The sequence below is a fragment of the Lemur catta genome, chromosome 1 (genome assembly GCF_020740605.2).
Source record: "Lemur catta isolate mLemCat1 chromosome 1, mLemCat1.pri, whole genome shotgun sequence".
NCBI lineage: Eukaryota > Metazoa > Chordata > Mammalia > Primates > Lemuridae > Lemur > Lemur catta.
The window spans coordinates 1274393-1341653 of NC_059128.1; the positions used below are offsets into that span (position 1 = coordinate 1274393).

The 67261-nt window shown below is 59.8% G+C and overlaps 3 protein-coding genes and 3 long non-coding RNA genes across 11 annotated transcripts; 2 read left to right on the forward strand and 4 right to left on the reverse strand.

Annotated features, from left to right (window-relative positions):
- Positions 1 to 4620: 4620 nt before the first annotated feature.
- On the reverse strand, positions 4621 to 19155 carry LOC123643705. The gene is made up of 3 exons (XR_006736886.1): positions 18974 to 19155; positions 4956 to 5069; positions 4621 to 4659 (listed from the first exon to the last, which is right to left on the reverse strand). It is a non-coding gene; the product is annotated as an uncharacterized LOC123643705 (long non-coding RNA).
- Positions 13591 to 40112, forward strand: GPR132 (G protein-coupled receptor 132). 5 transcript variants are annotated; one of them, XM_045559360.1, is made up of 4 exons: positions 29222 to 29352; positions 29529 to 29679; positions 33745 to 33850; positions 38894 to 40112. In XM_045559360.1, exons 3-4 carry the CDS (start codon positions 33844 to 33846, stop codon positions 39982 to 39984), a joined length of 1098 nt encoding a protein of 365 aa, XP_045415316.1. In that variant the 5' UTR covers positions 29222 to 29352; positions 29529 to 29679; positions 33745 to 33843; the 3' UTR covers positions 39985 to 40112. The 5 variants fall into 5 exon arrangements, with proteins under 5 accessions (XP_045415300.1, XP_045415316.1, XP_045415308.1 ...); XM_045559344.1 differs by lacking the exons at positions 29222 to 29352; positions 29529 to 29679 and adding an exon at positions 13591 to 13740; XM_045559352.1 differs by having other exon boundaries at positions 29222 to 29679.
- On the reverse strand, positions 30254 to 31143 carry LOC123643711. Its single transcript, XR_006736888.1, has 2 exons — positions 31109 to 31143; positions 30254 to 30623 (listed from the first exon to the last, which is right to left on the reverse strand). It is a non-coding gene; the product is annotated as an uncharacterized LOC123643711 (long non-coding RNA).
- Positions 40113 to 45788: 5676 nt separating the features above from the next.
- On the reverse strand, positions 45789 to 47943 carry LOC123643715. The gene is made up of 2 exons (XR_006736896.1): positions 46411 to 47943; positions 45789 to 46155 (listed from the first exon to the last, which is right to left on the reverse strand). It is a non-coding gene; the product is annotated as an uncharacterized LOC123643715 (long non-coding RNA).
- A 543-nt stretch (positions 47944 to 48486) lies between these two features.
- On the forward strand, positions 48487 to 55455 carry CDCA4 (cell division cycle associated 4). Its single transcript, XM_045559407.1, has 2 exons — positions 48487 to 48519; positions 54630 to 55455. Exon 2 carries the CDS (start codon positions 54636 to 54638, stop codon positions 55362 to 55364), a length of 729 nt encoding a protein of 242 aa, XP_045415363.1. The 5' UTR covers positions 48487 to 48519; positions 54630 to 54635; the 3' UTR covers positions 55365 to 55455.
- A 4736-nt stretch (positions 55456 to 60191) lies between these two features.
- On the reverse strand, positions 60192 to 66409 carry CLBA1 (clathrin binding box of aftiphilin containing 1). 2 transcript variants are annotated; one of them, XM_045559429.1, is made up of 5 exons: positions 65948 to 66409; positions 64553 to 64698; positions 63987 to 64116; positions 62395 to 62508; positions 60192 to 60883 (listed from the first exon to the last, which is right to left on the reverse strand). In XM_045559429.1, exons 1-5 carry the CDS (start codon positions 66362 to 66364, stop codon positions 60719 to 60721), a joined length of 972 nt encoding a protein of 323 aa, XP_045415385.1. In that variant the 5' UTR covers positions 66365 to 66409; the 3' UTR covers positions 60192 to 60718. The 2 variants fall into 2 exon arrangements, with proteins under 2 accessions (XP_045415385.1, XP_045415377.1); XM_045559421.1 differs by having other exon boundaries at positions 62395 to 62523; positions 65948 to 66406.
- Positions 66410 to 67261: the final 852 nt, after the last annotated feature.

A 67261-nucleotide genomic window follows, 5' to 3' on the forward strand; every position in this document is an offset into this window, starting at 1 on the left:
ACTAACAAATAAATCTAAGAACCGATTTTTCGGGGGCAAAATCAAAGTGAAATAGAGAGACAGTTAGAAAACCCAATCAAGGGAAGAGGAAAGTTAAAGGAGACAAAAGCAGGAAACTATCACAGATACAGAAAACATTTTTTTAATTATAAGAAACTGCTTTGGTGAACACCAAGCAAATGAATAACACCTGGCTAAACAGGTGATTTTCTAAGAAAACATTACAATTAATGATTATAATTGTATTACAGGGCCGGGCGCGGTGGCTCACACCTGTAATCCCAGCACTCTGGGAGGCCGAGGTGGGAGGATCGCTCAAGATCAGGAGTTCGAGACCAGCCAGAGCAAGAGCGAGACCCTGTCTCTACTAAAAATAGAAAGAAATTATCTGGCCAACTAAAATATATATATATATATATATATATATATAAAACATTAGCCAGGCATGGTGGCACATGCCTGTAGTCCCAGCTACTCAGGAGGCTGAGGCAGGAGGATCGCTTAAGCCCAGGAGTTTGAGGTTGCTGTGAGCTAGGCTGACGCCACGGCACTCTAGCCCGGGCAACAGAGTGAGACTCTGTCTCAAAAAAAAAAAATAAAAAGTAAAAATAAAATAATAATTGTATTACAACAGATCCCTGAAGAGATTTAAAAATCTAAGCACTTCAAATAATGCAGACCATTTTTCAAAGAGCTGTCCCCGCAAAATTCACCAGGCATAGAAAAGTTAACAAGAATACTGTGCATTTTAAGGAAAAGACAACTAATACTAATAAAGTGTTCCCAAATATAAGGAAAATCTATTTTTAAATATCTCTTCAGTAATAATGATAACAAAACTCTAAAAATGTAGCATAATAATGTAAAATTATAAATCAGACAATATCAATGCAAAATATTAAATAAAATATTACTAAATACAATCAAGCAGCACATTAAAAAAAATCACACTCTGGCTGGGCGTGGTGGCTCACACCTGTAACTCCAGCACTCTGGGAGGCTGAGGCGGGAGCTGAGACCAGGCTGAGCAAAAGCAAGACCCCGTCTCTGCAAAACACAGAAACAATTAGCCGGCATGGTGGAGTATACGCACCTAAGCCCACAGTCTGCTGGTGGTTCTTTTATACGTGACAAGTCATGTTTTCCTGCTGCTTCTAAAATTTTCCCTTTGTCGTTGCCTTTTGATCATTTGATTTTACTGTGTCTTGGTGTGAATTTCTTTGGATTCATCTTATTTGGGATCCTCCAGGAGTCCTGTCCATTTCCTTCCCCAGACTGGGGCAGTTTTCAGCCATTGTTTCCTTGAATACACTTTCTGCCTCTGCCCCTCTCTCTTATCCTTCTGGGGCTCCTTTAATTCATACATTTGTCTGCTCGATGGTGTCCCATAGCTCCCTTATGCTTTCCTCACTCTTTTTCATTCTTTTTTCTCCTCTGGCTGATTAATTTCCCGTGGCCTGTCTGTGCGTTCACCGATCCTTCCTTCTGCTCCCTCCCATTTGCTGCTGAACTCCCCTAGCAAATTTTTCGCTTCAGTTATTGTATTCTTCAGCTCCATGATTTCTATTTGATACGTTTAAATACTTTCTATCTCTTTGTTGAAATTCTCTCTTTGTTCATCTGACCTCAGTGAGCAATTTTATGATGCTTATTTTAAATTCTCTGTCAAGTAAGTCACGTAACTCTGTGTTGGCGGAGTTGGGTTCTGGAGATTTGTTTTGTTCCTTTCTTTGAAACATATTCCCCTGTCTCTTCACTTTCCCTGCCTCTCTGTGTTGGCGTCTCCACACAAGGCAAGTCAGGCCTCTCCCTCAGTTCCAGGAACTGGCCTCACACAGAAGGGTCTCACCCATCGAGCCAGCCAGGAGTTCTGGAGGCCTCTCCACATTTCCTTCCCGTCCAGCCCACCCTCTCTGTTCTCAGCAGCCCCCAGGTATCTCGAGCACGCCGGGGCCCTGACAAAGTCCAGGTGGAAGCCGGTCCCTGGGTGTTGGACACACAGCCCACCTCTTTCCCCCTCCATGGAGAGGCTGGGAGCTGGGGGCTTCCTCTCAACCATATGTCCCTGTGCGGGGCATAGGCATATGCCAGGAGGGTGTCCTGAATTTCCTACCAGTTTCAATGTGAGTAGATTCGTGCTCTCCTGGGGTGCAGGTAGTTTCTGGATTTCTTAAAAAGGGGATTTTCCGTGAGCTGCTGTTGAGTTGACATGCTCATGGCCAAAGGAGGGTCCACAGCTTCTGATTCCTTCGTCTTGCTGACATCACCCCAGGCTTGGTTTTATGCTTTGTAAGGGTTAGTCCGTTTTGGTTTTGCTCTTAGCCCTAGGTTTCGGCCCTTGCTCTGGAAAGTGATTCTCATTCCTAAACCACGGCCTTTCTGATTCCTCAACCACTTGCCCAGGGCCCAGGGAGGCTTCTCCACTGAAGACAGGCAAGGTCTGCAACGCCCCCAAGCGCTGCCCAGGGCAGGGCACCTGCAGCGATGCTCAGCCCCACGGCAGCTGCTCTCTGCTGGGCTTCATGGAGGGTCACCTGTATGTGTGCAGCCTGCGCCTCAGCCAGAGATCTGCGGGGACCCCCACGTAGGCTCTGCACCCTCATTCCACATGGCACCCTCCTCCCCAGACCCTGCTCTACCAACCGCAGCCCCCGTAGCAGCCCAACCTCTGATTTCTGCGTCCTCAGCCCATGACCTCTGGCTGACAATCTCTGCTTTGGATTCATCTCTCTTACCACGGTAGGAAAACCTGAGGTGAAAAGACAGGGCAAAGCTGGTGTGGTGGCCCACACCTGTGGTCCCAGCTACTCGGGAGGCTGAGGACGGAGGATCATGTGAGCCCAGGAGTTTGAATCCGGCCCGGGCAACATGGTGAGACTCTGTCTCTAAAACAAACAAACAAAAAACAGAACAAACAAAAGAAGAAAAGAAGTAAGAAAAAGATGGGGCAAACATGGGATTCAGCTCATGTGTGTTCCTTCTCACCAAGATCAGTCACCTACTGCTGGAGATCAGTCACCTACTGCTGGAGATCAGTCACCTACTGCTGGTTGTTCACGTCCTATAAATAATTGCCTTATACATTTGGTCCAATGTTATGGCTATTTATGGCAGGAGGTGAGTATAAATCCAGTTACTCTGTCCTGGCCAGAGTCTACAGCGTTCTTGATGAGACTTCCTCGACATGATGCCACACGTTCATATCAGCCCCAAAGCCCCCCTCATATCAATTCAGGAAGATTCTAGAAGCATAATCTATGTGCTAAGGTAAAACCTGGGAAGATGTCTTCTATCATCACTGTTATTTAATATTGGAAAAGGGAAAGAAATTGAGGTATAAAAAATGTGAAGGAGGTAATACAATATCACTTTTTGCAGACGGTATAATTAAATTCCTGGAAAATCCAAAGGGATCAATTCACATTTATTACAAACAATATTTCAGTTCTGGGGAGGGCGGGTGCATAAAAAATAAATAAAAAAAAATCTCAGTTCTGTGGCTGGGACAAAAGTAACATAATCATTAGCGTTCATCTACACAAAAAACAACTTGTTACCAGAGTGGCAGTGAGAAAAAGGCCCCATTTACCATAGCACCGAAGGGTTAAAAACCCAGGACTAAACCGAACAGGAAACGCGTCAGGTCCAGAGAAAGAGAACTGGAGGTGCCACCGAGGAGCACCGGAGGAGCCGCGGTGAGTGAAGAGGTGTGTGCCGTCTTTGACGGGGACTGGACGTCAGAAAGAGGACCATCCCGCGTCTGGGGACTGATCCTGCACATGCCTTTTCACGGGTGTGATATGAAGTTGGTGCAGGGCGAGTCCTTGCAGCCGCGTCTGTTACAGCAGAAAACCAGACAGCTGAGGGGCCCGGGAGGCCGGTGGGCGAACCAGTCACCGCACTGAGGGCGGCAGTGAGGAAGGACGAGCTCCGAGGTGGGTGGTTCAGTGAAAAGTCAGGGTGCTAAGGGGACAGTACTCGGTCATTTGTGGAGTGTGTGTGGTTTTGTATGTCAGAAATGTTTAGCTTTAAGTAAAAGAAAACCCCACTTAGCATGAGGTCAACAACTAGGGCTTCATTTTTCTCCTGCCAGGCACAGGCGGTGGCCCCGTCCTGGCACCCTGTCCCACGGGCCGTCCCCGGCTTCCTCCTCCCGCCACCCCGGAAGCAGGCCGGCGTTTCCCGCGGCCGTGCCGCCGTGTCTCCAAAATCACGGCAGTGCCGTGCACAGCCAGGAAGCAAGGGGCGTCCCCAGGGTGCGGGGCCTCAGGAGAAGCAGAAGCAGGAGCAAGAGCAGAGATGGCGCCGCCACGGCGGCCCACGGTGGATGGGAAGGGCAGGTGGCTCCCGACGCCTCCCAGCAGCTGCTGCTTGTATCTCAGTGGCCAGAACGGAGTCCCGTGGCTGCCCCATTTTAACACTGGGAAAAAAGAGAAATAACAAAATGCAGGACAAAAGGGAGGAGACAGCTATGTCCGTAAGAGCATTGTTTAATTGCAGGAGATGTTATTTTAAAAGCATACACCTGTCAGTGGTGCACACCTGTCCTCCCAGCCGCTCGGGAGGCTGAGGCAGGAGGATCACTGAGCCCAGGAGTTGGAGGCTGCAGTGAGCTATGATGACGCCGTTGCTCTCCAGCCTGCGTGACAGAGTGAGACCCTGTCTCAAAAAAAATAATAAATTAATTAAAAATAAATACATTTTAAAAATTATATTAATATATACACCAATAAATTTGAAAACCTAGGCAAAATGCATAGATTGGTAGAAAATGAAAAATACTAAAATTGGGACAAAAAGATTTAAAAAGCCATAAGAATTTATAATCATTAAATTAATTACATTCAATTAATAACCATGAAATTAAATCAATTCAATCAAGGTCATAACCAACCCCTCTGCCACCACACACGTGCACACACGCTTCCCAGAGCTCCCCGCTCTGCGGGACTCACAGGTTCCACACGCCAAGCCCCGGGCACCAGGTCGTCCATGTGATATGTGAGCTGTTCCAGAAAACGAGCAAACCAGGGAAGCGGCCCAGGGCGTTTTATGAAGCTAGAACAGAACTAGAAAAGGGGACACAGGTAAACGGTAAACCAGTTTTATGGATGAGCATAAGTTTTTAAAAATCTGGAAGCATCTGCTAACTAAAATCCAGGTAGACTGTGACTGGGACGCTAAGGTCACATACAGTTCCCCCGAGGGACAGCAGGAGAGCTCCAATCAGAAATGTCAGCACAGAAATCCAGGTTCAAGGAGAAAAGAACCAGGGCCACTACGCTGACGCATTTGATGAAGCCTAACACACACGCATGATTTAAAAAATTCAAAAGGTAGAGAACGAAAACGAAGGGAATTTTCCTAACTTGGTGAGGTCAAGCTCCCTCCAGCCATGGCCAGCGCAGCAGGGACGCTGCCGCCAGCTCCCTCCGCGGTGGGGGCGCAGGGTGCTCGCCTCACGGCTGCCGGGAGTCCTGGCCAACGCAACAAGACAAGAAAAAGAAATCAGTAGTTTAGGAGCTGGACAAAAGCAGACAAAATTGTATTACCGTGTCTTTTACGATGATGTGATAAACTGAAATACCAAAATAATCAGCAGGTTAACTATTGGCACTGCACTAATCAGAGTTCAGCAAGGTTGACACCAGCACAACAAAGTCAACAGCATTCCTCAGCGCTGTGTGTACACGAGTGCGCCTGGCAGAATACGACAGGAAAGACGTTATTTTCAAAAACAAGACAGATTTTTAAATATTCAGGAATTATCTTGGAATCCACAAGTCCTTTAAGGGAAAAAAGGAAACCAGACAACCTGAAGTCCCCTCACAGGTCTCACCAGCAGCCGGGAGCAGGAGGCACCTTTCTGCCCCGTCATGGGCCAGGGCCAAGTGCCGTGGCGCTGCTGGTGCACCTTGGCGGTGCTTGCTGGCTCTGGTGCCCAAATTCCTGTGGCTTTGGAGGCCTGGGGGAGGCTCTGGGCCTCGGGACGGGGCCCTGCTCTGCGGGCATCATGGCCTCCCGGGGCCCAAGCTCCTGGGCTCACGGCCTCTGACCCTGGCTGGCCCAGCACTGGAGTGAGCTGCCCCCCAGCACCCCACGGGCTGGGCCCCTGGCCACTCCACCCGTGGTGGTGGGACCTGGCCTGCCGTGGCAGTTCCTCCTGTGCCAGGCTCTGTGGCTCAGGGGACAGGACACCCTGGCCCCTCTGTCCCACACACTTGCCACGGATCGGTGGGCCCTGTTGGTGTTCTCTGCTCAGCACCCCCGTGGCCCGATTTCCTGAGATGGCAGGTGGTGACCAGGCCTGACTGAGCTCTTCCCAGCCCATCAGCCCGGAATGCCAGGGCATGCCAGAGCAAGCCTGCCCACCACCCGGCTTAGCCAGGCGGCTTCGTGTGTGAGTGCATACATGCATGTGTGTGTGTGTGTGTGTGAGCACATACACGCATGTGTGTGTGGGTGTGTGTGAGTGCATACACGTGTGTATGTGTGTGCATGCATACACGAGTGTGTGTGCATACTCACGCATGTATGTGTGAGCACATACATGTGTGTGAGTGCATACACACGTGTGTGGGTGGGTGTGAGTGCATACCCACGTGTGTGAGTGCATACACACGTGTGTGTGTGAGTGCATACACGTGTGTATGTGTGTGTGAGTGCATGCACGCATGTGTGTGTAGGTTGTGTGAGTGCATACACATGTGTGTGTGAGTGCATACACACGTATGTGTGAGCGCGTACACGTGTGTGAGTGTACACACACGTATGTGTGAGTGCATACACATGTGTATGTGTGTGAGTGCATACACGTGTGTGTGCATACATGCGTGTGGGTTGTGTAAGTGCATACACACGTGTGTGTGAGTGCATACACGTGTGTGAGTGCATACACGCATGTGTGTGGGGGTGTGCATGTGTGCACACACGTGTGGATGAGGATGCGTGGTAGAGGTGCGGGGGCCCTGGGCTGGGCGCTGCAGGGAGTGGAGAGTCAGCTCCGGGGCTCCTCCCTCTGCTCGGCCACCTGGGCCCTGGACACTGAGCCGGTCACTTGACCTCTCTGGGATGCTGCGTCCCAGCCACAGGCTCAGGGTGTCATTCTGCGGGCCCTTGGTGAGGGCTGTCCCTGCCGCGGTTGGGGGAGACGTGGGGCCTGACGCGGTTGGCGGATGGAATGTGCTGATGGTGAAGGGCTGGGACGGAGCCGGGGAGGCTGGGGCTTCCTGGTGGATTTAGGCACAGCCCGGCTGGGGGCAGAAGGGAGGGTGTGGGGCTGGGGGACAGTGTGCCGGGAGCGTGCCAGGGCTAGAGGGACTCATGGGAGGGGCAGAGGCAGGACAGGGTCTGCAAAAACCAAAATGCCTGGTCCCAGCAGGAGGGGTAGGGCCAGAGGGGCCGTAAGTAGCCAAGCATGGCTGGGTGGGGCGGGGTGGGGCATGGGTTGTGGCCACAACAGGAGCTTGGGTCTGATGCTGTGGGCACTGGGGAGCTATGGTGGGCTTTAAAGCAGAAGAGGGGCAGGTCAGATGTGAGCTTGAGATGCTGTCTTGGTGGCCAGGATGGAGGTGAGTCAGGGAGCCTGGAATGGGGCAGGGAGGGCACAGGTGAGGAGGGGCCAGGTGTGTCGGGGCGGTGGGCAGGGGAGAAAGGGGTGGCACCTGGGCCTGAGCTGCCCGAGGAGGGGCCTCTGAGAGACGGGGTAGTCAGGGCAGGGTCTGCAGGCTGCTGGAGACCTGTGCTGTGCTCAGAGAGTCGGGGCTGGGGACAGAGGCGTGGGGGCTGCTGGCACAGAGTGAGACCAGAGCTGGGCCTGCGTGAGGTGGCCCAGTGGGAAGCAGGTCTCAGGGGAGACAGGAGGGCTCGGGAGGTGGACGGTGACTGGGCCCATGCAGGGTGGGCCTGGCAGACCCAAGGGAAGCCGAGTGACCCCATCTGTGACCTCCAGGACTCCTGGGTCTGCCCCTGTGGGCCCCTAATCCTGGGTGGCTGGCCGCGGGTGGTGGGCAGGGCTGGTGCAGGCTCCAGGAGGGCCCGGCAAAGCCTGGCGCTGGCCAGGGTGGGCCAACAGGCAGAGGGAGAACAGGCAGCTTGCCCTGGGCACTGGCAGTGGCTTCCTCCACTGGAAAGGCCTCCATTTCTTGGGGTGTGCACTGAAGACCCCCAAAGGCCCCTGTGGCAAGTGGGGACTGGAACAGGACTCAGCCCCTGGCTGCTGACCTTCCACCCCAACTTGGCCAGTGATGGACGCCCAGCACAAGAGCCATTACCACCCCATTCCCGGATGGGGAGACTGAGGCAGGGAAAGGGGCTCAGGGATTGGCAGCAGAGCAGGCCTGTGTCTGCGTCACCGCGGGGCATGGAGAGGCTGTGGAGACAGGCTCACCCCTTCAGGAGGTACCAACCCCTCCCCTCCCCTCCCACGGGACACCTGAATCCGCAGGGACACCCCCACATCCCCAGCCCCTCCTCTACACAACCACACCCGGAGCCCCTGCTGCGCAAGCCCAGTGGCCCGACTGGCGGGGCCTCACGCTGTGGGGTGTGGGGTGGCACGGCCACCAGTCTGCCCAGGGCCCCAGAGGCAAGGGGATCCCTCCGCGGCAGCCCCAGGTGGCCGCTCCTCCCTGTGCTGCACGGTGGTCCCCTCCTCGTCTGCCCAGAGCGCCTCCTGCGTGTGGGAACCTGGCTGGCCCTCGATGAGCAGCACATGGCCCCAGGGGGCCAAACGCAGCTCACAGAAGTCATTCCACCCTTTACCCGGGGGTCTCTGAGCAGGACTGGGACCAAAAATTGGGCAAGTGGCCGGAGGCTCCGTGGGGCTTGGGAATGGCGGTTGGGGCTGTGTGTGGCCCCTTGAGCAGCCCTCGACAGGGAGTCACCCGGCCCCTCCCTGGAGGGACCTGTCACTCAGCCCCTCTTGGCAGGCCTCTTGGGCTCGTTTTGGAGATTTTCAGGGGAGCCAGGTTGGCTCCGCCAGGAGAAGGCACCCTGAATGCCAGGTTGCCCGTCAGGAAGTGTGGCCAGGGCAGGGTGAGAAGCTGCGGAGATACACAGGCTGGGCTGGGGCGGGGACGGGGCAGTGCGGGCGGGCAAGGGCCTTCCTGGAGGCCAGCGAGGCTGACATACCACTCCCCCATTCCGTAAGGACATGGTGGGCAGTGCCAGCTGCCCCAGATCACCTGCTCTGTGAGGGGGGCCCACGTAGCTGGGACCGGCCCAGGGTCAAACCTGGACCTTCCACCCTGATGACAGGTGGGTTGAAGGGGTCTCCCACGAGAAAGGGAAAAGATGCGAGCTGAGGATTTACCAAATCTCTGGCAGGAAGGCACCCGGGGAACTCGGCTCCAGAAGAGGAGGGATTACAAAGGACCCAGAAGAAACCTTGCGAGAACAGCCGACTGCACCAAGAGGGACTCAGCAAACGTGCACTGGGTGAGAAGGGTTCGCAGCAGACGCGTCCCCTGCAGATCGCCTTCGCAGGGGACGAGCCCGTGCCAGTTAGGGTGACGCCAGCAGCTGCAACATCCACCATAGGACGCTGAGTGCAGCCGAGGCTCATGCCTGTCACCCTGCGCCTTGTGGGGCCAAGGCGAGGCGGGAGGACCGCTTGAGGCCGGGAGTTTGACACCTGCTCGTCCTTCGTTGAGACCCAGTCCCCGGGGCACCAGGATGCAGGGGGGCTGGGCAGGCCTGGGAAACTCTACCTGGGCACGGAGCGCAAGCCGACTTACAGAACTTCCTACGAGTGGCAAGTGGAGAAGCACAAATGGCTAATAAACATCTCGGAAAATGTTCCCTCTCACCGTTTTTCAAAGAAAAATTCAAGTTAAAAAAATAAACACCACTGATAGAGCGTTAAGCTGCCCAAGCGTCTCAGTCAGCAGCTGACGACACCCAGCAAGAACCTCCCAGAAAGCGGACTCACGCTCCCACTGCAGTGGTTTCTAGCCAGCAGTCTGGAAATCACCCTAATGGCCAACGTTAGGGGATTTGTTAAGTAAACTTTGGTCCAACCTAAAGACAGATTATTCTACAGACTTTAAGCCATGCTTTCAGTGTCTGTTGGGGTGATCCTTCCAAACCTCACACCTGGCCCCGCTGTCTCCCCGCTTAGCACCGCCATGGCGCCCCACGGAGCCCAGGCCCAGCACCTCCGTCCAGCCTGGCCTCCTGCGCCAGCCTGTACCTCCGCGCCCGTGCGCCACCACCAGGCCTCTCTCCCTGGTCCGCCCTCGCTCCTTCCGGCCCCTGTGCCTGGAGTGCCCTTCCTTCCCCCCCTGTGTCCCACCACGCTCATGCTCCCACTGGCACTTCCTGTCACTGGGTCCCCTGAGGAGTGTGGCCCTGTCCAGGCAGTGGAGCCCCTGCCCCAGCCCGCCAGCCCGTCCATCTGGTCCGCGGGGCCCAGCCCGCCCCGCGCCCTGCGCTCCCACCGGGGCGCCGCCCCCGCTCCTGCTGGCCCTGTCATCGCGGAGGTCCCAAGCCTGGGGGAGTGACGGTGGGCATCTCGCTTGTCCCTGCTCTCAGCAGGTGCCGGCACCCAGCATGGGTGGAGGCTGGGGGGCAGCGGTGAAGGGATGGAGCCACAGCACACGCCCCCGGCCCTCTCCACACCGGCCCCTGCTACGGCCTCCACCCGCGTCCCGCGCTCGCCGTCCGGACCGACGGCCGCTCACACCTCTGCCTCTTTGCTCTCGCTTTTCCCTCCCTGGCCTGGCAGCTCCGCGACAGGCTCGCTCGGGCTCGCGCTCGGCAGCGACCCCACCTGGGGCGGCAGCCACCTGGTCCGCCACGCCCACCATTCAGGGGACCAAGCCCGGAATATTCGCCCCCACCCCCGCAGACAAACCACCCTCCTGGGGCTCTGCCAGTCCCACCCCCAGCGTGCCAAGGGGCGGGGCACGACCTCGGGGTCACAGCCGTCGGAGGGCTTCAGGCGGAGCCCACACCTTCCCCAAGGGGTCCTCCGCCTCTCCAGCCCGTGGCGGCGCAGCCCGGCCCGGCTCGGCCCACAGGCCCCGCCCCGCGGTGCCCCGGCCTCGCCAGGTATGCGCTCGGGCCTGGGGCGCGGGCCGGGGGCGGGCGCTGGAGCCCGGCCGGTGCCGGGCCCGCCACGACACGCTGGGGACGCGGCCCACAAAGGCGCATTCTGCCGCCGCCGCGCCCCGCGCCGCCCCCGTCCGGCCAGGCGTCCCTGGGGGCCGGGCCCGCCGGGCGGGCGGCCGGGGGGTCGGGGGTCGGCGTTGGGGGTTGGGGGGGGGTCCCCTCCTCCCGGCCCCGCCCCCTGCGCGGGCGGCGCGCCCGGCCGGGAGGCGCAGGCGCGGGCTTGTCCGACGGCGGCGCAGGAATCCGCCGCGCGTTTCCGGCCCCCGCCCCCGCCTGGCGTGCGAGGGGAACGGGGTGCGCTACCCGAGCGCCCCGCCGCGTGCCAGGCCGCGGACGCCCGTGCCCCCGCCACACTCAGTCCGGCCCCTCGGAGGAAGCTCTGCCCGGAAGTCCACTCCTGCAGTAAGGGCCGCGCCGCGCCGCTGCCTCTCGTGCCGTCCCTGGGGCTCCTGTGACCGAGAGGACCCCTCCTGGCCACTTCCCTCTCCTGTGTGCCCAGAGGGAGGCACCCGTTGGAAAGGGACAGACACCCCAAGACCCGAGCAGTCCTGTGGCCAGGCAGGGTTTGGGAGTAAGGACTAACCCGGTGGCGAGGCCGTCCGCATCAAGAAGGCCGGAGAGCAGGGCGCGTCCCAGGGACCCCACCCTCCAGGCTCCCCGCAAGCCAGGTGGCTCTGGCTTGTCCTCTCCTAACCTTGGCCGGGGACCACGTGGCAAGGAGAGGAAGCAAGTGCCAAGTTCACTCTAAGGACCACAGCCTTTGGGAGGAGGGTGCTAATTAATTTCTGTTTAGCCGATGAGGAAACTGAGGCACTGAAGCTGCCCGAGGTGGCAGAGCAGAGCCATCCTCCTGCCTCTCAGGAGCGCGCATGAGACCCCTCTCTGGGCTCCTCCTTTCTCTGCACACCTGGACCTGGGCCCCTCTCCCGGGCCCAGGGTGTCCCTGCTTCCTGCTTGGCCCCTGCTCCCAGGGTTGCAGTGCTCCGTGGTGCTTGGACAGGGGTAGGTGACACAGGCAGTATACTGAGGCGCCAGCAACTGTGGCCTTGCACAGAGGCGCTGGTGGGAGCAGGAAGCCAGCACATGGGGCGGGGGGCAAGTATCCTCGGAGCCTGCGGCCAGGCTGCAGCCTGTGCTGGCTCCTTGGTGGGCAGAGGTGAGGCCCAGGACATCCTGGGGGCCTCCTGATCCTCCAGCGTTCTGACCAGCACCAGGCACCCCAGTCACGGGTGTCAGGGTGGGGCAGAGTTTGAGCAGGTGAGGCCAGGCTGGCAGAGGACTGGGGACTCTGGACCCCAGAGCAGGTTGGGGGTCTGCAGGTGGGCTGCTGATGCAGTCTCAGCACAAAGGGGTTCAGATCTGGACCCCCAGTGAGGGCTGGCACCAGCCAGACTGGTCCAGACACCGGGCTCTGGAGGTGGGGACCACCACCCAGCTGGCAGGAGGGGAGTCAGGGGCTCCTGGGGCACCTGGGAGCTGGGGTTCCCAAGCCTGGGAGAACAGGGGAGTCAGAACCGTCCTGCCTGGGCGCGCCTCCGGGCCTCCCCCCTGGTCTGGCTGGCAGCGCCTAGGTGTGGCTCAGCTCTCTGGAGCTGGCAGGGATCAAAGGGCGGAAAGCCGTCCTCTGCCCTCGCCCACTGAGACAGGAATCCGTGGCCCTAGGGGACGGAATCCACAGCCACATTCCGGGTGCCCTAGTACCCGCGAGGCAAGGGTGGGGCAGGGCTGGGTGCCAATATTGGCACCACGGAGCGTGGGAACAACAGTGCTGCCAGCACCCAGCCTGCAGCCCGAGCACAGGCAGGCGGCACCCTCCGCCCGGCCCCAGCGGTGGCCTTTGCCCCTTCTGACTTCCCGAGGTAGCCTCAGTCGCCAGGGCCGGAGGAGGTTCCACATTGCCAGGAGGTGGGGGGCCCACCCTAGCGCCCTAGAAGGCCTAGGGTCCCTGAGGAGGGCAGGGCCTGGGTCTCTGCGGCTCAAAGCAGTGGGCATTCCTGGCCCCCGGGGCACTGTGGGCTGGCGGGGGCCACAGGAGGAAGAGGCTGCTGCTGGGCACCCGGAGCATGGACCCTGGCACACCCAGATGTGCTCACACAAGTGCACACACAGCAGATGGCAGGGAGGCAGCCTCGCCTGTCCTGCCCACCGCCCAGAAAGCTGCCCTGGTGGGTTCATCCCCAGCTGGCTGGAGCAGGGCTGGATTGGCCCTTGTGGACCCCCCACCCCTGGGTGCAGGGTCACCTGCTCGCGGGGACGGTGGCCTTGAGGCACTCCTTGCTGGGTGGGGTGGATCCCTGCTCCCAGGGGCCCGACACTAGCCAGGGCCCAGCACTGTGCCCAGTAGCCAGCCCTGCCCAGCCACGGCCATGATGCCTTCCCATCCTCACTGTACAGGTGGGAAAACTAAAGCCCAGAGAGGTCAAATGTCTTTCCCAGTCACCTAGCAAGTTAATGGGCTTGGATTCTTGCAGACCCAGGTCACCAGCTCCGGGTGGGCAGTATCCGCTTTACTGTTCCCTCATCTGGAGCATGGACTCACTGCAGCCACCTGGCCAAGTTGTCGCGAAGCCCAGACGGTGCCAGCCAATGGTCAGCCTCTTCTGTCCCCCGGCTCCTCCCAGCTCCCAAGTAAGTAGCTCTGAATGCTCTGGACCCGCACCTGAGCGCGCGCCCCCTGGTGGCCGTCGGTGGTGTGACGATGCCTTTCTCAGCCCTGGGGTGAGAGGAAGGAGGTGGGGGCGCCCGGGCAGGCCTAGGGACAGGTGCCCTGAGGGCCACAGGCCAGGGCAGAGGGGCTGCTGGCTTGGAGCAACGTCCCTGGGGGCTGGTCCATGCACGGAGGGTCTGGGAGGATGCTGGTCCCATCAGGAGGCTGCAGTTCAGGAGCCTGTGGCAGCTGAAGGCCATCGGGGACACTGTCCCCTGGAGGATGGCCGCAGGGGAAGCAGGGCCTGGGGGTTTGGGAGAGGCCCTGGCAGGTGACCTGCCCCCACAGCCCCGCAGCCTCAGGGCTTCTTGGACGGGGGAGCGTGGTCAGTCGGAGCCTCTGGCCCTGCTTCCCCCAGCCTGGCTGCCCAGTCCCAAAGTGTTCAGGCCTTTGCAATGCCCTTGGCCAGCCGAGCCCCTCTTTCAGACCCACGGGCGGGGTCTCCCCCGAAGGTCTCCTGGCTGCTCCTTGATCCCTGGAGGCCCACATGCATTATTGGTTGCAGACATGAATGAATGAATGAATGAATGAATGAATGAGGAGCCCCCCGTGGGGCTGCCAGTCCATCATCGCCTCTTGCCCCGGCCTGAGGTCCAGCCTTGGGCACTGTGCCACGCCACAGCTCGAGGTCAGAGTCAGGGTCGTGATGGCCCCAGCTGCGGAGCTTGGAGCAGGAGGGACCTGGGGCAGGAGGGATGGGCGCATCCCCACAGCCCCCAACACACCCGGGGGTGTCCACAGCCTGCAGGAGCCAGGCAGGGACGGGTGGGGCAGGCCAGTCCTGGGACCCGCTGGGCCTTGGCCATCGGGCTGGGCTGGGGCGGGAGCAACCCGACTGCCGGGTCTCGGGCAAGTCTTAGCCTGTGGGCTTATGGGTCTGGCTCCTGCTACTCCCTGTGTGAGGGCAGTGGCTTGGGGGGCACGGGGGGGTCTGGGACGCAGCCTTGAGGCTGCTTGGGGAGGGGCAGCTCAGTCCCCCCGCGCACCCCAGGGGATTGCCCACACTCTGGCAGGGGCCCCGTGCCCCGGCCCCACGGTGTTACTGCCCAGCTCCCTGGGACCTGTCACTCCTGGGGCTTCTGAGTGCCCCATGCTGGCTGCCTGTGGCAGTGCTGTCAGGGGTGGGGGATCCCTGGGGATGGCTGCTGTGGCTGGCCCCCCTTCCTGGGCTCCCCCCTGAGCTGGGGGGCCCCTGCTCTCTCACAGGCCTGCTGGGCCCGCCACACACCCCTACCCCAGATGGCAATGTGCCCCTTGGTGAGGGATGCCCAGGGGATGAATGAGCCAGGCTGGCCAAACCTGGGGACAGGGCCCAGTGTCCCTGGGGACTGGAGTGGAAGTGGCCAGAGTATGCACTCACACATGCACTCCTGTGAACACGTAGACACACACGGGGCACACATGAGTGTCACACCTGTGCACATCCACACACCCATGTGTGTGAGCCTGCTCAGACTCCCAGCCTGGGCACCTCCTGCCCTCGGAAGCCCGGAGCATCCGAGTGGAACAGCGGAGGACGCTGAACGGAGCAGGGAGGGTGGCTCTGTGATGTCTGTCCTCTGGGCCTGTTTCCTTTCCACGAATCGCAGCCATTACCCACGCGCCAGCCACTGTCCCAGAGTCCTCGAAAGTTAACACCTTTTGCATAGATGGGGCACGTGAGGCACAGCCTGCTGGGTGATGTGCCCAAGGCACCGGGATTCCAGCCCAAGGCTCTGAGGCAGGAGCGGGGCAGGGCCTGCCCCTTGGCTTTCTCTGGTGGCTGTGGGGTGAAGTGAGGTCACTGCCTAGGGCCAGGCACAGAGGGCACCTAGCTGCCACACTGGCTGCCTGGCAGGGACAGGCTGCTCTGGGAGGAGGAGCGAGGTTGGTGTGTGCCCCGCCCGGGGAGCGGGTCCTCCCTAGCTCCAGCTGGCTGGGGCTGGCCCAGGGCAGAAGGGGTCGCTGGGTCGCAGGCGGGCTCTCCTGGGAATTCCAGGCACCTGTGTCAGCCCACTCCGCTTCAGCTTCGCCCCCTCCCCCAGTCCCACCCCCACCTCCAGCGGTTTGGTGCAGAAGGCTGGAGTCCCAAGGGGGCGGGCGGCTCCTAGGGCCTAGGGCGGGGTCAGGCGCGCAGGGACCCCCTCCCTCCACCGGCTCCTCTACCCACTCCTCCACCCCTAGAGCGAACCTGGCTGGAGACGGTCCCCTCTCGACCTCCTCCCAGCTTCCAAGCCCAGAGGGCTTGCCTTTTCCTCTGGAAGGGTTGAGTGAGGACCCGAGGGAGGAACAAGTCCGGAGTGAAGCCCCCGTGCTGGGACGCTTTGCCCCCGGTGCGGGTATGGGCACCTGCATATATCACCCCCTCCTGAAGGGCAGGCCCGGCCTGGCCAGCAGACGGATAAAACACGGGGGCATAGCCGGGCACAGTGGCTCACGCCTGTAATCCCAGCACTCTGGGAGGCCGAGGCAGGTGGATCGTTTGAGCTCAGGAGTTCCAGACCAGCCTGAGTAAGAGCGAGACTCCGTCTCTAGCAAAAATAGAAAGAAAGTAGCTGGACAACTAAAATATATAGAAAAAATTAGCCAGGCGTGGTGGTGCATGCCTGTAGTCCCAGCTACTCGGGAGGCTGAGGCAGGAGGATTGCTTGAGCCCAGGAGTTTGAGGATGCTGTGAGCTAGGCTGATGCTCTCTAGCCTGGGCAACAGAGTGAGACTCTATCTCAAAACAACAACAAAAAAAACCCCACAACCGCTTTGTGTCTGTGCAAACCCCTACGGTGGGGGGAGCGCTGGAGCCTGGGTGTGCATCCCAGCTGTGCCTCGATGTTGGCATCTGCAAAGTGGGCACAACAGCAGCACCTACCTGCTGGGGTTACTGTACAAATAACAGGTGAAGGTGAAGGCCGCTTGCGCCCCAGGGGCCAGGGAACTTGCCGTCTAAGGCGAGTATGTGGGAACCCCAAGAAACCCAGTGCCCGGCGGGCTTACCAGCTCGCCCCGCGCCTCCGCCCCTGCCTGCCTGGGCTCCAGGGTGGCTGCGGGCCCCGGGCCGTGCGGACGCGCCTCCCCGCCCGCCCATTGCTTTGCCAGCGCCCGCGACAGGCCGGGGCGAGAAGGTGGGTGCGGGCGCCGCCGCCAGGCTGTCCGCCTCCGGGGGCTGCCCCGCCGGACGCGGGGCGTGGGGCGCGGGTTGAAGGAGACGGCGGAGGGGAGGAGGAGGACGGAGCAGCTCGGGGCGGGCTTGCGGGCGTGGAGGGACCGAGTGTTTCTGGGCGGAGGGGGGGGCGGGGGGCGTGGGACGAGACGGGACAGGAAGCCGCGGGGCTGGGCTGCTCGAGGGGGGGAGGGGGAGGGGTCCGGAGAGCCGCGGAGGGGGAGTCGCGAAGCCCCCACGGCCCTCCCTGCTCACGGGGCGCAGCGCCGTCACCGCCGGGGAAACCGAGGCTGCAGGTCCGCAGTGCGTCTGGCGGGGCAGAGACTGTGGCCGAGGGCCCTGGGGGTCCCCGGAGGAGCTGACGCGGAGGCCGAAGCGAGCCCTGGGCGTTGGCCGAGCGGGGGTCGTGGGGCCTCGAGGGAGGGCCCGGACCCCCCGGGTTAGTTCCCGCAGCGGGAACCTGCCCAGCGAAGACCCTGCCCCCACCCCAGCGAGGCCGTCCCCCCCCCCCCCGCCCTGGCAGGGCAGCGCCGGCCGCAGGGAGCAGGGGGCAGGGCTGCGGGCAGGGGTGGGGCGGGAGCGGGGAGGACCGGAACCCCGGCCTGCGGGCCTGGGTTGTGGCCAGGGCAGGTGGGAGGGGGCATCCTTGGTCCGCAGGGCCTGGGTCGTGGCCAGGGCAGGTGGGAGGGGGCATCCTTGGTCCGCAGGGCCTGGGTTGTGGCCAGGGCAGATGGGAGGGGGCATCCTTGGTCCGCAGGACCTGGCCGGCTGGGTCGTCCCTCCTGTCCCAGGCACTGGGGCTGGGGCCAGGAGGCCCAGGACTCTGTGCTGGGGGTCTGCACCTGCCTCTCGGCCAGGCCCGGAGAGGGTAGGGGGTGGCCTTGGTGCCCTCCTGCCCACGGGGAAACAGGGAGCCCTGCCAAGCCGAGAAGCCCAGCGCTCCCCCGCACCCCTCCCTGCAGTGTGGTTTGGGGCCCTTCAATCACTATGCAGAAGGGCCCCGGGAGATTTTCTGGCTGAGGACGACTGGGGTTTCTCTGAATCAAGAAAATTTCCAGCAGGTCATTAGTCATTCCCTGTGTGAGGAGCAGAGGGGGCCCCAGCCTGTGCAGTCCCCCCAGCACCCCAGGCCCCCCACACCGTGTGCAGTTTCCCAAGGCTGGGCAGCAGGCAGAGTGGGCTGCTCCCTCCAGCGCGGTGGGCACTGCCAGCTCCGGGGCTGGGCTTCCCCCGGCTGTGGCACTGCCTGGACACACACATCAGGGGAGGTGGTGGAGCCGAGTGTGGTCCCCAGGTGTGCCGGTGTCACTGCCCCTTGGTGCTGGCCCCTCCCCTCCTCTTTCTGCTGCTGTTCCTGGGGCCAGTTCTGGGCCAGGGCTGTGGGCAGATGAGGCCCAGAGCATGGTGGGCTTGGGCAGCTGTGGGGAGTGAGGGTTGGAAGCAGACCTGTGTCCCTAGGAGCCCCCAACCCCCTCCTGACCCCCTCCTTGGGCCCTGCTTGCCAGCCGAGGGGCAAAACCTCGACCTTGTTTTTGACCCCAGACCTCAGGCCAACACGGACCTGGGGATCCCTAGAAACCACAAGGTGCAGCTGCCTCAAGGCTGTGGCTTAATAAATGTGATTAGTAGACGACTGCCCCTCCCACCCAAGCCCAGCCTCCGGGCCGGGCCTTGTATGACAGGGCAGGTGGCAGGCGGTAGCACCCTCCCCCTCCTGAGGAAGGCACAACTGCCAGATGGCAGAGAAGATTGTCACAGCCTAAACGACTTTTTATGGAATAGCTTAGACGTGTGCAAGCCCCACATTACACTTCGGTAGAATCCACACTCCCTGGATGCCCAAGGCCGGTCTCCGCCCTGGTCTCAGCCTTTCCCAGGCTCTTCCCTTCCCTCACCCTGCAGAGCTTGGCTTTGATGTGCTCCTCGGAGAGCCTGTCCCTGGGCCTGTGCCGAAAAGGGTCAACAGCAGGCCTGGGCGTTCGCACCCTGCACAGTCCAAAGAAAGGTCTGGGCCTTACCTGGCTCCTGGGAGGTAAACTAGGGGCCCTTGGAATGCCCGGGACCCCGGTTCTCAACCTGCGGTGGGCCCCCGTAGGGGTGGTGGGCAGCTGCAGAGATCATGGCAGCCCTGAGGACCTGGCCGTCGGGCCTGTCCCTGCTGGTGTCTGATTCACAGGGCTCGGGGCCCGGAAGCAGTGCCCCAGAGTCCTCCAGGATGAGGAAGTGGGGCTTGCAGGGACAAGGAAGGGGGCAGGGGTGGACGGGCAGAGCGGTGTGTGGATGCACAGGGCAGCAGATGGCTGGATGCCTAGAGAGGGCTGGCGGCTGGATGAACGCAGAGGGTGGATGGGGAGGGACGTGTGGAAGAGCGTGTGCAGTAAATTGTGAACTGTAGAAAAGAAGTGGTGAGCGTTTGGGGTTACACTAATTCCTTAATGCTGCTGCATGTTTGAAAACGTCACACAATGCTTGGGAAATTTTATAGACAAGCGCTGTGACACACACACGCACACCACATTCACACACCCTGGTAAGTGACACGTGAGCTAAGGAAGAGATGACGGAAACAACATGCCGAGAACTGGGTGACCGTGGACTCTGCGCACTTCACGTGCGGGCGCCGAGTGGTGCTTCCAGGGACATGGCTGCAGATACTTAAGAAAACTCGGCGTTTGTGAGCTAAGTCTCCACCTCGGACCTTGGAGGCGGGACTGGCGGCCAGGGGCAGGAGGGGACTTGGGAGGCACTGGAAGTGTTGTGTATCCCAGTTGTACTGATACTTACACAACTGGGCGCATTTGTCAAGAATCAGAGTTGCACATGCCAGAGGCGTGAGTTATACTGTATGTAAATTATATCTTCATTTAAAAAAAAATGAAATTAGAAAAAAGAAATTGGGAAGTAAAAAAAAAAAAAGGGTAAGCCCAAAGAAAGTTGAAAAAGAGGTAATATAAGATTAGGCCCGGGTGGGCTGGCCTGTAATGCTAACACTTTGGGAGGCTGAGGCAGGGGGATCACTTGAGGCCAGGAGTTTGAAACCAGCCTGGGCAACACAGTGAGAACCCCATCTCTGAAAAAAATAGAAAATTAGCTGGGTGTTGTGGCGTGAGCCTATAGTCCCAGCTATTCTGGAGGCTGAGGCAGGAGGATCGCTTGAGCCCAGGAGTTTGAGGTTGCTGTGAGGTATGATGATGCCACTGCACTCTACCTGGGGTGAGAGAGCAAGACTCTGTCTCAAAAAACTAAATAGATTAGAAATTAATGAAATAGAAAACAAAGATGAAATAGAGAAGATCAGTGAAGACAGATGTTTGTTCTTAGAAAACATTAACCGACCGAACGAATTGACTGCTGGGAAGAAGAAACAAAGAAAAGAAAGACACAAATATCAAAAAGATGCTATAGGCCCGGTGCGGTGGCTCACGCCTGTAATCCCAGCACTCTGGGAGGCCGAGGCAGGAGGATTGCTCGAGGTCAGAAGTTCGAGACCAGCCTGAGCAAGAGCGAGACCCCCGTCTCTACTAAAAATAGAAAGAAATTAGCTGGATAACTAAAATATATACAAAATATTAGCCAGGCATGGTGGCGCATGCCTGTAGTCCCAGCTACTCGGGAGGCTGAGGCAGGAGGATCGCTTGAGCCCAGGAATTTGAGGTTGCTGTGAGCCAGGCTGACGCCACGGCACTCTAGCCTGGGCAACAGAGCGAGACTCTGTCCCCCCCCCCAAAAAAAAAGGAACAAAAACATGCTATAATTGCAGAATTAAAAAACACTAAGTAGCCACGAACTGTCAGAAAATATTTGTAAATCATATGTCAGATAAAGGACTGGTATTCAGAATATATAAAGAATTCTCAGAACTCAGTAATAAAGAAACAACCCAACTTGAAAGTAGGCTAGAGCTCTGAGCAAACAGCCCGACAAGGTGCGGAGGAGCGGAGCGTCACGGAGCGGCGCGGCCGGTTCTCATAACGCAGACGCACAACGACGCACCCCTGCGTGGCTGCAAAGTAACTAAATGAGTAAAATGACAATGCCGCTTGCTGACAGCGATGTGACGCTAAAGGGAGTCTCGTCGCTACTGGTGAGAATGCGAAATGGCACAGCCACCGGGCAAAGGCGTTCGGTCATTGCTCACCCTGTGGTGGCCCAGAAACCCACGACAAATCTTCACAGCAGCTTTATTGATAATCACCCCAAGCTAGAAACAAACCACTCGTCCTTCAACTGGCGAGTCAACAGCTGCAGTCCATCCATGGTCGGGAAAACTATTCAGAAATAGAAAGGAAAGTGCTGTCAGTTCAGACGTGACGGGTGACTCTCAGATGCATCTTTCCACGTGAAAGGAACGAGATTCAAGAGGCCGCTAACCGCGGCTCCGTCCACACGGCGTTCCAGAGGACCAGAGCCAGGGCGAAGGACAGTGGGTCCGTGGTGGCCAGGGGTTGGGGTGGGGGCCAGGCTGACCACAGAGCGGCAGCAAGAGGGAATTTGGGGTGACGCAGCTGTTCTCTGTCACGGCGGTGGTGAACACATGGCTGCACGTGTCAAAACCTGTGGAACTCGCCATCAGAGAGTGTGTCGTAGCGTACACAGAAAGAGGCAGTTCTAAAAAAAGATAAGAGAGTACTGTAAACAGCTGTACGTCAACATTTTTGAAAACAGAAGGGATGAACAAATTACCAGAAAAATATAGGCTGGGTGCAGTGGCTCACGCCTGTAATCACGGCGCTTTGGGAGACCAAGGTGGGCGGGTCGCTGGGGCCGGGAGTCTGCGGTTACAGCGAGCAGTGATCCGCGTGGGTGGGTGTCGGGCTGACCCTCCAGGCCGGAAGGAAGCCTCGCCTGGCAGTGACACAGGCAAGGGTGTGGCGTCTGGGCTGAGGGCAGGGGGGAGCCAGCCGCCTCCCAGCCTTCTGTGCATGGGGGTGTCCTCCAGGGCCCGCAGAGGGCTGGGCCACGTGGTGCGATCGCTTGGCACACACAGGCACGTGCGGGCACCCTCACCTGGCACACTCACGCTCGTGCACACACGCCCACTGGGCATGCACCCTCTCCCTCAGCCCTGAGCACCCCTCTCCAGTCGGCAGCACCCCTGTCCTGGTGAATGCCCCGACTCGCCCCTCTGCCTTGCCCCACCCGCAAGCCCTCCTCCCCCTGGGCAGGTGACAGGGATGGCAGCCTCAGGCTCGCTGTCCTGGCCCCACGGCCTGGGGGCGGCTGTTACTCAGGATGCCCGGCTGACGCCTGGCCTTCTCTCCATCTGCCTGGCCCCTCCGTGCCGCCCCAGCCTCTGCCCCGATGCCCTTTCCTGCCCCACTCCGGGAGGAGAGTGGTGAGGTGGCCTCTCTCCAGTGCCTGCTGAGCTGGGGCCCCTCCTAGGACTGTGGGTCCCCAAAGGCAGAGACCTCCCCGCAGAGCCTGCCAGGGGCAGGACACACAGCAGGCGGGGCCGGCTCTGCCCTGGTCCTCCCCGGTTAGTGACGGGCGAGGGGCCCCCCACCCGGCAGCCTTGGCCGGCTCCCCGCGCCCCGGGAGCCCCGGCAGCCTGCAGAGGAAGCGAGATTGTTTCCGGAGTGAGCAGTGGGCTCAGACGTTAGCTGGGGTGTTTTTCCATGTGGGGCCGCTGTCTCCCCGCCGTCTGGGGCGGTGGTGTAGCGAGGGGGGCTGCCTGACCGGCCACAGCCCCACACAGCCCCGCCCCCGCGCTCCCCCACCCGGGTCACTGCTGCTTTTGTATGCAGTGGTGCAGGCTAACTGGTGAGGGAGGAAACGTGGTCCCAGAACCCGCGGGACAGTGTGGCCCGTGAGTCCCCAAGACCTCCCCCCCGTGCTGTGCTGTGTGTGGCACCCCTGGGGCTGGGCCCTGCCCTCCCCCGCCCGGTGGGCAGCGGCTGCCCGGCCTCAGCTGTCAGCTTGCAGTCTGCACCTTTGGGGCTTCCCCAGGACCGGGGACGGTGTGGGGGGACCCACGGGCAGCCCCTCTCAGCGGGCCGGGCCCTTCTGTTGCCCCCCAGCACCCACCCGTCTCAGAGCCGCCCTCCCAGCCCGCAGCCCCTCATGAGGGGCATCGCAGCCATCTTCCTCAAGTGGGGGACTTTGAACCCTCTGCTGGCTGCCCCCTGGCCGCCAGGGCTTCTTGCCCGGCACTGTTGACATTTGGGGACAGAAGTGTCTTTGCGTGGTGTGGGGCAGAGCAGCATCTCTGGTCTCCACCCACTAGATGCTGGTAGCACCCCTCCCCCGTGAGAAACCCAGAGATGCTCAATGTCCCCTGTGCGGGCAGGGGGGGGGGTTACCCCCGTGGGAACCACCGCGAGGTCCTGGTGTCTGGGCGGTGTGCAGCCTGTGCTGGTCTGGACGGGGGACAGGGCGTCGCAGGGACGCAGGCTCACTTCTGCATTCCCTGCGGGCTTGGCTGCCGCACTGGGGGCCTCGGCAGCAGGCTGCTGTGCGTCCCAGGCCCTGTACCCTCCCCTGCATCCTGAGGTCCCGGTGGCCTTTGTCTTTGGGGCTCTTCCTGTCTCAGAGGCCATTAAGGCAAAAACAGTCCAAAAGTGGCTGAGAGTGGACCCCAAGGGTCCTGGGCCACCCTCGGGAGGGGCTGGGGGCTGCAGGTGGGGGAGAGAGGGCAGGGTCCCCTCTGTAGGGGTTGGGGGACAGTATAGACCCCTGCTTGGGCCTGGCACCCAGCAGGTGCTTCATGCAACAGCTGGGGCCTGAGCGAAGGCCCCTGCCGCCAGGTGGGCTCGGTCCCAAGCCCAAAGCGGGCTCTCTGGGACGTCCACTCTGGCGAGACCAGCCCCCCACCCGGTGAAGACACGAGGAGGGAGGGGGCCGTGCTGTCCTCTCCTTGGTTCCTTCCTCATGCCCAGAACGCAGATGTGACCCCAGGCGCGAAGGCGCTGGGCCTCGCTGGGCTGTGTGCGCTGCTTTGCCGCCCTAAGAAAGAGAAAGCCCGTGTGGGCTGGGCACGGTTATCTGGGGTTTCTGGGGCCTCGGCAGCCTCTCCGGGGCCTCGCCGGGACACGTGATAACCCGGTGAAACCCCGACTCCTGATTCACACCAGGGTCTGCCCTGGTGGAGGAAGAGCCGGCAGTGAGGAGTTTCAGAATTATCAAGTTCTGGAGTTGACACTTCTCAAAATCCCCCTCCTCCTTCCGCCTCCTCTCAGGGCAGCTCTCTTCAAAAGATCCCTGAGAACCCCTTCCCTGGCTGGAACCGGGACCTCTTGCCCTCTTACGAGGGCACCTGTCCCCCACGAGGACCCTGGGGCACCCTGTGCCTCCATCTTCCCTGTGTCCCCCACCCACCCCAGATGTGCCATCGCTGAAGCCCGGAGGTGGGAGAGGGAGGACAGCGCCCTCCTCCGAGGGGACGGGGAGACGCCACAGGGCAGCTGGGGAGGCTTGTTCTGGGGGACACACCCGTCTCAGTGAACGGGATTGGGGTCACGTTAAGAGACAGACACACCCAGTGAAGTGGGTCTCAGGGTCCGGAGCCTGATGGACAGAATCCCCGAGATGACAGAGCGAGGGGGACGGACTGTACCTGACAGCAGGGAGGCACATGGGTAACTTGTCAAATCTGGGACAGTTTGCTTGTCATCAGGAATAACGGTCTGACAGACACGCACTGAAGAGGGAAAAGCCCACGGGCACTGCACTGTCCACGACAGCGGCGGGCGGAAGCCCACGTGTCCCTCGGCAGAGGCGTGGGCAGGGAAGACGTGTGCCGTGTGCGTGCGCTGGAATGTCATTCAGCCTTGAAAAGGAGGGAATGCGCCACGTGCTGCCACGTGACTGAACCGTGAAGACACGGCGCTCGGCGAAATGAGCCAGACGCGACAGGACCGTGGGGTTCACGGGCAGAGAGGGGCCTGGGCCCGTCCGGTGTCTGGAGACTGAGCAGGGGTGGCTGTCCGGGGCCGGGGCAAATGGGAACTTACTGGATGGTGGGGACCGAGTTTCCGTTTTACCAGACGAGAAAGCTCTGCAGACAGACGTGGCTGCACAGCGATGTGGACGTCCTTGATGTCACTGAACTGCACGCTGACAGTGGTTAATGTGGTGATTTTTATGTTGTGTGTTTTACCACAATAAAATAAAAATCCGTGAGTCCCTCGTGATACCCAGAGAGAAAAGAGCTAAACTCGAGTCCTCAGCCCCCCGAGGGGGAGACCACCGGAGGACACGCGGAAGCTCCTCTTCACATGGGCGTGCCGGCGACAACTGCGGCAGATCCGGGCCACTGGGAAACCGCCCCACAGCCAGCCCGGAGAAACGCGGCCCGGCGGGACTGCGAGGGGCGCCCAGGCTCCCAGGATGGGTCCGCAGGGCACAGGAGGCTCATCCGCCCGGCCCAGCCCCGAACACTCACACCCGGCACGGGGAGGCCAGGCCGATGCCACGTGGGCCTCCTGGTGCTGTGATGTGACCCTCGGGGCACCTGGCCGGCAATGCTGGACTGAACCTCACCAAGGCTTTCAAGCCAACTTCCTGGGTGTCTCAGTCCATTTTCAGCTGCTGGGACAGAGAACCACAGACCAGGGACTCTTTAAAGGATAGAGATTTATTTCTCACAGTCCCTGAGTCTGGAAAATCTAGGACGGAGGGGCTGGCATCCCGTGAGGCGTGTGTCTCGCGCCTCACACGGCGGAGGGCGGCCCTTGGTGAGCGTGCCAGAGTGTGCCCGAGGGCTTGTCTGTCCCTTGTTAGGAGGCCACAGTCCTAGCAGATCAGGCTCCACCTCTATGCCCTATTTAACCTCAGTTACCTGCTGTGAGCCCGTGTCTAGGGACACTCCCATTGGGAGCACATTTCCAACCTCGACCTTCTGGGGGACTCGGTTAGACCACAACAGGTACAGGGAGCTCCGGCGACAGCAGGTGAGTGGCTCCAGAAATATCCAGTCAAGCAGATGGAGAACGTGGGACATTTGGTGAGACAACTGGCCAGGTCACTTCGAAAAATCAATATCTGAGTTAAAAAGGCAGCTCTGTGTTCGATGAAAAGAGACTTAAGAGGACAGAAACCCAATTGCAGTGCGTGTCTCTGCACCAGGACTGTTTGTGGACGGCTGGGGAAACGGCTGGGGACCTGCACGCGCCTGGCAGGTCCATGGGTCCCCGGGAGCTTCCCCTTGGCCACTCCGGGAGGGACAGTCATCTCGCGTCGTCCCTGCCTGCCCCTCAGTATGTTTTGAACTTTGAACCTGAGAATATGTGACCTGTTATAAAACAAGAACAAAATATAAACGGTGACCATTGCCCTGTCCTGAGAGGAGGAGGACACCCGCCCGCTGCCCCACTGCGCTCGCCAGGCAAAGTCTGGACGATGCCAGCAGGGGGCCCTGCCCAGGGCCTCGCCCAGCGGGGCCTGGAGACCCTCCGCCCCGGAACGCGCCCAGGACACCGGGTTCTCTCCCATGCTGACGCCGACCCACCAGCCCCCTCCGCTCCTCCCTCCCTCTCCCCTCATCTGCCCGCTGCTGCGCCTGGCCCTGCCCACAGGAAGTCCCCTTGCGACACCCACACTCGACACTGACACCCACACTCCAGTCCTGCTATTGTTCCTCTCCCCCACCCCTCCCCCGCCAGGCACAGTCACACCCCTGGGCTGGGCCTGGGCGCAGTGGCCCCCGCCTTCCTGGTCCAACCTGTTGCCACCTGGCCCCGCCTGGCCCTGAGTGTCAACTTCTCGATGGCTGAGGCTCTTGGGCAACTTGAATGCCACCACCCCCGTGCGGCCTCGGTGGCGGCTCCTGGGACCCCACCCCCTCTGCCCTCCCTACCCCCCTCCAGCAGAGTCCTGGCCAGTGGCCTCCTGGACAGAGACCTGCCCGCTGCCAAGGGCGCTGTGCACTGTCTCCCTGGGGCCACCTCGGTGCTGCTGTGAGCTCACCCTTGGCTGGGGCCTGCGGTGTGGGCAGTGGGCCCAGACGGGCCGAGACCCCACATCCAAGTGGACACCCTTCCCTCCTCATCCTCGGGACCCCTGGGCACCCTTCAGTGCGCACGGCTCAGGAAGCTGCTGGTGAATCCATCCCTTTGCCTCTCGCACTGCCTTTTGTTTTTCGGTTTATGTTCTAATGTGTCCCCTAAACTGGCAGCAACTTGTAGTTGGGGAGGTGGGGGGTCCCCGGTGCCTGCTGCCGGGTGCAGCCCACGAACGAGCTCGATGAACCTCACTGAAGCAAGTGCCAGGTGGCTGACCTCCATCCCGTGCCCGATTCCAGGCAGGTCGCAGGGATGTACTTGTGAGGCATCATCTACCCCATCCCCCAGCCCGGGCCCCCCAAGGACCAGCCACACAGTACCAGGGAGCAGCCAGCGCCCACCCCTAGGGCCTGAGCTTCTCCAGGGCCTTGCCTCCGCGGGGTCTGGGCACCTGCCCGAGGGACCTGCCCTCCCTGCAGCCCAGGAGGCCGAGGCCCCACTCCCAGAGCCCGCCCCCCTGCAGCTTCCCTCTCGGCACTGACCAAGCAGACGCCCCCGTCACCCGGGGGAGCAGCCGTTCAAGCCGACATGCCTCAGCCACGCCTGGCTCAGGAGGCAGCAGCACCCCCAAATGTGACGCCCTGTGTCAGCAGGGAGGGTGGTGCAGGGCAGGCCCCCACCCCACCCCCCCGGCCTCACGCCCAACGACTTCCCGAGTGTCCCCACTGCCCTGTCCCCAGCTCCCACCAGCCTTGGCCTAACACTTCTTGCACTGTCCCTACCGCCACCCAGAGCAACTAGGTGAGCTCCAGTGTGCCTGCCAGTCTCCCCCGTTGGCTACTGCAGGGAAAGCTGGGACAGACCCGTGCCATGGCCTGTTCAGGGGAACCGGGCGGTTTCCGGTGCCTGCAGGGAGTGAAGTCTGCAGCAGGGACTCTGGCAACAGCCTTGCCTGGGCCAGAGGGACCGTCCTGTGCGTGGCTCAGCCACAGGGCGTTTGGTGACTTCTTGTCTGAAACCTGCCCTTGGCGACGGGTTCCCTGGGTATGAATCGCTTTGCCAGGGTCAGAGCAGGCAGGGCCAGCTCTGCCTGGGTCTCTCAGAGACAGACCCACCAGGTGCCTGCACAGCCCGGGGGCTGGCTGGGGACTGGATGGCCCCCAGAGGCCCAAGAGCCACCCCACTGAGCCAGTGACCCTGAGTGATGAGGGTTCAGTCCCCAGCGCCAGGGGGAAGGGCAGCCAAGGGGGCAGGCCAGGCTGTCCTGCAGGGCCGGGCCAGAGCTCAGAGACCGGGGAGACGGGGTGTGTCCGGGCAGCAGGAAGCTGGGACAGGGCCTGCCAGGGGGGCGGACAGCCTGCCTGGCCTCTGCCTGAGGGGGTCCACCTGCCCCGGAGATGGAGACGGGATAAGCAATGGGGGCCCAGACCCCTGGGCTCCTGGATCCACAGCCCAGCCTGGCTTGGCCCTGGCAGGGGTGGGAGAGGAGACTGCCAGGCTCCAGCCTGGGCTCCCTGGAGGCCACTGCTGAGGGACGCGGCTTGGCCACACCTGCTGCTGCCCTGTGGGAGGGGCTGTCATGGCCTGAAGCCTGGGGGTAGCCAGTGACCCAGAGGGCAGTGGCCCATTGTGGATGTGCGTTGAGGGTCACAGCCCCAGGCAGACGTTTCCAGAAGCCCAGGTGAGCCCTGCCCCGGGGCCCCCCACACACTGCACACCCACCTGGGCACCTGGGAGCCGGCTTGCAGCACTCCACCTCCGCCGGCACCAAACCCTCAGCAGTCGCAGCTTGCAGCCTGGGTCAGCCGTGACCCACGTGCCCTGGGGCAGGTGCAGACTGGTGGCTCTGCCACCTCCCCGGGCTGAGGGGACACGGGGGCTGCGGCTGTCGTAGTTCAAGGACCATTCACCATCCCAGCTGCGGCCTTGCAGGGTCCTTCCGCTGGGGTGGCGAAGGGAGGGCCACACCCCGAGACCCAGAGGCTGCCCCTGGGCAGACGCGGTCAGGTGAGGTGGGGGTCACGCCTGCGGCCAGCCGGCCTCTTCCAAGGAAGCTGGGCCCTGCGTGTGGACGCAAGGCGTTTGAGGCAGGCTCTGCGAGCCACAGGAAGCAGCTGTACCCACCGGGGCTGGCCCAGGGACCCCACCCCCACCCCAGCCCCCGTGGCTGCGCAGAGAAACCCTGGAGCAGCACAGGGCGGATAGGGCTGGGCTGGGTTCTGCCAGGAAGGAGGCTAAAGCTACCCAGGAGGGACTGTGTCGCGTTCTCCCTCAGGGCCCTGGCCCAGGAGGGGAAGCGGGAAGGGAAGGGTGCGCCGGGTGGTGGGTGGAAGCCGTAGCTGGCGGGCAGCACAGTCCTGGCCCCCGTGGGCTGCAGCTGCACACCCAGCACCCACCCAGCACCCCGTGGGCATCCCGGGGAGGACAAGCCATCTGGGAGGTGGCCCTGCTCCGTGCTAGTGAGTTTGCCTGGGGACCGCAGGGACCGGAGCTCCGTGGGAGTCCCTGGCTGGGAAGTGCCTGTGCAGAGCTGAGGCCTGGCTCTGGGTGTTGTCACAGCCGAGAGGTGGGTCTGGGACAGTTTCCTGCCTCTCCTGCGCCCAGGAGGTTGACGAGGTCACATTGCCATCCCTAGAGAGACACCCAGCCCAGGAGGCCAACCCCTGCTCAGCTCTGCTTTGCGGTTAGGGGAGTTTTAGAGAGAAGGTGCTTGGACCCCAGCGACTTCCTGGAACCTCGGCTGGGCCTGCAGAGAGGGGCGCCGGGCCTGCCGCGGGACTGCCCTGGTGAGTCGGGGCTCTTCGTGCTGGGGGTGGGCTGGGGGCAGGCGAGGGTATGAAAGCAAAGGTGATTTGCTGGCGAAATCCTGGGGGCTTGGTTGAGGGTTCATAACCTGGGTCCTAAACCCAAGACAGAATCCAGGGGCGCCGGTGCCCCTAGGAGTCGTGGGAGGGCAGGAGGATTTGGGGGCAGGGACGATCGCTTGCATTATACCCTTAGCGCCCCTGCCCACCCTGACACTGGCTTCTCCTCACCCCCGGCTGCCTGTCCAGACGGCAGAAGAGTCAGCCAAGCTTCATCCTGGACCTCTTCTGGGCCGGGGGGGGCGGGACAGCAGGGGCTGTGCCGGGCATCGGTGGGGCACTTGGTGCGGTCTGCCATGTGCAGGCCACGGGCTGCCCCTGGGGGTACACTGGGCACAGATGGTGTCTGAGGGGGGCGGGCAGAGGGACGAGGTGCAAGGAGATAGGGTAAGAGAAGAGAAGAGGAGAGGAGAGGAGAACAGGGTATGGACTAGGAACTAAGAACCGCTGGAAGAGGGGCGGTGGTTAACCTCGCTAGCAATCGAAGAAATGCAAATGCGCTTTTAAAATGTTTTTTAATCCATCAAGTGGGGACAAATAAAGACGTTGATTCCCCGGTGTTGGAAGGGTGGGGTGAAACAGGGTCCCTGTTCCGACCTGGTACCTCGGCAATTCCCTCCCGGAAGTTCATCTCAGACGGGAAGACAGAAATGAGGTCAGAGATTTGCGCAGAGGAGGCGGGTGGGGAGATTGGAAATGACCCGTCGTGTCCAGAGACGGTGAAACAGTTAGAGAAACTGCAGCAAATCCTCCCGACGGCTCCCGTGGCTCCCCCAGCGTGGGGTGAGGACAGCGTGTGTGGCCGGTGGGGCGTGCACTTGCTCTCTGTCCTCCTGCGTCGGTTTGAAAAGTTCCCAAGTAAAAACCTAAAAAATTCATTTTAAAAGGCTGAAGGGACGCAGCTCTGCAAACAGGTGAGACCGCCCTGCCTCCTGCTGTCCAGAAAATGGGCTTATTTCGGGAGCCCGGGGTGGGCACAGGTGGCAAAGCAGCTGCGGGCGGCTGGGCGGAGGGTGGGGGCGACGCCGGGAGGCCGAGGGAGGGGCGGGGGGGCGGAGCCGCAGTCACTCGGCACCAGGCTGGGAGTGAGGGGCTCGGCTGTGTCCCAAGGGGAGGCGGAGGCACAGCGTGGGGGGTGCCCAGGGCGGGTGAGGGGTCGTCAGGCTGCCCCGTGTCCAGCTGGAAGGTGACGGGGCCCCAGCCTGTCGACCTTCCCCAGAGCAGCCATGTCCCCCCAGGCCCAGGCTGGCGTTGTGGGCTGCTCTGACCCACGTCTGGAGGGGGGGCAGTGGGCGGCCGGCGACAGGGAGCCGGACCCTGGCCCAGGAAGACCCTCGGAGGAGGTGCTGACCGAGCCCCAGGGCAGGACACGCTCCAGGGAGCAGAAGTCCAGGTGGCTGTGTGGGCGCGAGGCCGGCTGGCATGAGGAGCAGCCGGACCCCAGTGCCGGGAGCCGGAACGTCCCGATGGCCCCTGCGCTGGGCTGTTCCCACCCGGCCTCTGCTGGGCCCACTGGCTCTGTCCACAGGGCCCTGCCAGGCTGTCAGTGCCCAAAAGTCAGGTGCACGGCCCAGATCTGGACGTTAGCGCCCGGTGCCCCACGGGCCCCAGGCTGCCCCCACCCCCCGCCAGTCTCTGCCCTTGGCATTGGGGCCTGGGGGCCCCAGAGGGCCTCCTGAGCTCCTGGGAGGGAGCCTGCATTTTCGGTTGAGCCGACACTTCCTCTGGCTTTTGCAGAAGTAGCTTGAAGATTAGGTGCCTCTTCTCTGCTCCTGGGGCTGTGGGCGCATTGGGACGAACGTCCGCCCAGCCCCGGCGGGGAGGCCTCGTCCTCCCAGGTCTGGCTCGGCCTGCTTTCCAGAACCTTCCGTCCAGTTAGAGGGAAGGGCAGCCCCCCGGGAACCCTTCCCAGGCATGTCAGCGGTCCTGGTGTGGACCCAGGGCTTCTGATCTGGAGTCCAACCCGCCGGCCTCTGGCAGTCTGTCCCCAAGGTCGTGTGTGCTTCTTTGCAAGGTGACATCCCTGCTGGTGTCAACAGGACGTGGAAGGAAGGGTGGGGCGGGTCCCAGTGCTGCACACAGAGCCACAGGAGCAGGGGAGGCTGGGCGCACCGAGGGGGACCCCTCAGCCCCTCCCTTGGGGGCCCTCGCCCACCGGGCCACCCTCCTCAGCCCTCCGTGGTCCTGCTCACCACCCCCACCCCCTGCGCCCCTCAGTTTCAGGTGTGGCCTCTTGCCAGGGCTGGGACCTGGGCAGAGCAGCCTAGGCAACAGGGCCATGCGGGTCCCGGCTGAGGGGGAGCATCCATGCACAGGTGCTCACGGGAGGGTCTGAAGACCCCTGGTCGTGTCCCACCATCTCGACTCACAGGGGCTGGCCTGAGACCCAGCAAGGGGCAGGATGGGAGCCCAGGGACCCCCCCAGACCCCCACCACCCCTGTCGAGGGGATGGTACCTTGGAGGGGGATTTTCTTGATTCTTTCTTGCCCAGTGTCCCACTTTTTTTTTTTTTTTGAGACAGAGTCTCGCTCTGTTGCCCGGGCTAGAGTGAGTGCCGTGGCGTCAGCCTAGCTCACAGCAACCTCAAACTCCTGGGCTCAAGCGATCTTCCTGCCTCAGCCTCCCAAGTAGCTGGGACCACAGGCATGTGCCACCATGCCCGGCTAATTTTTTCTATTTTTAGTAGAGACGGGGTCTCGCTCTTGCTCAGGCTGCTCTCGAACTCCTGACCTCAAGCCATCCTCTTGCCTGAGCCTCCCAGAGTGCCAGGATTACAGGTGTGAGCCACCGTGCCCAGCTGAACTTCTCACTTTTTAATGTATTTTCAAGGTATTGCTTTAAAATTCTTCGTAAGTCAATGAACTTCCTGTAACTTCAGGTAAACAACTTGCCTTCCTGATACTTTCAGTTTTTAGAAACGTGCTTGACGAAGGCGGGCTGGGTGCCAAGCAGCTGGTCGCACCGCCTGGCGGGGCTGGGGCTTGCGGTGTGGACATCCACAGTTCTGTCTTCCTTGGTAGTGGCTTCCGGAGAGTTCCGGCACCTGCTCCCAGGGGCCGACCGCTCCTGCTGGCTTCCCTGAGGGCCTCCCTGACAGACGGCAGCCCAGTGGGCTGGCTGGGGTCAGCTGGGCCCGGGTAGGCCCAGCCTCGCAGAGCAGGGTGAGAGAGACCCTCAGGCTGTCCAGGGCTCTGGGTGTGGCGTCCCCTTCGAGCGTTCGCTGCTCTGCCTGTGGCTGGTCAGGATGGGACCTGTTCTCGGGGCACATCCGGGCGCGAAGGAGGCAGAGACAGGCCCTGGACGCCTGCCCCCCTGCCAGTGCCCTGCCAGGCCGTGTCCCTCTCACGGGCTCAAGGCACCGATTCGGCTTCTGGGCCGCGTGCTTCTCACACCTGGGGCACTTTCCTCCCCAGGAAAAACGCCCAGCAGGGGTTTTACTGGGCCGAAAGTCAAGACATTTAACATTTTTGGAAATATGTTGCAAAATTGTGCTCCAGAAAATCTGTGCCAATTTATATGTCGGTCAGCACAGCGTGGGCGTTCCCACGTCGTGACACTTTTGACGACGTAAGAGTCAAAGTTCTTTACTTTCGCCAGCCTGACAGTTCAGGAAAAAAGGGACTTTCGGGTGTGTTTGCATTTCTGGACTGTGAGTGGAGTGGGGCATTTTCGGATCTTTGAGAGCTATTTTTATTTCTTCTGTGAAAGCTCATGGCTTTCTGCCTCCTCCCCTACCCCCAGCTTTGTTAGGGTGTCACTGACAGTGACGACTGCACGTGTGGGTGATGCACTGTGATGTCTTGATGCTCTTGGACTCTGAGTCTGGTATTAACCCTGCGGGCTGCAACGGCAGATCCTTGATATCGAAAGAACTCCTGCAGACCAACCTGGCACACACCAAATGCTCACTAACCAGTGTGTCAGATGAATTAATTTGTGATTTAATCTGATTTCCCTAAAGCAATTTCAACCTGCTCTTTCCCCAGGTCATTTTAAACCTCAGCGTCAACCTCCCGCTAGGAGCCCACGCGTGCTGCGCGCTCAGAAAGGTTGTTCTGGAGACGCCCGAGGCCGGAACCCACGACATGCAAGGTGAGAGCCTCCTTGGCTTCGAACACGGACGGGGAGGCTGCTAAGATGATTCTGTGCCGGGCTTTGTCTTACAACTTTGTCTCGTAATGCAAAATTTAACACACAACAAGAGATGATCAAAATAAAAACTCACTTAGAGGCGGCCTGCCTGGAGCACTCTCTCAAGAAACTGGGGTGCGCTCCTGGTTCTTTAACAGTTCCGGAAAAAGCCAGGAACGGGACGAGGGGATAGCTGGGGTCTCTCGGGTGTCCATTTCCCATGCAAATGTGGGGTCCACCTGGCCTGGCGTGGAGCTGACCGTGAGTCCCTCCGTGGTGCCCGTGCCCTCCCTCCCCTGCTCCTCTCGCCCAGAAGGCTCTGCCCAGGAGGTCACCTGCGTGGGGCAGCCTCGTCACCAGCTGGCACAGAGTGCAGGCTGGGAGGTCACCTGAGAGGCATGGAAGGGACCAGCGCCTCTGCCAGTGAGGACTGGGTGGGGCCCCCGGGTTTGGGATTCCACCAGCCCCCCGGGGCCGGTGACCATCACTGAGACTCTGGAAGACGGGGACTGTTGCCAGAAACAGCACCTGAGCCCCAGGAGTGGGGACAGGCCGCACAGACTCGCACTGTGAGGCTGGGGTGCTCATGTGACCGGGAGCAGAGCCGTGTGGGAGGGAACAGCGCGTGCGGACGGGGTGTCAGGTCTCCGCCCCGGGAACTGTCCCCCACCCACCAGCCACAGCCCAGTCTCTTGGGCACAGAACTGACAACTGGGTCTGACCGGCCGGGGGTGGGGGGCGGGCAGCTCTCTCACACTGTGAGCCCCAGACTCTTCCTCTGCCCGGAGTGGGGAGGAAGGTGGGGGAGGGGACCCAGCAAAGTGCGTGGCACGGCCACCTTGCACCCACTGGGATGGCCACGCTCAGAAAACCAGAACCAAGTGCTGGCGAGGAGGGGGAGGAGCTTGAATGTGCTGCGGGGCAACATGAGGCGGTGCGGCCGCCGGGGAGCAGTGTGGAGGTTCCTCAAAAGTTGAGAGCAGAATCGCCGTGTGACGCGGCACCCCCACTTCTGGGTACGACCAACGTGGGTGCCACCGCGTGTCCACTGGCTGACAAGAGGACAAGCAGGATGTGACACGTGCCCCCTTTGGAAGGCACTTTACAATGGAGTGCCACAGTGGAACATCACTCAGCCTTAAAAGGAAGGAAATCCTGACACATGTTCTGATGTGGGTGGACCGTGGTGACGTTATGTGGCGGGAAACAAGCCAGACAAGAGGACAAACGCTGAGTGACCCACAGGACGCCCCCAGCGTGGTTGAGTCCATGGAGACAGAGGTGGGTTGGTGGGTGCGGGGCCGGGGGGTGGAGAGTTAGTGTCTGGTGAGGACAGTGTCAGTTTGGGAGACGAGAGTAACGCCACGGAACCGTGCACTGGAAAATGGTTAGGATGGTAAATTTTTGGTTATGTGTGCTTTGCCACAATTTAAGAAATGGGAAAATCCCAGGAGTGTGGGGTTGCTGTGAGCCAGGCTGACGCCACGGCACTCCAGCCTGGGCGATAGAGCAAGACTCTGTGTCGAGAAAAAAAGAAAGAAAGAAAGAAAAAGAAAAAATAAGTGAGTGGCCCCAGGGGCGTCAGGACTCCCAAAGCCACATCAGCATTTGAGACGTGCCCCGCTTCCCTTGTGGGCTGGACATCGTGTGGAGAGAACGACAGGCCAGCAAGCCCTGGGTCCGGGAGGGAGGTCCGGGAGGGAGGTCCAGGAGCTGACAAGAGCCCGTGGATGGCTCCTGGGGCCGGGGCTGGACGGTGCTGCAGGACCCCAGCCTGGCTGGGGCCTGGGGAAGAGCTCCTGGCAGGCGCCGCTGCCGCCTGGGTGCTGGGGCCACCTCCCCATGGCTCCTGGCCCAGAGTGAGGCAGCTCTGGCTCCGGCTCCAGCACAGAGCCACCGGCATAGCCGCTGGAGTCACCCAGCTCGGGGAAGCCGCGTCCCTGAGACCGCTAGTGGCTGCTGGAGCTTAGCCTCAAGGGCCCTGGCCAGAGACGATGAGTTTCTGACCTTGCAGAGCCCTGTCTGGAGCAGGTCCCCGGCAGCGTGGGGCAGGATTGGGTGGGTGGCCGTGCTGAGCCACAGTGAGAGTGGGCACAGGCCTGAGGCGTGGCAGGGTCTGTTCGTGTGTGGACTTGCTGCTGCTTATTTTCCAACCGGCCAAGGGTAGCAGGCAGGCCTGGGAGTCTCACGCTGGGGAACGGTTTGAGGGGCACCTGCATACACAGCCCCAGAGGGCAGGAGGGCAGACAGAAGCCCGGCCTGAGTGAATCCGAGGACCCCCCACCGCCGGCCAGGCGCGGGCTGGGGTCCTGGGGAGGGGACCCACACCCTCTCTGAGGACAGCACCTTCTGCCCGGCAAACGCAAGGCCGCCCCTGCCGTGTGCCCGGCCAGGGAGCCAGCTCCGTGGGACCGGAGTCCTCCCGGAAGACGCCACCGTGGCCAAGCACACTCAGCATGAACGGAGCGTGTCCCATGCGTTTGAGGAATTCCGGAGAGGAATTGAAAACGTGAGTGGAGAACAAGAGTCAGTCCAGGCTTGAGCAGGAGCCAGATGCAATTTCTAGAAATGCAGGACATAATCATTGAGTTAAAAACTCATCAAATGAGTTTTTAAAAATACAGATTAGGCACAGATGAAATGAGAGTTACCGAACTAAAGCTGAGTATGAAGATAGTACCCAGGTGGCCTCAAAGAGCAGAAAGGTGTCGGTGGGAGAGGGAGGTGGGTGGCAAGTGCAGGTCACGGAGGGTCAGTGTGTGTCACACGGCCCGGGGCTCCCTGAGGGGCAGCGGGGAGCTGTCCAGAGGGGATGAAGCACACAAGCCCTCACGTTGGAAGGGCCCACGGCCTGGCGGCTGGACCCATTGGTGGCCACTTCCCGGCAGCTGTAGAAGCCAGAAGACAAGGAGAGGATCCTCAACACGCTGAGGCTAAAGTGCATCCCTGGGGAAACTGTCTTCTAGAATTGGGGTAAAATAAAGGCATTTTAGACAAAAGCTGGGAGAGTTTGCCCCAAAAAGCTCCTGTTAGTGGAATTTCTAAAGGATGTTAGTGGACTGAATGTTTGTGCCCCACCCCCCAAATTCATATGTTGGAATCTTCACCCCAAAGGTGATGGTTTTGGAGGTGGGGCCAGTGGGGAGGCAATTAGTCATGCGTGGAATGAGTGCTCTTATAAAGAGTTCCCAGAGAGACCCCTGTCCCCTCCCACTGTGCAGGGACACAGCGAGAAGGCGCTGTCTAGGAACTGGACATGGGGCCTGCCACGCCCAGGTCTTGGCCTCCCACCTCCAGACTGAGAATAGCTGTCTGCTGTCTGCAAGCCGCGGGGTCTACAGGGCGTGTTACAGAATCCCGAGCAGACCACACGTGAGCCGCCGTGCCCGGCCCACTTCGAGCTTTGTAGAACTGTCACAGCTAAAACAGAAAGACACAGATAGGTTGGAAGTAAAAGGTTGAAACGAATAGTAATCAAAAGAAAGCTCTTAATAATAGTCATTAAAGAGTAGGTAAAAAGGCCAGATGCAGCAGCTCCCGCCTGTAATCTTAGCACTGTGGAAGGCCGAGGAGGGAGGATCGCTTCAGCCCAGGAGTTGGAGGCTGCTGTGAGCTAGGCTGACACCACGGCACTCTAGCCTGGGTGACAGAGTCAGACTCTGTCTCAGAAAAAAAAAAATTGCAGACAAAACAAAACCTTTACATCAAAAGCATTACGGCCAGGTGCGGTGGCTCACACCTGTAATCCTAGCACTCTGGGAGGCCAAGGCAGGAGGATTGCTCACGGTCAGGAGTTCGAGACCAGCCTGAGCAAGAGCGAGACCCGGTCTCTACTAAAAATAGAAAGAAATGATCTGGACAGGTAAAAATATATATAGAAAAAATTAGCCGGGCATGGTGGCGCATGCCTGTAGTCCCAGCTACTCGGGAGGCTGAGGCAGGAGGATTGCTAGAAATTGCATTGGTTTCCTGTTACTACTGTAACAAATTACCACAAATTTAGAGGCTCGAAAGGCCCAAATTCACGATCTTACATTCCTGGGGATCAGAAGTCTGCCAGGGCTGTCCGCAGGCCGCTTCCTCCGGGGCTCCAGGGAGGAATCGCTTCCTGCCCTCTGCAGCCTGGGGACGCCCACACGCCGCGGCTGGCGGCTCCTCCGTCTGCAGGGCCACGAGGGCTGGCGGACTGTCCTCACACCGCGGCGCTCCGGTCTCCTTCCTCCCCCGCACGTGTGAGGATCTTCGTGATTACACTGGGTGCACCAGACAATCCGGAATCTCTTTATTTTACACTCAGCTAATTAGCCATTTTAACTCAATCTGCAGCCTTGGTTCCCTTGGCCGGGGAACCCAGCACATTCACAAATGCCAGGATGGGCTCGTAATCCAGCCTTCCCCGATGATGACGCGGACCACAACTAAACAAGGGTCCATTCGCCAAGAAAGCAGAACCATTTTTGACTCCTCTGCACCAGTTAATGGTTTCAAACATGCAGAGCAGACCCCGAGAGACCTGCAGAAGTGGACTGGGCCACCCTTGCTTTTCTCGGAGACTGACAGTTCAAGCAGGCGGGGGTCCGGGGGTAGAGATTAGACGCTATAGAGGAGACGGTGCCCACGCTGGGCGCTGGGGCCGGGCGAGGCCCTGGAAGCAGCAGCACAAGCAGCCGGTGGCAGGTGCTGTTGAGAACGTGCCTAGAAGAGCTTGCTCAGCAATTAGAGCACAAACGTTCTTTTCAGACACACAAGCGCCGTCTCTGCAAACTGACTTCAACGAGCTGCAGAGCCTCGGTGCTGCTCGGCCCGTGCGCTCTGCCCACGGCGCCGTCGAGTCGGAGATCCCTGATCTAAGGATCTCTTTAAAAATCCATTTGGGAATTTTCTAGACACCTGTCGTGTCTTGTCTGGAGGTGCCTGGAAGCTTCCTGTCCTTTCTGGGCACTGTAAAGCCCTCCCAGGCGGCTCCCAGGGACTCCCGTCCTCACTCTTGTCTCTGTCCCACAGGAAACGCCACCCTAGCGACCACCTGTGCCCCGTGGGCTCCCGAGAACTGCAATGTGTCCTTCGAGGAGAGCAGAGTGGTGCTGGTGGTGGTGTACAGCACGGTGTGCGCCCTGGGCCTGCCGGCCAACTGCCTGACCGCGTGGCTGACGCTGCTGCAGGCGCTGCAGGGCAACGTGCTGGCCGTCTACCTGTTCTGCCTGGCGCTGTGCGAGCTGCTCTACGTGGGCACCCTGCCGCTCTGGGTCGTCTACGTGCAGAACCAGCACTGCTGGACGCTGGGCCCGTGGGCCTGCAAGGTGACCGCCTACGTCTTCTTCTGCAACGTCTACGTCAGCATCCTCTTCCTGTGCTGCATCTCCTGCGACCGCTTCGTGGCGGTGGTGTACGCTCTGGAGAGCAGAGGCCGCCGCCGCCAGAAGACCGCGGTCGCCATTTCCGCGCTCATCTTTGTCCTGGTCGGGCTCGTCCACTACCCGGTGTTCGACATGGAGCACAAGCAGACCTGCTTCGAGACGCTGCACATGGACAGCAGGGTGGCCGGGTTCCACTACGCGCGCTTCGCGGTGGGCTTCGCCGCCCCTCTGTCCATCATCACCTTCACCAACCACCGGATCCTCAGGAGCATCCGGCAGAGCCGGGGCCTGACCGCGGCCCAGAAGGCCCGGGTGAAGCGCTCAGCCGTCGCGGTCGTGCTCATCTTCCTGCTGTGCTTCGCGCCCTACCACCTGGTGCTGCTGGTCAAGGCCGCCGCCTTCTCCTACTACAGAGGGGACCCCAGTGCCGTGTGCGCCTTCGAAGCCAGAGTCTACACGGTCTCCATGGTGTTTCTGTGCCTGTCCACGGTGAACAGCGTGGCCGACCCCATCATCTACGTGCTGGCCACGGACCATTCGCGGCAAGAAGTGTCCAGAATCCACAAGGGGTGGAAAAAGTGGTCCCTGAAGACGGACGTCACCAAGCTCACGTGCTCCAAGGACTCGGGGGACACGGGGTCGCCCACGGCACTCATAAACCACTACGCCTTCTCGGGGCCTGTCCACCCGCCAGGCTCCCTATGCCCGCCGCGGAGGCTGGGCGAGGAGTCCTGCTGAGCACCGCAGGGGAGGACGGTGGCTGGGGCGAGAGGGGGCCGCCGGCCATGGAGCCCCATGTGCGTCTCTGAAGACACACTACCAGGTCTCGCTCCTGCAGCCACTCCCTCCGTGAGCCTCCGCCCCGTGGGTGTCCCGGCCCCAGGCTTTCCCACGTGGATGGTGGCAGCGTGCCAAGGGGGCCACAGACTGCGAGCCGCAGGAGGGAGGACTCCTCAGTGGCGGCCCATCTGGCTGTCCCTCGGCCGTCAGCGCACAGCGGGGCCTTGGCAGGGCCCTGGGCAGCTGCCCAGTCAGTGTCCACGGTGATGACTTCATTTTCTGTGCTTTTCTGCAGCGTCCCCTGCACTTCCCGGGCCTCGGATGTGAACCACGCCGAGGGTCGCCCAGCGCCATCGCAGGGCCTGGCGCTGTGGGACAGCGGGGAGCCCGGCCCCGGGAGCCCTCATCTAGGGTCGGCTTGGTGCTGAGCGCACACATGCCGCCGGGGGTCCCTGCTCTGGCTCCCAGGGGGCCGCGCACGGGTCCCTCATGGGGAGCCCCGCATGTGCATGCTGGGAGCACCCGACGGCAGGGAATGCCAGTGGACACCCTGGGCGGGGTGTGGTGCGGCTGCCGCAGGGCAAGGGGATGCCCAGGACTCCCGGCTTCCTCGTCAGGGAGAGGTGGCCGAGGGGTCCACAAGGCCCCTCGGGAACAAGCAGGTGACTCTGGCCCTGCCCGGCCCCAGCCCCTCACCAAGGCTGGAGGACAGGCGCAGGTCTGTGTGCCCCTGAAAGAAAGCCAGCAGCCTGGAAACCTCGTGGCCCGGAGGCGGATCCCAGCCTCGCGCCTGGTGAGCCTTGCCTAAGCCAGGTCATATCTCTGCCTCGGTTTCCCATCTGTAAAATGGGGCCAATGACACCTACCTCGCTGGGTCACTGCCGGAGCTGACCCTCCTCCCTCCCACATCCCTCTGCCCGCGCTTCCCACACGCTGGGCACGCAGCCCCCCAGACCCACGGCCCCCCGCAGCACGGGCGGGTTCTCACGCGGCGCGGGGCGAGGCGCAAGTCGCGGCCTTGTTTCTGTGCGGAGGCCGTGGGCTGCTGTTCTTCACTGTGAAAGTTATCGGGAAAATGCATTTAGAAAAAGAAGCACAAGAATACATGTTAACGCCAACTTCCTTTTTAAAAGAAATGATGCGATTTTACCTTCACAGGTTGACCTTCTCCCGCTGGGGCTCTCTCGAGGGGCCGCGCCCTGGAGGGGAGGGTGCACCCCACAGGCTCCTGCAGGGACAGCCATGACCAGGGGCTTGATACGCGGGGGCCAGCGTCCTGGAACAGTCTGGAAAGTTCAGGGCTTGGGCGAGAGGGCTTCCGCCACGTTCAACGGGATAGGAATCCCCTGCAGCTGCTGTACCTACCTCGCATTTGGTGGCTTAAGTCAGCAAAACTAGTCCCTGCAGGTCTGGAGGCCAGAAGCCGATTTTTCATCTTTTGCTGCCACGAAGCAGCAGCTGCACGGCCTTTTCCTTCTGGTGTTGGATTCTGCCGTGCGCTGCCCCCGGGGGCCACCGTCTGGCCCCGAGCGTGGGGAGAGCAGGGCTCGGGGCTTGGAGCCGCAGGGGCACCTGGCCCAGGTGAGGGCTGCAGGGTCCCGGAGGTCTCACAGTGGCAAGAAACTCACAGGCAGGAGGTGACACCTCCCTTGGGGGTCTCACAGGGAGCCCAGGTGTGACGGTGTGGGGGCCACAGGAAACGGATACTTGGCGGGACCCAGAGGGGACCCAGGCAGTCACCGGCGGCTGGGCACAGAAGTTCCATGCAGAGACCAGCGGCCTGGGCTTCTGGGCTTAGAGACAGGTCCATGGTCCGTGGCTGGAGGGGACGGTGCTCACCTGAGTGGGGGGGCAGCTGCAGGTACCTTCCCAAGGGTGAGGCCCAGACGGGAGTGGGCCAGGCTCCCCCACACGCTGGGTGACCGTCCCCCAGGGAGAGAGGCCAGCCCTGTCCTGGAGGCTGAGACCCGAGGGGCAGTGGGCTGAGGGCACCAGGCTGGCTCCCGCAGGACAGGGCAGCTGCGAGGGGGTGGGCAAGGGCCGGCCGGGGAGCTAGGGCCCACGTGGGCCGCCCCCAGCCGCGTCAGTGCCCAGCCCCCCAGCCACAGGCCACGTCTCCCCTCTAGAGACGGCCACAGCAGGATGCCACCGTCAGTCACTGACCACAAGGCTTCACCTTGTCGTCTGACTCCTGCTGCTCATGGAAACCTCTCAGGTGAGCGTGGGGGGCTCCCGCGCCGGCTGCCCACGGCCCCTGGGAAGTGAGTGAGCGCGTGAGGGAGGGAGCCCGGGCCACCTCCTTCCTCCAGCCCCGCACCGACCCCCTCGGGCGGGCGCTGGGGCAGGGGACGCCTGGCACTGTCCACTGCTGCGTCCTCAGCTCCCAGGCAGGACTTGGCCTGCGTGGCCCCTCGCTGCCCGAGTAAGGACGAAAGGGTCAGAAGGCCACGTGGCCACATCCCCACATTCAGCAGGTGCCTCGGTGGGACCCACGCAGGCTCCCCGGCATCACCAGCACTCACAGGGGCCCAAATAGTTCAGAGGTATCAGACCTGAGGGCCCAGCAACCCAGATGCGCCCGGCTGCCCACCGTGACCAGCACCCAGGGCGGGAGCAGGCTCTGAAGGGCCCCGGCCCCAGGATGTGGGACCTCTCTCCCCTGCTGGGACCACCCGCGCCCGCCTGGCTCCGAGGGCCTGGGAAGCAGGCTCAGGCAGCGCTGCTGGAGCTCTGGGTTCCTACCGCCTGGAGCTGGTCTAGGGGGGCGTGTCCCCAGCCCCGTAGCCCTCCGACCATGCGGGAGACGTGTACCAGGAGCCCTGGCCACGTGGGACAGCATGAGGACGTGGTGGTGCCGCGGACCCCGCGACTGTAGGGTGAGGAAGGCGGGAAGCAGAGCATGCTGGTGCCTCACGGCGGCTCAGTGCCATGGCGGGGTCGTCCTGGGCTGCCGGCTGTTTCTCTGAGGCCGGGTAAAAATCCCCGACAGCCCACGTTGGGCAGGCTGCTTTGCCCCCACACTTCCGTTTCTTCACCTGTGGTTCGGGGGTGCCGACGGAGACTGCCACAGGGCATGCTGCAGGTACCGGCTGTTCCGTGCTCAAGCTGGCCTGGCACCGAGTAGGTGCTCAAAAGTAAGGTTCGGTGTTGGTTGTAGCTTTGTCACTGGCTCCCCAGAGAGGATCCACTGTCTAGGAAGTTCACTGGCGAAACGGTCTGTCTGTTCCCAGTAGCGGCCCCAGAGGGCGCCAGGTGGTGGGTCTTGAATGGGACCCCGCGGGTTTAGCTTTCCCGCAAGTCACCGGCCGGCAGCCGCCAGGGGGCAGCAGCCGAGACAGCCGCCCGGGGCCGCTGCCTCCGACCACCTTGCGCGCTGGGGCCTTCCCGGCCAGCCGGACACCTGGCACAGCCTCCCACACTCTGCCCAGACGTCTTCCTGCCTGTATAGGCACCCCCGGAGAACACATGGTATCGCTTGGTGTATACGCGGTTGTTTTTTTTTTTTGAGACAGAGTCTCACTCTGCTGCCTGAGCTATAGAGGGCCGTGGTGTCAGCCTAGCTCACAGCAACCTCAAACTCCTGGGCTCAAGTGATCCTCCTGCCTCAGTCTCCCGAGTAGCTGGGACCACAGGCATGCGCCACCATGCCCGGCTAATTTTTTTCTATATATATTTTTAGTTGTCCATATAATTTCTCTTTTTAGTAGAGACGGGGTCTCGCTCTTGCTCAGGCTGGTCTTGAACTCCTGACCTCGAGCGATTCTCACGCCTCGGCCTCCCAGAGTGCTGGGATTACAGGCATGAGCCACGGCGGCGCCCGGCCCAGTGTATACGCTTTTATCCAAGTTTTTATTCTGAAATAATGTTTAATTTACAGAAAAGTGGCAAACACAGTGCAGAGAGAGCCTGGGTGTCCCCTTGGCACAGACTCCCAGCTGTCACATTAGCGCATCGCCCTTCTCTCTCTCACTCTCACCCTCCACGTAACTATTTTTCCCTGCACCTCTCGGGAATAAGTTGCAGACTCGATGCCCGTGACCTGTCACATCTCAGAGAGTATTTTCAAAGTGAACGGGCTCTCTGCCAAGTAATCACAGTCAACCCTAAAAATCAGGAGACTAGCAGCGATGCACGGTCCCCGCCTAATCTGCAGAGCCCTGCCGATGTCCCGGCTCGCGGACACCCTTCAGGGGCCTCCGCGGAATGTGCCTTCGCGGAAGGCAGCTTACTCTGCTCCTGTGGCTTCTGCGTGTCCAGCAGGGATCCCTCAGAAGTGAGGCTGGTTTCTTCTCGTATTATCCCATGGGAGGCCCATGGTGCCAATCTGGCCACTACCGGTGACAATAACTCTTGTCACTTGGGTAAGATGCTGTCTGCCAAGATTCCCCACTGTGGAGCTAATTAGCAAGCATTTTGCACTCATTCTAATAAGTAATCATCACACAGTTTCTTGGGGGAGAATGTGAGATCCGCTCTGTGAGGTGGGGCTTCCCCCGTCTGTCACGTAGGCGTGTGTCTCGTCCGCTGCGTGTGGCTAGGAAAGAGCCCCTGAGACTGGGTGACTTATGAAGAAAAGAGGTTTATTTAGCTCACGGTTCTGCAGCTGAGAAGTTCCAGCCTGTCCCTGGCTTCTGGCGAGGGCTTCCAAGCTGCTTCATAGACAAGATCAGAGGGGAAGCAAACACGTGCATGGGGGGAAACCGAGGGAGGCCTGGCTTTGCAACACTACCCCCCTCCTTTTGTTTTTTTTTTTTAGAGACAGGGTCTTGCTCTGTCTCACAGGCTGGTGTGCAGTGTTGTCACCGCAGCTCACTGCAGCCTCGAACTCCTGGGCTCAAGTGATCCTCCTGCCTCAGCCTCTTGAGTAGCCGGGACTGCAGGTGTGAGCCCGGCATATGTACATTCTTATGTCTGTGTTTAGGTCAGTATGGGACTATTACCTGTAACTTTAAGTGGCCTTTTGACATGTCTCCTTATCCTTTGAGAGCTTCCCTGCTTCCTGGTACAAGACGTTGGATTTACCCTGCTGCTGCAGTCCCAGGCTCAGCCACTTCTCCAAGGAGCCCTGCTGCCTTCCAGTGGAGAACGGTTTTTAGAACCAAGATCTGAGCCTGGCACAGTGGCTCCGGCCGGTAGCCCCGGCTACTCAGGAGGCTGGGATCCTTGGACTGGGGATTGGCGTGGGTGGGCTGAAGTGCGGTCTTCCGCCTGGAACCGGGGCTGGGTGCTCGCACGCTGAGGCTGCTCCCAAGCGAGCGGCTCCCATGTGAGGCCAAAAACCCGGATGCAAATTTTCTTTATTAAAGAAAAAATGTTGTTCTTTGACTAAGCAACACACACACACACACACACACACACACACACACACACACACACGGGAGTAATTTCAAAGGAACCAAAAGACAGACACCGAGCAGGGTCTGAGCCCCTGGGGCCAGCCTCTTGGGCATCCAGCCTTAGACACTTCAATGCTGCCGTCCCCAAACCCCAGCCATGGACTGGTGTTGGTGGTGGCCTGTTAGGAACCCGGCCGCAGCCACTGCCCCTCGCTCACATCACCGCCTGATCTCCTCCTCTCCCCACCCCGTCTCCTGTCACCCCAGCCCCCCACGCCGTGGAAAAATTGCCTTCCGTGAAACCGCACAGCAGGAGGTGAGTGAAAGCTTCGCCTGTACTTACAGCCGCTACCCACGGCATCACTGCCCGAGCTCCGCCACCCCCTACCCCCATCCATGGAAAAACTGTCTTCCATGAACCCGATCCTTGGTGCCAAAAAGGTCGGGGACCACTGCTTTAATGAACTTATTGAAGTAAAAACATAGAATACTCCAAAAGGGAACACACCAATGATTCAACACCACCATTCAGGTCCAGACAGCGACGGTCACCAGGCCCCAGAACACCCCGTGCTGTCTTGGGGTCATCCCCTGGCACAGTGTCCCTCGACCCAATCTGCGTTGCACATCTGTGGAATCAGTCGTGACTGTCAGTCCGGCTGCTCTCCCTAAACGCTGTGTTGGGGGATCCACCGTGGTGTGTCCGTCCGTGTGGCTGAGAGCGTGCCGCTGTCAAATACCGGCTGGTGTCCACTCTCCTGCTGCTGGGCATTCGGGTGGTTTTTGTCTGAAGCTGTAAACATAAAAAAATAGAGAGATGAATCTCTGAGTTAAAAAAAGGTTTTATTTGGGAAGAACATATAAGAAGTAGGACTGCAGTCCAGAACATGCACACAGACTGGGGTGGCCTCCTGTGTGTCCGAGGACCAAGAGAAGGGTCAGGGTTTGACTGCGGAAAGGGGAGGGTACACGAGTACCGTTGCTGGCTTCCCCTCCCAAGAGTTGGTGGGGTCTCACTGGCAGTGTCCGTGGTGCTGGGAGGACTCACACTCCTCAGATGACCACGGGGCCCTGCAGTTTTGGACTGGGCTGTGCAGCGGGGTGCCAGGCAGGTGTTTCTCCATAAGCACCCACTGTCCTTGCATGACACACAGCGAGCTGCAGTCTGGAAACCTTCCATGTAGCAGTACCTGTTATCAGACAAATGGTGTGAGGACCCCACCATGGCCCTCCCGGCTCTGACTTGCCAGGGTTTGACACGAGTGACTCTGTTTTGAATCAGCTTTCACAGGCTGTGATGAATAACTGCTATAACTTCTCTCCTACACGTGTGTGTGTGAACACACATGTGCCTTTCCGTTGGGCACATCCTAAGAGAATGCTGAGTCACAGGCCACGTGTGCCCAGCTCCGGCAGAGCCTGCCACACGGTTCTCCAAGCCAGGGTCCAGCTTCCAACTGTCTCGGTCTTCAGGCTTCTCCAGGCTCCTCGTGGCCCTTTGTTTTTCCATGTAAATTTTAGAATCAGCTTGTCAATTTCCTTAAAAACTGTTTGGGATTTTGATTGGGATTGCATTGAATCTGTAGATGCATTTGGAGATCTCTGATGTCTTTATAATAGTGAGTCTGCGGTCCATGAACCTGGTATGTTCCCCCATTTATTTAAATGTCACTACTTTCTCTTAGCCATGATTTGTAGTTCTGTGTAGAGGTCTTGCATGTTAATTGTTAGACTGATGTTCTTGGTGCTTTGTAAACAATATCATTATAGCTCACGGCATCCTCAAACTCCTGGGCTCAAGCGATCCTCCTGCCTCAGCCTCCCGAGTAGCTGGGACTACAGGCATGCGCCACCACTGCACCCAGCCCCTTTTGGTATCTTAAGATGTTCCCCACCCTTTCACCCAGAGGCCTATATGAACAGTGTCCCCATCCCACTTCCAGCTTTTTCTGACAGCATTTACCACCAAGGTCAGTGCATAAGCATCTATTTCCTCACCCCTCCCTTTTTCCATTACACAGGAAAATTTCAGCTGCAGCCCTGACCTGCTGGGCATGCTGTGGGCACTCAAAAAGCGTTACTTCAACCAGTGGTTTCAGGACTTTGCATCCTATTTAAGACATCTTCCGCTAAGAAATTATTTTCAAGAAATCTCTCTGCTTTCTGAGAAGAAAAATAGCGCAGAGCAGTCTCAGCTGTGAATATGCAAAACCCATCCGGCCCAGAAACGGGAACCGGGGACTCGCTCACAGCCACACCCGCTCCTGCGGCCAGGCCCCGGCGGGGCGACTGTTTAAAGGACTGTGTTCCTGACCGGCCACCTCTCCCATTATCTCCAAATTCCTAGAATTTCTGTTCCAAAGAACAAAGCAGAGCCAATCAATAGCTTATGTTATTTTGATGCAAATTGTTGGTAAACAACCTAGGAACTGCTCCTTCTCCTTCCCGAGAAACCCACTGTCAGCGCTCACGGCAGCGTGTGTTGGGGCAACTGGAACCCGAGCTCCTGGGTGCCGCCCTCCAACCAGCTCCGCCCGAGTCACAGCGCGACCGTCCTCACGGCAGGCGGGCGCCGCCTTCACGGCTCATTTCTTACCGCAAACCTGGGCGGCCCCGGGGCTGCCGCTTTGCAGACAGGCCCGGAGGGACCTCAGAGCCCGGGCCGCCCAGCCCTCCCCGGCGCGCCCGCCCGGCGGGAAGCCGGCCCCGGCCCCTGCGGGCCGCCCCGCTTCCTCTCATTCCCGCCGCGCCCGCCGCGCCCGCACGCCCTGCCGCACGGGTGCACCCAGCCCCAGGCCCGTCCCCGGCGCAGGCGCACTCGGCCCGGCGCGCGGACTCCTGGGAGCCGGCGGGGCGGGGCCGGCGCGCGGGGCGGGGCGGGGCGGCCGAGAGCGCGCGGGCCCCAACGGCCGCGGCCGCCGCGCGGGAAGACGCGCCGCCGAAGCCCCGCCCCGCGCGCGTTTGAACCCGAGGGCCCGCCCCGCGCCCGGCCAATCAGCGGGCCCCGTGGCGGCCCCGCGAGGGCGCTGAGTGGCGGTCGCGCGCCCGCCCCGCCCCGCCCCGCCCCGGCGGCGGCGCCCCTCCCTCGGCGGCGGCGGGACGCGGCGGCGGCGGCGGCGGCGGCGGACCCAGCCGGGCGGGCGGCCTCGCGGTGCAGGTGAGCGTCCCGGCGGCGCGAGGGCGGCCTCGGGCTGGCTCCGGGCGGCGCGCGCCTTTGGGAGCCCGGCTCGGCCTCGGCGGGGCCTGGGGCGCCGGGCCCCCCACTCCGGCGCTCGTCGGTGCCACCCAGTCGGGCGGCGCGGCCGCGGCGGAGCTGGCGCCGGGGAGCCGGGCCCTGCGGACCCGACCGAGCCCCTGCCCGGCGCCTCCCCGCGTCCCGCGTCCCAGCGCGGCGGGCGGTGCGTGGCGGGCGTTCGCCGCGGAGCTGGGAGTCCGCCGGGTGCCCGGGGCCGCGGCGGGCTGCGATGCCTGCCCCGGAGCCCCGAGGGCAGGCGGTCTCTGGCGGGCTGCCTGCCGGGTGAGTGTTCGTCCCGCTTCCTTCCCTTTGTCCCGTGGTCGTAGTTGCGAGTCCATCTTGCGGCGAGGTCTCCGCTGCGGTCGCCCCCTGCTCCCTGCCTCGGGGGGCGAAGGACGCCGGCCTCAGGCTCCGCCACTCCCCTGCCGCCCGCTGCCGCGGGGACTGGCCTCGGGGAGGGCGGCCGGGTGTGGGAGGAGGAGGCTCCCCAGACCCCGGGCGGGCAAGCGGGCGTCCTCGCCGGGCTGCTCGTGGCCGTCTTCCAGTGTAGTTGGGTGGGACTAGGACGGGTCCCGGAGACACCGGCAGAAGTCAGAGGCAAGCGTCCCTCCACGTTCTCAAAAGCTTCTTGTCCTCGGATAGGCTCACCGTGAAGAAATGTCTTTTTTGACAGTTGGGAGATGCACAGATAGAGTTTTCCCTGCTGTGTCTCCTCTTCTGGTTGTCTTTGTGTTTGTGTTGGGTGCACAGACAGCAGGACTGAATTCACCATTCTTTCAAAATGAGCTGCAGGGCCTCGCCCGGTGGCTCACGCCTGTAGTCCCAGGAGGATCCCTTGAGGCCAGGAGTTCAAGACCAGCCTGAGCAATATAGTGAGACCCCATCTCTACAAAAACTAGAAAAACTGTCGGGGTGTGGTTGCACACCTGTAGTCCTGGCTACTCTGGAGGCTGAGGCAGGAGGATCACTGAACCCAGGAGTTTGAGGTTGCTGTGAGCGAGACTGATGCCACAGCACTCTAGCCTGGGTGACAGAGCGAGACTCTGTCTCTAAAAAAAAAAATAATCAGTTATGACCCTTTTCTAGGAAGAGTGGCAGGTTTAATCTTGGAAAGAGGACTAGGAAATTCCGTCAGCCTGGTGCTGGAACATGTTACTGGGGAAAAGAAAGTTTGTGTATCATTCCAAGTAACAAAAAATACCCAAAAATTAATTTTTTAGTAATTGTTTATGGAAAATCTGCAGACTAGTGGAATGGCAAACTCCCACATGCCTGTCACTCTGCAGCAGCAGGCCTCGGGACTTGGGCCATACTGGGCTCTTTTCCCCGCTTGACTTTGATGAGGTATTTCAAAGCCAGTATGATTGCGCAATAGAAATTCACATTGTTAATGTAGATTTGCCTTAAAAACCTAAGACTCAGGAGTGTGTGGCAGTGGCTGCAGGTCTGGCTGAGTCTGTCCCCGGCCATCCCAGCCCTACTGATCAGAGCCTGGGAAGCTGCATTTCCTGGGGCCTCGTGGGACTGCTGGGGCCCTGAGGTGGGCTGCAGTAAGTGATGGGCCGTGAGGGACAGGGTCCGTGCGCTGCGGCTCCCGGTGAGCGTCTCAGCACTCTGCCCTGCTGGCCTCTGCTCCTGCTCCCTCACCCTGTGCCAGCCAGGCCGGCCACTCCGTCTGCCCCCATGTGGGACGTGTCAGAGGTCCTCAGTCTGCCTGGGCCTCTTCATATTTCTCTCTTTGGCCAGTGTTTGGTCGAGAGGCCACAGGGCAGTGCTGTCGGTGGACTGACTGCCTCGCTGTGCCATTGAAACCCGGAGGAGCTGGTGGGCTTTTAGGCCTTTAGCTAGATTCGTGGAAAGACCTCCCTCACAGCTTAGCGGGTGCCAGGCTCTGCAGCCTCGGAGGGGTAGGGGCTTTTTTTGGTTGCCCTGTATCAGAAAGGATCCAGCGGCCTCAGGCAAGTTGCACAGGTGGGCGCAGGTGTGCCCAGCCCAGGAGGTCTGTTCCTCACCTCTGCTTTGGGCGCTCTTAGGGGCAGTCAGACCACACCCTGCTGGCTTTGTCCTGAACACAAATACCTGAGTGAGGTGGCCCTCACAGGCCACCTTCTGGGCCTATCCCTGTCCCTTTGCTCTCCAACATAGGTTCTGGTGACAGTACTTCAGGGTTGTACAATGTAACAACTGCCCGTGAACTTTACTCCTTTTTGTAGTAATAAATCTGTCAGCATTTTATTTTTCTTTATAATCAAGGTATAATTTAATACAGCGCAGCAAGCAGACATTAATTGTATGGTTCAGTGACTTGTGACGAATGCATGGACTCGTGACACAGGCACCTGTGTAGATGGTGTATCCTTCCACTGAGCTGGAGAGTTCTTTCTTGCCCCTTGTCACACCTCCCACCCCGAGGTGGCGGCCCTTCTGTGCACTTACGACTTAGATTACCTTTGCATGTTGTAGAGATTCAGGTACGTACAGTCCTACAGGACGTATTTTTTGTCTTCTTTTTTTTTGCATAATGTTTTGAGATTCATCCATGTTGTTGCACAAAGCATCAGGGCTGTTTGTTGCTGAGTGGTATTCCATTGTCGAATACGCCATAGTCTGCCCCCTCAACGTGTTTATTTTAAATCTTGAAAGAATGTTTACATCTGAGGGTGATGAAACAAGGCTAACGGTAGAGTAGGGCGTCTGGTCCCTGCCGAAGAGTGGATTCAGGACACGATGGGAACCGTCGCTCTGTGCACCAGAGTCCCACGTCCCAGGGAGAGGTGGGGTGCAGTGGAGACGGAGGAAGGTGAATTTGACTGTGGGGCTCTGAGAATTGGTAAAGTGGGGGGAGTTACCAGCAAATGTGCAGTTCCTACTGCTGCCCTCGGGCTGCTGACACCGCCAGGCACCAAGCACTTAATTCATCTGTCTAAGGTCCCCTACGCGAGGCTTCTAAAAAAAACCCGTGTCTGGCCTTCAGAAAGGGGTCGAAGTCTCCAGGGGTTTATCTACTTGTGGACTCGTGAGTCTGGGATTTCCAAGGACCCTTTGAGGAAAGGGAAGTGAGGGCTGTAGGGTGTTAGGTGCTCAGTGTAACTTCTTGAGCTGCTTCCAGGAGTGAGCTGTGGCTCTCTCCCGCCAGCCCCATTCTTACTCTCGCCCTTTTGTGGTCCCCCCCCCAGTTGGCTGTACTCGATCCGGTGCACCCACCCGTATTGCCAGGGCTCTTGCCGCTGGTCTTCCTTCTGGAGTCAAAGAGGCCGTGAGGAGGCCACCAGGGCTGCTCTGGCTGTAAACTGGGGCTGAGTCCATGTTGTCTGAGTGGATTGAGTTTGGGTGTACTAAACTAACCCTGCCGACATGCAGGGTCAGAATTTTAGACATGGTTGCAAAGAGATGTGGAAAACCAGAGAGGTAGAGGGCTTGCCACAGCGGAATCCTTGGGACTTAAATTTTTTTCCCCAACGCAGGGTGTGTTTTTATAGTTTGATGTGGTTGTACATTAATTCTCAGTATACTTAGCCATTTTAAGCCAGTGACTTAAAAAAGTGATCTGGTTAAAAACAAAGTCTCTGTAAAATTTAAATTTGGAGCCAAGATAAACAGCTTGAATACTCACTAGAAGTAAGAATATGTCGAAATATTCTGCATGTGTTTTGGTGGAAGCTCTTTCTTTCACCTAAAGATAGCTGAGGGGCCCTTATGCAGGTGTGACAGATGGCTTCTGGCCTGAGGGGCTGAGAGTGACACCCGAGTGCTGTTCTGGGGATATTAGTCCTGTGGGGAAAATAAGCCATGGTCACTTAGTTTTTCTTTCAATTCTTTACTTTGAAATAATCACAGATCTGCAGAAAGTTGCAGAGAAGTGTTCAGGACATCCGGGTGCCCTTCCTCTGCTCCCGCAGGGTACACGGCCCCGCCCAGGGTCCGGGTGGCCTGACGGGGGCTGTGCATGTGCGGTTCTGTGCAGTCGGAGCACTTCGTGGGAACACCCCACAGTCCAGGAGTGGAAGGATCCCTCACCCCGGAAGTCTCCCCGGTGTGTCCCTTTCTGACCACATGCCCTCAGCTCCGTGTCACCACAGAGTGATACATAAGCAGGACCATGCAGCTAGTACAAAACCTTCGGAGGCTGGCTTCTTCCCACGGCGTGATGCCCTTCGGGTCTGTCCAAACGGTCCTATTATCCATAGTTCATTCCTTTCTGCTGCCGAATAGGACTTCGTGGTGTGGGTGGATCAGTGTTTGTGTGGCCACACCCCAGGTGAAAGGGACTGTCTCCAGTTTGGGGCTGATGTGGACATTCTTGTGCACATTTTTGCATGAACATTGGTTTTCATGCCTCTGGGATGATTGCTCAGGAGGGCACTTAACACTGTAACATTTAAGAGCGTCAGATGCACGGACGAGATCTGTGACAGTGAAAGGAAACTGAGAGGAGGGGGCCTCCTCCTGTCTGTGCAAGGGCAGGACCAGCAGGGCGAGCTCTGGGGAGCTCTCCGGAAGGGGCAGTTGGCAGCCAGTTCTCTAGCGCTGGGAGACTCCCCATCCTCCCAGAGCCCGGCTGGGCAGCGCACGCCCTCACCCCTGCTCCCCAGCAGCACCTGGCCGTGCCCTGGCCACAGGGAACCATCAGGTTGATTTAAAAAAAAAAAATTCTAAAGTTTGCATATTTAAAAGATTATAATCCTGTTTATGCATGGCTCGAATTATTAATAAAATAAAAATGTTTAGCTACATTACAAAGGTGAGAAGAGAGAAACTTGATAGTGCATCAGGGCTTAACTTGCTGCTTCGGGAAGGGCCGCTCTCGGGGGCAGGCTGGCCCTGTGCCAGAGCCTGCCAGCAAGTGCCCCCCGCAGTTCCCCCGGAGGTGGCACCATCAACAGCCTCCCTCCTCTCTGCTCCGCTTTGTAATTCCCCAAAGATCTCCCACTTAGGGTCAGTTCAGAAGATCCGTTTCCACGTGTTTTTCCTTCTGGGCGGAGCCAGGGCTGGTAGTCCGACCCACCTGTGTGCTATGCGCCTGGCAGGAACCTTCATGCCGAGCCTGAGCCTCAGAGGTGCCACGTCAGGGCTGCCGGCGTCTGAGTGTGCATTTTCAACACGCAGCACCAGTGCTCCGAGTCACACGCTGAGAAATGTCTCTGTCGGCTGTACACTGCCACACACACGCCCTAAAGTGTTTTGGTTGCTTTGAAGAGAGAAACGACTTGGGAGGAGAAGGGGAGGTGGCCCCTGAGGCCATGGTGGTACCAGCTTGTGCCTAAGGGAGCTTGAGGACGAAGGGATCGGGTCTGAGGAGTGTCGGCAGAGAGCAGCCTGGCAGAGGCCCTGCACCCTGGGAGGAGTGAACCTGGGGTGTCCAAGGAATCGACATGAGGTCTAAGGCAGGCTGGGTGGGTGGGCTGCAGCAGCATGGGACCGAGGGGCTGCTCAGGGCCATGTGGGCTGTGCAGGGGATGCTGCGTCCCTCCTTTCTGGAATGTGGTGCAGAGCACAGCTGCCTGCACTGGGGAGGATGGCCCAGCAGGCAGGCCCGCTTGGCACGTTCTGGTGGTGCGGCTCTCCGGGGGCTGTCTGCAGTCCGTGTGACACTTGAGTGGGACATTGAGCGGGGAAGGAACTCACCCTTCTGAAATGCAAACATGCCGTCGTCCCCAGTCGGGATCCCACGGAGTCAGCGGAAGGGCAGGTGTACATATGCCCCTGCCCCGAGCCCTCTGCGGGCTGCAGGTGCACTGTGTCTCGCCTCCCTGGAGTCTCTGTTCTTAGAGGTGCCGTGATTAGATCTGTGAAACAGACTTTCAGCTTCACTCTTGAAAAATATATTCTCCTAATTTTAGTCCCTTTATCTTTTTTGATGGAGAAAATTGGTCTGGGTTGTAGACATGGATGCAGGCGGGTGCTGTTCTGAGGGAGAGCTGTCCCCTAGCCCCAGGTCTTCCCTGCTCCCTCCTCGCAGTCAGAGACTGAACCGTGGGGCATTGTCTGCCAGAGTCTGCCTGTGCTAAACGGCATCTTCTTGGTCTCAGCAGGACACCATGTTTGCGCGAGGATTGAAGAGGAAGTGTGCTGACCACGAGGAAGACATGGGGGGAGCCCTGGCCGGCTTTAGGGCTGTGCCCTCCTACAGCCTGCAGCGGCAGTCGCTCCTGGACATGTCCCTGGTGAAGCTCCAGCTCTGCCACATGCTGGTCGAGCCCAACCTCTGCCGCTCAGTCCTCATAGCCAACACGGTCCGGCAGATTCAGGAGGAGATGACCCAGGACGGGACCTGGCGTGTGGCAGCGCCCCAGAGTACAGGGCGGGCTCCCCTCGACCGCCTGGTCTCCACGGAGATCCTGTGCCGCTCGATGCGGGAGCAGGACGGGGTGCACCCTGCTCCTGGCGTGGGAGATGACCACGTGCTGGGCCCTGTTTCTGAACTTTCCACCGTCACCTCAGCTCAGACGCCAAGGGACCCCCAGAACAGCGTCTGGGAGATGGACAGCCCTCGAGAAAACAGAGGAAACTTTCAGAAGTCACTAGACCAGATCTTTGAAACGCTGGAGACCAGGAACCCTGGCTCCGCGGAAGAGCTGTTCTCAGACATGGACAGCTCCTACTACGATCTGGACACAGTGCTCACGGGGGTGGTGAGCAGGGCCGAGCCGGGCCCCTGTGACGGGCTCCAGGGCTTGCCCCCGGTGGCCACCCCTGCCCCCAGCTCCAGCTGCAAGTCGGACCTGGGCGAGCTGGACCACGTGATGGAGATCCTGGTGGAGACCTGAGGCCGAGGCCACAGCCGCCCCCGGGTGCTCGCTGGTCTGTCCACCGCCTGGACACGCGAGCACTTTTCCCGAGAAGAGTGTTCTCCGCAGCCAGTGGGTCCGCGGGGCCTGCTGCCCCCGGCCGTCACAGCCAAACGGGGCCTCGTGGGCTTCCTGCCCTGGCCAGCCTTGATGTTTCCACAGCCTGGGCCCCTTGTCCCTTTTGTGTTCCAGCTGCGGCCACCTCAGAGGACAGCGAGCCGCAAGCTGCATCAACCTCGTTTAAATTTAGATAGGTGAATTTCTAAAAGTTAAGTTTTATATGTTTGGGCAGTATTTTGCCTTAAGAGATATTTTTTAAACTTTTTATACTTTACCTCTTTAGATTTTTTCAGCTATTTTCTTAAAAGTATATTTTTTCTATAAACATTCTCTGCTGCTACCTTAGAAACTTTTATAGCAAAACAGTTGCAGTTGGTGTATTTCATAGTTTTAAGGTTTAAAGGATTTCTTTTTGCAATGCGCTTCACTACACTCTGAGTCAACAGTGTAAATGTATCATGTTTTTACTTTAGATTTATGTGACCCTCTCCATTATGTTGTGCTACAATTAGGGCTCGATTGAAATCGAGAACCAGGTACAACCACTACACTTTTTTTGTCATTAGAAGATCTACCGTATGAGCCATGTCTGTCTAGACTTTAGCGTAAATTATGGAGGGTTTTATTTATGCCTATTTATATGTAAACATCATTGAAAGTGAAGGTCAGTGATTTGTTTGGAAATCATGGGCACGTTGCTCTTCCGAGACTCCGCCCTCAGGTGGTGCCCCTGGCGGGGGGTGTTCACGGGGCCCCATCAGGTTCCCCAGCACGGGGTGAGGGCTGTGCTGGCGCGGCGGGTGTGCACAGAGGCTGCGTGTGCCGGGCACACAGGTGTTGGAAAGTGTGTGAGTCCACGTGCTGTTGGGCTGGAGAGGTTTGTCTGCTCTGTTCAGTTGGTGCTGGGACAAAAGTTTAAGTTTGGAATGAAAGAAATCTGAGTCCGTGTAATTTGTGGCCCTTGGTTTTAAGGGTCATTGACAGTGCTGCCACAGGAAGTGGGGGGTGGGCTTGCACCTGTCAGACCCTCGTCCCTGCTCTGGGTCAGGCTGCTTCCCCACCCCCAGCCGCGTGGTTTGCTGTTTCCCGTGGTTTTTCTAATTTATGGACTGTTAGCCAAAAAGGTTTGTTTTCTTCTGTGCATATGACCATCCTTTAATATTGGTGATGTAAGCCTCACTTTATTAAAAATTATCGGACAAACAGAATGGAAATGTGTTGTCTACTGTGCCACAGCAGTGCCCTCTCGTTCCCACGTAGCCTCACTGCCTGGCGTGTGGGGTGGGAAGAGCGCAGTAAGCGGGCGACGGGTCGCTTTCCTTCTGACCACGGGCCCTGCCACACTCCCCTGCCTGTTCAGCCCCTGCACTGCCTGTCTCACAGCCTAAGGCCGGGGGCTCTGCAGGGAGGCTGTGGGTCTCCACACGCACTGACAGCGCCTTGTGTTCAGAGTGCTAATGTTCATGGAAACTAGTTTAAAGGGTGTGTGTTTTATAGCAATAAACCTAAAGCAGTGTTTTGTTTCTTTATATAAACATTTCTGTCTTTTGAAAGTAGCATTTGTTCAGTTTCAGAGGTAGCTGTCATGTCGATTTTGGCAGCCTTCGAAAGTACAAGCTATTGGAGAGTGAGGCTTGCACGAGCGTGCTGGGTCAGGATGCCCGCTCGGGCAGCAGACCTGCTCTGCTTCGGGACCCCACTGGGGAGGTGGCTGCTCCCACCTTACTGCTGTGGGGCGAGGAGCCTGCGCTTAGACACGGGGCTTTGTTGAAGGCCAGGAGGCAGCTTGGGCAGCGCCTTACTCCCTGGCTCCTAGCTTGCTTCATCGTCACACCTGGGCATCAGAAGACTGCTTCTTTCTGCTGTAGTGCACAGCAGGTGAGCGGTCATTCTTCCAAAAATTTCAGTTTAATCGGTATGTATGTGGTATTTTCATGTAGGTTTTTGGAAACAAATTTTCCAAGTGTTTAATAACTTTGTTTTAAAAATGTTTATTCAGAAGCAGATATGTAAGTTTCAGTCACCTAAAATTTCTGCTCTGTTACCTGGGACCTGCCTCCGGCCAAGCCCTGACTCTTCCCCTCTGCCCCGAGGGGAGCGGCATTTAGTTCGCCTTGGCTGATAGTTTGTCATACAAGTGTGTTTATTGAGCTCACACCTAAGTAACAGACGGTGACGCTTAGAGACCTGTGGAGGATGCCCCTTGTGTGTGTGCAGCGTGTTTACTGCACAGCTTCATAGTGAGTTAGGATTTTAAAAGTTAAAAAGTAAAGTGCGTATGTTTTAGGAAGTGGGACAACATGAAGATGTAGCAGCCTCGCTTCAGGGATGACACCATCGTTTCTGGTGGGACGTGACCTGTGGCTCTATCATCGCTTTCCTGTATGAATCTGCTGTTTCCACTCGGGCTGCTTTTAAGACCTGGAGGATGAGTTTAGGTGTAGTTTTCTCCACGTTTCACCAGCGTGGAGTCAGAGAGATTCTTGGATCTGTAGATTGGCATCTTTCATCAGTGCTGGAACGTTCTTGGCCATTAAATCCTCAAATACAGGATGTCCCAAAAGTTGCCATACATAGGGAAAATGGGACATTGTAGATAAATGTACCTTTATTTATAAAATATTCATTACAAAATTTTACAGAATTTTTCCTTTGTGTGGAGACTACAAATTAGACTACATTTAGCTACAATGTCCCATTTCCCCTATGTGTGGCGACTTTTGGGACATCCTGTGTCTCTTCATTATTCTGTTTCTGCTTCCGGGACGCCCATCACAGCAGGGTTAGGTCATCCGACATTGGTCCACAGACCTTCAAAGACACACAGTTACTTGTTCTCCCTACTTTTTTCCTTTCCATGTTCTGTTTGGATCTTTTCTATTAACCAATCTTCAGATTCACTGATTGTTCCTCTGCAGCGTCCAGTCTGCTGTTAGGGCCATTTAAAGAATCATTTGCAGCTCGGCGTGGTGGCACATGCCTGTAGTCCCAGCTACTCGGGAGGCTGAGGCAGGAGGATTGTTTGAGCCCAGGAGTTTGAGGCTGCAGTGAGCTGTGATCACACCACTGCCCTCCAGCCAGGGCAACAGAGCAAGACCCCTTCTCCAAAAAAAAAAAAATTGTTCATTTATGATACTGTATCTTCCATTTCTAGCATTTTCATTTTCTCTCTAAAAGTTTCTGTGTTTCTGCTGAGCGAGTCCATGGCCTCACCTCTGCTGCAGCTCCTTCACAGCCCTTGACTGTCCTTACGCCAGGGCCATTCTGGGTCTGTGCTGCTCCCTGCGGCCACGTCTTCCTGCTTTCTCGTGTGTCTTGTGATGTCTTATTGTAGGCTAGACGTTTTGTAGAGGCTGAAGCAAACAGCATTTGTTTCCAGAGAGGGGCACACACCTCCCTCTGTCGGCACCAGAGTGGAAACTGAGTGGCTCTTCCCTCCCTGGAGCTGGATCTGGCTTTGCTGCAGCTTTAGTTGTGACTTCAGATGTTTGGAGGGTGGCGTCTGTGCTTGACAGCCAAGCCACCAGCTTTGGGCACTGCCGGCTGCATTCCCAGATCTCGGGCCTCTACCCTCCACTGCCACCCCTCGCCCTGTGCCTCCTCCTCCGCCTTTGGGGGCTGTTCCCACCCACTCAGTCCCCTGCCCTGCCACCTGCTGAGGGAAGCTGCTTTCCACTTGGGGGGAGGTCCCATGCCCCTGGGGGGCTCCCTTGGCTCTCCTTCCCCACTGCCACCCTGCCCCTGGCAGACGAGCGTTGTTGGCCTGCGCTCTGGCCCCAACCCCGAGGGCCCTCTGCCGCCCACCACCCCGCCAGGGAGGGAAGCAGTCGTGGCCCTTCTCTTTGAAGGGCTCATTGTTTAGTCATTTTAGGTGCTTTGTAGACTCAGCTCTGATTTGTATGAACCATGATTCTGTATCATACTGGGCTTGTTCTGGTCTGTCTCTTACAACTTGGACATCTGAACCAGAGGTGACCGGTGGTTCTGGCCTGTCAGATCCCGCCCGGCTCAGACAGTTGCTGGGCCTGAGCGGCTGTCAGCGCCAGACTGTGGCGAGTGCCCTGGGGGATGCTGGCCTGGGGACCCCGTGGGTGGCACCACACATACTGACAGGACACGGAAAAGCGAAGTCGGGGCGGGGGGCGGGGGGCGCGCAGCTAAGCTGAATGCTTGATGGGAGGAGGCAGCATCCAGTGTTTTGGCTTGTTAAAGTCTAACTTTTAAACCAAAGGTTAGGAAACTAGGGCATGACCAGAGAGCCCCTGCCGGCAGGGCCCCCAAAAGGCAGTGCCTTTGAAGGAAGCAGCATGTTAGAAAAAGCCTCCAAATTCACACCCTCTTCAGGTTAGAAATGAAAAATTCAAGCAGCTTTCTCAAGCTTCTGGCACCAAAAACGAAATCTGAGTTGTCCCTTCATTATGCCTCAAAGCCGGGTGTGGCACGGCTGGGTGGCATGGCTGGGTGGCCAGGGCCAGACAGGCTTGTGCAGGGACAGAGCCTCCTCCTCCCCCTCATGGCAGGCACACCTGCCTGTCACCGCAGGAGTCCCCACTGACAACCGAGTTGACAGGGGACCCTGGCACCTTCCGTGTGGCCTTGGCTGGAACGGAGACAGCGGGGTGTCCCCCCTGGAGCACCCCAGCCTTCACCAGGTGATCATGCTCTGCCAGCCCCCTCCATAGACCTCGGGCCTCCTCTGGGGGACAGGATTTGAGGCATCAGCCTCTACAGAGCCTCACTGAGAACAAGCGTATCCAGGCCATTTTATTTAGTAAAATTTTACAAAAGTGAGTGCTGACTGCTTGGCTCTGCCCTTGGAAGAGAACAGTTTCCTCGGCAGATACTCAGGGCAAGCCTGTGGCCGTCAGGCTCCTCGGCCCGTGCTGTCGTGCTGCACAGCCTCTCGCCCACGCGGGAGAGAGGCCTGTCCTGAGGCTGTGGGGCAGGGACGTGGGCAAGGGCAGAGTGTGACGGACAGAAGGGCTTCTGAGTGCTCTGTGGCCGTCTCCCCAGTGACACCTCAACATCCTCCTCTCTGCACTCACGGGTCTGACTGAGGTGCCCAGCCCCAGGCACCCCCACCAGCTGCCTGCGGCTCCCCCACGGGGCGGGAGCCCGTGGTGTCCTGGCTAGCCCCGAGGCCAGCCTTGGGCACAGCCCAGGACGCTGACTTGGGACTTGGGAAGCAGCTGCACAATAGTCCTGGTTTCCAGGACCAAACCAAACGAGTAAGAAAATGTAAAATTCTTCATAAAGTTACAAAGTACTCATTTTTAGCAAACATCACTATTAAAGAATGTCATTTTTAGGTTTCGTGGAGTGAAAATCTTCTTCTTCCTTGGAATGGTGATGTATTGTCCGTTTCCACACGAGGGGGTCTTCAGGAAGAGGCTGTACGTGATGAGGCCCCCCTGTCTGCTGCTGGGTGGTCCTGAGAGCTGAGGCAGGAGGACAGCAGTCGGGCATGAGCACACACGGCCACCGAAAAGCCAGCGTGGGCGTCTGCCCCTGGCCGCTCGCCCCCACCCCGCCCGCCTCTAGGCCCCTCAGCGCTCTCCACTTTGCCATCCTAAGACCCTGTCACGCGGCGTAACCAGAGCAGCACACAGCGTGGACACATGCCGGGACCACAGCCCGTGGGGAGCGGCCACACTGCCTATTTGCAGGCCTCCCATCCTCGCAGCAGGTGCCCCTGCCCCCACCAATTCCCGAGTGACCCCACAGCTTCCCTAGGCTCCTCTGACTCTGGCCTGCAGCCCCCAAGACAGTGGTGGGCCCGCTTCTCAGACAGGGTCTCTGGCCGTCGTGCTCTGCGTCTGGCACTCCCGTGGGGGCCGCCACTGCCGCCCACGCCCACGGCCCCGCGGCTTCCCCCAGACAGATTCTGCTGGGCATTTGCCCGGTCTGGGCTGTCGAGAGTGACAGCCATGATCGATTCCGTACGGTTTGTTGCTGTGAGATGACCCTCCTGTCCCAGGGTGCTTTCCAAAGAGCAGATGGATGGCCCAGCGTGCGTCGGTGACAAGGGCCCTCTCCTGTGTGTGCCTCGGCACCTGTCACCTGTGTGCTGACCGTCAAGGGCGCCTGCCCCGCCGCGGCTGGCCAGTGCCACACTCATGCTGCACTCCTGCCCAGAAGCTGGCCCTGGTCCCCTCCTGTACCACATGACCTTGCTTGCTGGCACCACTCCAGCTCAGGTCCTTGTCACCTCCTGCAGGGCCATGGGGCAGCACCTTACACTGCCCCTCCCTCTCCGTGCTGACAGGCACCTGCACTGCCCCACGTCCACTGGGCGTGCAGGGAAAGCCCCGACTGCTCTGGGGTCCCGGACCGAGCAGGAAGCTAGGTGAGGGGCCTGGCCACCTCACCCGCCTGCAATACCTGGTCCAAGAGTGGTCACAAGAGCCTGGCCCAGAAAGGCTTTTCCTTCGTTAATAAAGAGAGAGGGCTGCAGGAAGAAGACCCATTCCTGCCCTTGAGCCCTGCTCTGATGTGACAAAGTGACTCTGCAATGGGAACTTTAGACCAGACCCTGAGGTGCCCCCCGCCAGCCTGCTAGGCCAAGTGGCCTGTGGCCAAAGCTGCTAGTCTGACCCGTTTCCTCCAGCTCCGCACAGGGAGTGCATGTGCCCTGCCCGGCCGTCACAGCTGGTCACCCGCGCCCAGCATCGTGGCTGCCCTGCAGCTCCTCTGCACCTGCCAGTTCTCCCTCGAGACCCACACATCTCCCGGTCCTGTCCTCCTGGTCTTTGTGGTGGCACATTTATATTCCCTGACACCTGCAGTGGTGTTAGTGTTCTGCCTGTCTGCCCTAGATAGACACGTGCATTTTTCATAGGTGCAGAATTAAGGGAAGAAAAGTAAGTGGCTGAAACACAGACGCGCGAGGGGCCACGTGAGTGCGGACACCAGCCAGCACGGCCGCCGCAGCCTCTCCCCAGACACTCACCTTGGTCTGGATCAGGGCTTTGCAGCGGTGGAGACGGAAGCTGCTGACAGCAAGGAGTCCTTCAGGCTCTTTGAGGTCGGAAGCCTCGACGTGGCCCTGGTCCGCAGAAAGGCTCTGGGGAGAGAAACCCTGTGGGCCAGTTAGCACAGCTGTCGGATTCCTGTTTCCTTTTACCTCTACTAACTTTCATTCCAAAGCTGCAGTTATCTTGGCCCCTCTGAGGGTCACACTGCCCTGCCACTGACTCACGGCCCCTCCCCCCCAGGGCCTGCCACCTGCTCAGCGGGACATCCTCAGGGCCCTTCCCCCCCAGGGCCTGGGGACCTGCTCAGCGGGACATCTTCAGGGCCAGCTCAGGACAACACACCCCTCACCCTGCCCGTGCCCTGCTGCCTGGAGCTGTCCCACCTCTGAGCCTCCTGCTGAGGGCACTGCCCCCGCATTTCCCAGCCTGCTGGTTCTCCCTTCCTTGAACGTGATGCAGCCGGGTGGCCTCCTTGGAGCCTCTCTTCCTTCCAGGCCAGCCCCGCGTGGCCCACGGGCAACTGACCATGGCAACCATTCTCAAGCCCATGTTTGCCAGGGCTGACTGATCTGCCTGCTTGGCTGGCCCTTTGTGAGTTTCCCAGGTTTGACAATTTCCAGATTATTTAGGAATGGCAAAAGATCTCTGCCAGCTGGATTGCCGAAAGGCGGCCTTCACTATAATCTGCATCTTCTGCATCATCTTCAGGAACTCTGGGGCTTGAACGTGTGCCCGTGACATGCTTCACTACAGCCTCTAGCTCACTCCCTCCTGAGCCTTCCCCCACTCCGGCATGAGGGCTTCATCCTGGAGCCTGGACACGTCTGTGGGGCCAGCTAGTGGCTGTAACCCCACCCATGCCCAGGCGACCCCGCACCTCCACCTACCTCTTGGCTGCATGCCAGGCGCAGCCACCCCACCCTGAGAGCTGTTTGCTCCCGAACACTGATGGTCCCTCCTACTCCACCTGTCCACGATGGAGCTCGCCCCCTCCCCTCCACTTCCTGCGTGCCCACCGCAGGTGCCCACGCCCCCAGCTCCATCAGCACCTCTGGTGCAGACAGGCCCTGGCCCCCCGAGTAGGGAAGGCTCCTGCCCACCCTCTGCCCTCCCACGGCTCCCTCCAGGGGAGCTCCCCAGGAGGCGCCCGGCAGGCTGCGCACTTGGTGTTGTGCCACAGCACCTTCTTCCTACCCCGGAGCCATGAGCAGATGGGTCTCCACGTCTGACCCCAGCTCCTGCAGGAGCCTTGGGCAGGGCAGGTGTCTAAGCATGGTATGCGGCCCGAGTCCGCAGAATGCCCCACTCCCCCTCGCCACTCTGCCACTGCCACGCTGTCCCCCACCCCCCACCCTGCCAGAGTCACCCCTCTGAGGTCAGTGGCATCAGACCTCAAGGTCCTGGTGGCAGGTGCACCCTGCTGCAGACCAGAGTGCTTCCCCACCGCCCATCGCTGTCCCAGGCAGATGGCCTCCAAGTGTGCTGTGGCCACAGGTGGCTGGCTACAGTCAGGTGCAGCCACACTCCCAGGAGCCCCGTCTCAACGCAAGCCACCAAGCCACCGTACCTTCCGAGCAGCATCTACTCCGAGAACGAGAAAGTAGTTCTCCTGGCAGCGGGACCCACTCCAGAGGCAGCAGGAAGCAGACGTGGTGTTCGTGTTCTGAAGGGCTCTCCACAGGGCTCTGGACTCAGAGCTGGAAGACAGAGGCAGTCGCCGAAAGGTAACCGTGAAGCCTTCCGCACAGGTCCCGGGGTGTTTCCGTAACTGCTGCTGAGGATCACAAGGCTGCAGTGACCACGCACGCAAGTCCCCTAGGAGGCTCCTCTGCCCACTGCCCTCTGCCCCCAGCATTCACACTGAGACAGAGGTGCTGGGCTTGGGTCCCCTTGCTCCAGGGGAGCTGGTAGCAGGGTCTGTGACTGAACATGGGCTCAGAGAGGAGGGGCCACAGCTAGAGCCTTAACCATGCTGCCCGCTCCTCATGGGGCCCCTACGATCCCCGCATGGCAGGGGCTGCAGGAGAGATGATGCTCTAGATAGAGGTGAAAACAAAACCACACTTGCTTTTATCAGACACAAGTACAAATGCTGAGTTGCTATAACAAACAGTTCCAATGTAAGTTCATTACCAAAATTTATGTACAGATTCAAGGCCAGTCTTTTCTTCACTGCTTATTTCTAGAAAGTGGTGTAAGGTGGAAACATCTTCAGTTGCCTGTGGGACTGGTACTTCTTGAAAAGCAAACTTAAAAATGTCCTCATAGCTGAGAATGGGCTGAAAACAAAAAGAAAACGTCACATTTAGGAGAAGTACACACATTATGTTACCTTATTCCAAATAAATAGTTTTGGTACAAATGAAGTTTGTGACTGTACCATTAGTGCTACCCCCACTTGCCGTACTCCTTCTTAAAAATCACCATGTTATGCAGAATCACACAAACACAGAGGGCTCATGGGAAAATGGGGCACAACATTCAAACTTCATCAGTGTCACATGACAAAAGATGCCTCATTACGTCAGCACTGTTTCCCATGTTAATTGGTCATGAACTCCTTGCACACAACAATAAACACAGCACGTGCCCTGGGAACAGATGAGGCTTTGTGGCTGAGCTGTGGGAGCAGGGCTGTTCGAACAGGGCGGGGTCCTAGTGCCAGGTGTGCATGGGTACAGTAAACAGAGGTGCTGGCAGGTGGCAGGTGTGCCGTGCATGTTAGGTATTCCAACACGCCTCTCTCCTGGATGCAGTTTTCTGCATCCATCTGCTGTTTCTTCCGAGATTCAAATTAAGTTCAAACTGTTCCCTAATAAATCAATCATGTTTTGAAAATAAGTATTATAGCAGAGCTGACTGTCAGGGGTCCAGGGAAACTCTGGCTGGTTTAGGAAACAAACAGGCCAGCCCTGAGAGCCAGCAACACCATTATTTTCTTCCTTAAGTGTTTCAGTTCTTGTCTTTCATTCTTACTGTGTTTGGAATGAGCCACTTGGGAAGAGATGGCAGAGAACAGGAGCAACAAAAAGAAAAGGAAGACGAGAAAGAAAGGCTCGGAGGCCGTCACGAAAGTGTCAACACTGGGCAGTCGGCTCAAAAAGAGCCAGTGGGCCAGGGGCCCGGGCAGCACCAATTCATTTCTCACAAGCTGGAATGTGACGTGATTTTAGAATCTGTGAGACTTTCTAACTCTGCAGATTCAGGATTCAGACAAAAAGCTCCCTCCCCACAGGCCCTGAACTGGGGCCAGCAAAGCACAGCCCACAATGGGTGGGCGGAGCGGACATCCTGGGGAGGAGGGTCGCACAAAACACCGGCTCCGGTGGCTCCCATCTGGCCTTCCTGGGACCCATTTCTGTAGCCTCCTCCGCCAACTCCTTCCCTGGCCTCCGGGGTACAGGACAGTAACCACACGGTCAGGGACGAAGGCCAGGAGAGACAAGACCCTCCCTGGCCGGCGCAGCAGAGCTTTCGGTGTGCAAAGCACTTCCCACTGACATGGTGACGACAGCACTTTACAAATACCTCGGAAGGTGGGACGACAGCGGCTCCTGTCATCCAAGGGCCGCCCTGGTACAGCCGGTGGGAACCGCACTGCTCCGGGGCAGAAGCGGTTCTCGGTGGCTGAGGCTCTGTGGGTCCCTGCAGGAGCTGCAGGGACTGGGAGGACTGCCCGGACTCGGCAGAAGGTTCCCGGAAGCCTTCGAACTCCCCCCAGGTGCTGTGTTCCCCGGGGTCCCGGCGGCCGGCGGTGCAGGCGGAGCCCTCGCCGGGCCTGGGGACGCCAGCTTTCCCGTCGCGCAGGAGGAGGCTGGCGCGGGTCCTCGCCCATCCCACGTCGTCACCGCTCCGCCTCCCCGGAGCCTCTCGGAGGGAACCGTCGCCCGCTGGCCCCGCGCGGTCGCCCCACGACTGTGGCCCCCGCTCCCGCCGGCCTTGCATCTCGGAGCCGCGGCGGCGCGCAGACCGGCCGGGAAGCGGCTCAGGACACATGCGCGCCGCCGCGCCGCGCGGCCAGGCTGCCGGGCCTCCCCGCGGCGGGGCCCCACGCCCGCACGCAGCGCGCCGCCGGGGCCCGGGCTTCCTCCCGCGCGGCTACGAGGTCCCGCCCGCCGCGGTCCGAGCGACCCGAGGGAGGGCGCCCGGCACCCCGGGCCTCCGCCCGCACGCGGCTCGAGAAGGCAGCTGCGCGCGCGGCCCGAGGGTCCCCACGCGGCCCGGGCCCCGCACCCACCTCCGCCGCCGCGTCGCCGCCTCCGCGGGGTCCGGCCGGGCGAAGCGGGCAGCCCGCGTTCCCTCGGCCCGGCGCCGGCGCGTTGCCCGGCAACGGTGCGCGCCCGTCCGGCGCCGCCGCGTGGCGTCAGCGCGTAGCCGCGGGGCGTGGCTAGATCCGGCCCCGCCCCCGCGGGAATCCCCGAGCCGCGCCCGGTCCTGCGGGCCCTGGGCGAGCGGCCGTCGGGCTCTGCGCGTCCGCGACGGCCCCAGAGTGGCTCGTGTTCAGCTGCGGGGAGCCCCCGAGCCTCCGCGCGCTCCCGATGCACCCCCACGTGGAGCCGCGCGGGCCCCAACAGTGAGAGCGGCGGCTCCCGCCCGCGTCCCGGCCCGGCCGCCGTGGGGCTGCCTGCGCGGTGGGGCCCCTGATCCCAGCTCCTCGGGGAAGGGGGTCCGCCGCCTGCCGGGCGGGAGGAGCGGTGCCGCCCTCTCCTCGGGCCACGTCCTGTCCCCGCCGGGGCGCTAGCCAGCCCCGGCCTGCGCTGCTCCTGCCGCTACCCGCTCAGGGCAGGGGGTGATGAGCTGGCCTTGCCCCTGTGCCAGCCCCAGCGCAGGGCCCTTCCATCC

Excerpts from the sequence above, each read along its gene's own strand:
- GPR132 (XM_045559344.1), top strand. The coding sequence starts at position 13,642 with ATGGACTCACTGCAGCCACCTGGCCAAGTTGTCGCGAAGCCCAGACGG. Across the intron at positions 13,741-33,744 it reads CGGCTCCTCCCAGCTCCCAA|GTCATTTTAAACCTCAGCGT; the intron begins GTAAGTAGCTCT and ends CTCTTTCCCCAG. Across the intron at positions 33,851-38,893 it reads CGGAACCCACGACATGCAAG|GAAACGCCACCCTAGCGACC; the intron begins GTGAGAGCCTCC and ends TCTGTCCCACAG.
- CDCA4 (XM_045559407.1), top strand. The coding sequence starts at position 54,636 with ATGTTTGCGCGAGGATTGAAGAGGAAGTGTGCTGACCACGAGGAAGAC.
- CLBA1 (XM_045559421.1), bottom strand. The coding sequence starts at position 66,364 with ATGCAAGGCCGGCGGGAGCGGGGGCCACAGTCGTGGGGCGACCGCGCG. Across the intron at positions 64,699-65,947 it reads CTGTCGTCCCACCTTCCGAG|CCCATTCTCAGCTATGAGGA; the intron begins GTATTTGTAAAG and ends TTTTGTTTTCAG. Across the intron at positions 64,117-64,552 it reads GAATCTGTACATAAATTTTG|CTCTGAGTCCAGAGCCCTGT; the intron begins GTAATGAACTTA and ends TCTGTCTTCCAG.